A 72,089-nucleotide genomic window follows, 5' to 3' on the forward strand; every position below is an offset into this window, starting at 1 on the left:
CACTCGGAGGTTTGCCATTGCCTGTTGAGAGGCGACTGCTATTAGAAAAAAATTTGCTGCTGCTTGCACGGATATTCGGACCCACACACTCTCGAATGGTAGTCACGCACCAACCCTTTCGGCTACGGGGGTTGAGAGAGCCTTTACAACCTTTCAAATTACATCTCTACGGTGCTAGTCGCTAATTAAGATTATTTTAGTAGAAATGCTCAAAACTTCAACAACAACACCTCTTCAATTAAACAAAATTGTCTTCTTTTAAATTATGCCTCGGCGTTGTCTAACGTTTCAGACTTTATGAGCTCTCTCACATGGTTTTCGTTAACTTAAAAATTCCTTAAAAAATATTGCTTTAAATATCGAATTGATTCAAGTGAACGTTCCTTTCAACTTTACCTTCTTCATTTCTTTGAATATTCGTGAGTTGTGAAAGAGGTGAATATCAAATTGAGTTGTTGCATTAAAATGTTTTTATTTGCTTTTCCTATCAATGACACATGGGTTGTAAAGTCCCAGGTCTAACAAAGAAAACACGTTTTTTTTTCTTGTCAAAATTAGCTTTATTCATCAACGTAATTTCCATCAAGAAGACGTTCTTTTGATATTTTCACGTTGTCAGCTAACTCATGGAACTTCACTTTCCGATCATTAAAAACGATTTTGGGGGTTTTTTTTTTATTTTCTGGTGTTACCGCCTCATTTGGACGTCCACTGCGTTGTGCAGCATCGGTGTCTCTACGACCAGTTTTGAAGTCAGCAAACCATCGTTTTATTGTTGTTTCTGATGGAGCGGAGTCCTCATGACACTTTTCAAGCCATTGCTTCGCAGGAACGGGATTTTTGTCCGTCAAAAAGCAGTGTCATATTAAATTGTCCATTATTTTGAAAATAACAAAAGTAGCGTCACTGTTAGCTCAATAACTCACGAACTAATGAATAGAATATCTTGAAATTTTAGCAGTTGTCTTCTTAAGATTACTACTAACTGGAAAAGAGCTGAGGACATTAAAACTAGGGACATCTATGTGTTAGGCCCGGGACTTTTCAACCCGGGTCTTTTAACAACGGGTCTTTTAAAATGAGCTTTATCAAAACACGGCTCTACGAGTGGTATAAGGATTTTCCAGAGGGCCGAGCAGTCGTGAAAACTTTGTCCCGATCTGGTCGCCCATCAACGTCTTTAACGAATGAAAACGTCGACAAAGTCAAGGAAATGGTGTAGGAAAACCATCATTTAAGTTTGAAGGAGGTAGCTCGTGACTTTAGCGTGTCTCACGAATCAATTCGCAACATTTTACACTATCAATTGGGCATGACACGCGTGGCTGCTCGATTCGTTCCGAGAGAGTTGAATTTCCTTCAAAAAATTCATCAGAATAAGGTGGCTGAAGACACGCATGAGCAAGTGAATTCGGACCCAACGTTTATTCAGCGCATCATAACAGGTGATGAGACGTGGGTATTTGAGTTTGACATGCAAACCAGTCAACAGTCGCCTGAATGGCGTTATCCATATGAGCCGAAACCTAAAAAACCACGTCAAAGTCGGTGAAAAGTGAAAGTCATGGTACTCGTTTCCTTTGGTTATCATGGTGTTGTGTACTCGGGATTCGGAATTCCAAATGGATCTACGGTAAATAAAGAATATTATTTGGAAGTTATGCGACGTTTGAGAGAGAATGTGCATAGGAAACGGCCCAATTTGAGGAAGGAAAACTCATGGATCTTGCACGACGATAACGCAGCGTCTCACAAGGCTCATATTGTGAACACTTTTTTAACCAAAAACTCGACAAATATCATCGAACAACCACCGTATTCACCGGATTTAGTCCCCTGTCACGTTTTCCTTTTCCCAAAACTTAAATTTTCACTCCGCAGACGCCAGTTTGAATCGATGAATGGCCTCCATTAAGGAGAATTCGTTTAAGGAGCTGAAGAAGATCTCTTCAAACGCATTTAAAAGGTGATTTGATGACTGGACTAGTCGTTGGCATATATGTATTGCTTTTTCTTGTACTTTTTTGACAAAATATATATGATAGATGGATACACCCAGTACTTAGGCGAGTGTTTCTGCTACTTGTGAGTTAAATATGGATTGCCTAAAACTCCTTTAATTTATTTTACTGCATTTACTGAAATTTCCTACATAGTTTAACTCCATATGCGAATCCATCAAACGCTTTAAAAATTCTCAACCTTCCAAAAGCTGCACTTTCAACTGAATGTATTCTATTTTATATTTAAATTTTTTTTTTCTGCAAATTTTTGATTATTTATTGCATTGCTTTGTAATCTAATACGCCAACTATAATTGCCTTTTTAACGCCATAATTAACAATTCAGCAATTAAGTGCTTATTAAATAACTGCATTGGAGCAAAAAAATCCATAAACAACTAAATAAATGAATAAACGCATACGCACGCAACTAAAAAACCAATAAATAAAGCAACAAACATAGATTTTTTAAAGCAATTAAAATTTCAGTCTATATAATATATCTTTTTTAATTAACCAGCTTAGCTAGCAAATTGATTGCATGTTTTGGCATTAGGTTGGGCTAACATTTATTAAAATATTTTTTTTTTGTCTTCTTGAGGTAAGACCGGTGTACCTATAGCGCAAATTGAATAACTTTACTACTAAATAATAATAATAATATTTTTTTTAAATAATAAAAAAATTATTTCGACTTATGGAAATCTTTATTTTGATCCTTACGCGCTCCATTGCTTGTCTGTTTGTACACTGCAGTTGTTTAGTTTAGAAATATCAAATATGACTGCCGTACGACGCCATATGCAAGAATGATTAATTGATTAATTTTGCGCCACCTTGTGTGTGTGTGTACGTGATCAGAAAACACTGAATTTTGTTTTCCCTTTTCTGGTTTCATAAATCTGCCTATAGGGTCATTAATTTTGTGCCACCTTGTATATGTATGTAAGATCAGAAAACATTGCAGTTTTTCCAATTTTTGTTTTCTTTGTGATGTTCTGATAGAATTTAAATACATTTTTTTAACCCGCCGTTGTACACCTTTTTCAAAACCTTCCGTTGGGCACCAGGGTCTGGTTTTTTTTCGTCCTGTTCGAGGATCCTTTTTAAAAGGTTATACCCATAAATCGATAGAAGTTTAAATTTTACGAAGCCACCTGGAAGCTCAAGTCCGTAGCTATAATAAAAATATGTTAAATTCACGTCCGCCGAAGTTCAAAGTGGAAAAAGTCTGGCCAGAAAAGCTTTAGATATCACACACCTGATGAATTTCATTAGTGGTCTGAAGCGGTTAACACACAACCAAGAATAGTAATCGTTCCGCCTTCTTCTTCATAGCTACCAAATTTAACTTCCTCTCCACTATCTTTTGTTTGCTGTCTTTCTCCCTTTTACTCGCGCTATGATAGCACACGGACGAATTGTATATTTGTGGGTGGACAATTATCCTAACTAACCTATCATCCGACCGAAAATTACAGAGTATCTATAATCAGCGAGCACTCCTTGGAGACTTAAGACGCCGGTGAGTGGACATTGAAAGTCTCAAACGGTTTTTATATTTTTTATTTTGTCGACTTGCAATATTTTTGTGACACTTTTCCAGCAGATCGGCATATTATGCTAATGGAAATTTGTTAAATTTATTATTACACACATATTTCATGTGAGCTCCGAGCACTGCCCGCTAATTTTAACTTTTCTTATATTCCCGCTATTATAGCAATTACCGCTTTAATCATTTCCCAACTGCCTTTTTGGTATGAAATCCTTCTGATTGGCACGCAAACTATTTACTTATACATATTTGTGAAATCTCTTTCTCCCTACCTGTAATCCATACGCACTCACATACTGAGGAAGGTAAGGCGAACAGCAGCGAAAAAACACGAAAAATGGGCGCATCAAAAGTGGCAAATTATCGATAAATGAGTATTTTTTGCTACAATATTAGATACCTACAAAACAACAACAACCTTCACCGCTAGCCACACTAAAAATTCACACTGCATGAAATTACAGCTAAATGAGCCTTCACATTTTCCAACAACATTGGAAGTCGTAAGCTGTACTGCCTACCTTCTACGACACATCACTTTGTTGTTCGTCCAATTCTCTGCCATGACATGCCGCCATAAGTAACCAAAATTTATTAGTGTGCGTATGTGTATGTAGGTGTGCATTTTAGTTGCTTGTTGTTGCATAATGGTTGCATGTGGGTATGAAGACCGTTTGAGTCCTTGTCACTCAAGCTGCATTGTTGTTGCTTGCTGCTTACCAAAAGTGGCTGCTTCTTAGGTACTCGCATGTACGAGCACAACTTTTTCTTCATTTTCTTGTTTGCATTTACCTTTTCTTTGTTCGCCGCGTTGGTTTGCACGATTCATATGTATGCAATGATGACGAAGACGAAAGTTATGAGAATGAAAAGAAGTCTACGTTGACAGCTGAGTGAATAATTATTAATAATTATCAAGATTGACGCACTTTTGGTTTTTGCAGCGTGTTGTCCGACGTTTAAGTTCTGGCTGCAAGGATGTCGATAGCTACAAACTTACATGCACTTACTTGCTCACATATGTGTATGTATGCGTGAAAATGTAATCAAGAAACTGAAGGGTAGATGAATTAGTATAGAAAGTGCAGATGTGCTAACCAAAGTTCATTGCGATTTTTTTCCCCGCAATGAAGTGAAACTATTATAATTTTTGTTTAATTTGCGGCAATATTTTTATTTCAATATACGAGAGTTTCGGGTTTTTTTTACTGTTATCTCTCTTAATTTTTTCATTTTTTTATTAAAAATCCAAATAATAGTTCATGCGTAATTGAAAACGTGTTAGTTCTGCTGCCTTTTCATAACTTTTTGAATTAAAAGATACATGAAAAGCTAAAATTTTTTCTCCTACATTTGTTTTCACGTTTTTTGACATTTGCAGCGGTTGTCTTATTTTTCAAAATACCTAAAAAGGCTTATGAAAAAATCATATTAAACACATGAGTAAAAAAGTTTGCCCCGCAAAGGCCACATGGTCGCACTTGAAAGCAGCACAATGCGCTCACAAAAACAAAAAACAACAAAATATACCACAGCAATCCATAAGCCCCAAACACGCATATGCCCAACCACCCACATTTGAGCACAGCACAAAAACAAATTCAACATACAACTCAAGCAAGTGAATACTGTAACAAGCACCACCCCTACCTTCTCTAACGGCAAAGCTGTCAAGGTAACTCAACTCCAGCACAGCTTAGCATTCACCATTCAAATAAAACAATTTCCCCACCCAAAAGAGAAGCTAAATTTTTTAACGAATGGTGTTGGCTGGTAGTATTCAATTTTCGTAGCTGTTGGCCTTTTCTGGTGCTGGTTATGTTGCTTTTTTTGTTAATATTTACGTTACTCGCTATTCGTTTGCTTTTAGTGGAATTACAATAAAAAAGTTATATTTTACTTGGAAAAATAAATATGTATGTGTGTATGCTCTTCTAGTGGCTTAATGAATGTCCTGTTGGTTTATTCAAAGACAAATTACGACCCATCGTTTTTCTAATTCGAGCCATAATTCAATGAATTTGCTTGAACAGCATTTGTTGCGAATGGAAAGTCTTGGCGAAAGCAAGCAGGCTAAACAGATTTGAATCAAAAGATTTTGCTCTTCTTTTCAGCTTACATACCGCTAGTTTTTTTTTTTTTTGAAGTGGTGAAAAGCTGATTCACAGAATTTTTAATTGAAAATTTTTGCTTTCTTGTGAAATGAGGAAATGATTTAATTTGGTTTAAATGCGAAGCGGCTAGAAAAAAACATTTTATATTGTGTATATTTACAGAACAAAATATTATACGCATTAGGGATGTCCTTAATTGCATAGCTTCAAGTCAAGATATTTTATATTTAACCTGTGAATGTTTCTGCTTATTTTATTTGTTTATTTATTTAAATATAAAGCCTATGAACAACAAATTTTACAGACTACTAACAAAAATTAAATAAGAAGAAGTCTAATGAAAACACATTAGATTAAAAAAATCAAAAATCGATAAGAGATTACCGGTTGAAGTCATTAAGAGCGCGAGCAATTGGCGCGCTTCGGGCACTATTTGTTTTGTTTTCACTTTCATAAAAAGGGTAAGAATTTCGAAGTTCTTTTCTTGGAATATTAAAATTTATTTTTTCCAGAAGGGCAGCACAGCCAACTCTACCTTCTAGAGGTTTGAGATGTACTCAAAATGCCAAGCCAATCAAGTAATGAGTTACCGCAAGAGGAGTTTTTCCTAGAGACCAAAATAAAATATAGTCACAGAAGCGGATAACTTCCAATTTATTGAGACCCCATTGACGTAGATTTGCCATCATAATCTCGAAAAAATTGTGAATCTCAGAGCATTCAGTATGACCTAAGCATTATCTTGGAAAAGAAAACAAACTTTCATATATATTAAGATACCTTACTGGTCTAGAGACGTAAAAATTGCAGGCGTTGAAAATTGAAGAAAAGTAATCGGTATCAATTGAAAATCATTTTTATTCATTAGATCAATTCTTTATTTTCAAATTAAAAAACAAAAACAAAAAAAAATATTTTTTCAAGGACAATAATAGAAAAAAATTGCTTCCTCTGCCACTGGTAAAACTGATTGGGCTGCTCAGGTATGTCTGAAAAAAGAAGAATTCGGTCGATTATTCATCGCTATGGTGGGTAGCAGATCTACAAAAAACAAAAAGAAAATTTCTAGATATTTTATCTGTTTATTGGAAAAACAAACAAAAAAGGATTTTTTTTAACGTTCTCGCTCTTAAAAACATAGAAAAATTGATTATAAAATTTTAATTCTGCTACCCGCGAGAGCCGCAAGTCTACTCATTAACATATTAAAAATTCAAATCAATCGGTTCAGCACTTTTTGAGAAATTACCAACGCCAACTCGGAAAAAATAATTTCGAGAAAAACAGGAGCTTATACCAGGGGCGTCCTACGCCAAACTGGTCTCGTTTTAAAGGACTGTAACGTCTAAACTACAACGAATTTCAATATAAAAATTTGCAAGTACATTTTTGAAAGTATAAACTATCATAACATTCAAAAAAAATCTATTCGAAATTCTAGACCAGAAAGGTGCCTTAAAACCCGCAGCAATCCTGAGCAATCCAGGAAGAGACATGAGTTCAATAACTGCAACTATCCCACCATAAATCAGATGGACCAAATATGCCTTATCCTATAATACAAATTCTGGAAAAGGCATGCACTGAAGTATACACAGTTGATATTTGTGGATGGATGATCCTTTCACCAGGTGTGTGGAAGTGTTACTTCCTGCTGAGGCGCAATCAAGAGATTTCGAAACTAACATAGGCACAATTGCCCCAAAGAAGCCAATCGTATTTTATTTCAACAAAAACTACTGCTGGGATAACTGGATGATGGGTGTTATTTGGGTTAGGAAGCAATAGAAAATGCAATAGAGATGCGGGCCCTTTCAAATTTTTTTTATATTTATCAAAATGCGTATTAAGTTATAGTGATATAACATTTAAACATTGATAAACTCATTGATAAAAGTTTTGATAGAATTAATTATGAAATATTGATTAAAATGAATTTTAGAAAGCTCTTCAGCAGATCTGAAATAAAAAAACGCAGCTGAAAAAAGTTAATATTTTTTACTCATTTTGTGAGCCTTACAAATATTTGAAAATGACTGCCACGATGCTTAGAATTTTGCTTTTCTTGCTATAGCTGAGGCAAAAGCTCTTATAATATCATCGAAGTCGAGTTTCCTTGCTAACTCAGATTCCAAATACAAAGTTGCCAATCCTGTTACTCGACTCTGAGTTGAACAAGAACGATGGTAGTCTTTGATCCTTGATAAAGCGCTGAACGATCTTTCGGCGCCGGCAACCGATACTGGCAGGGTGCAGAATATTCGCAAATCAATGCAGATGTTCGGGAACAGAGTATCCAAGTTTTTAGCTGTGATGGCATTCAACAAGTCGAACGGAGGCATACAACATTCCGAATTTCCAGTAAAATTCGCCTTGTACACACTCTTCAAGTGACACATCTCAATTCAGATTTCTTCCGACACATCAGAAGGGTATTTTTTAGCAAAATTAAAAGCTGCTGTCTGAAGTTCTGCTTTTTCAATTTTAGGAAATAGCCACGGGAATGAGAAAATGTTGTTTATGTTTTTAATTGCAGTAAACCGATTTTCAATACTAGTGATAACTGAGTCCATGATGACGAGAAATGTGTTCCTCTTCAAATCAATTTCTTCGGCGGTCATATTTTCCGCTGAATTCTCAGGTTCTTCATCATTACGTTTCTTCTTTCGGCTTGCTGGCAATGTTGACGAAGTGTTTGGCAAACCTTTTGCAACAGTTTGACATTCTTTTAAAATCGATCCCCATTGGCTGCGTAACAATTGTAGATCTGCTACTAGGCATTCAAGATTCTTTACCTCGACGTTAATCGTTGCTTCTTTTCTTTGTAAAATCAAACTGACGTAGTTTATTGCTGTGAGAATCGTGAACCATATGGAAGACATTAAGACACATTCAAATTTACTTATGTACTTAATAATTCCATCGACATCGCGTTTCGTTTCTACGGTGAGATTAAGTCCTGTCACTTTTGTAAGAGCTTTTCTCAGTCCAGGTAGATTTTGCGCAAACGCTTTGACAGTATCATTTCGAGCAGACCATCTTGTATCCGATAAGCGGTGAAGTTAAGTTGGTACACATTCTTTCAAAATATCCCATCGTATCGTACTACTACTGAATATGTTGAAACATTTTTGAACGACTCCAAAAAAAGTAATTGCGTTAGGGCAGCATTCAGCGGCATCGACTCCTGCTAAATTGAGAGTATGAGCTCCGCATGGTGCTGGTAGAAGTATTATTTACTATATTTTTTCAAGCAGGAAATTTCTTGGAATTACCCTCGAGTCCGGGCCCCTCTGAAAATTCCGGGCCCTGGGGAAAAAGTACCATTTTTATTAATGGCGTAGTTTCTACTTGTCAAATATCAAAAAATGACAGCTTCAAAAGCGGCATCTACCGAAATAGCGGGCTAATCAAAATAACACCTGTAATTGGAAAGTTCTTTTTAAAGTTAATGAAGTTTTCTATAGATTTTGACAATACAAAATTTGTAAGCATTTTTTGAAATTTGTTGAATTTTTGTGAATTTTGTACAAAGTTTGAAACTTTGATTTTTATAGGGATTTTGCAAATTTTTATATTCATTAAATATTGTAAAAAGATGAAGTGACTTAATTATGTGAGTAAAAGTCTATATAAAGCAAAAAAAAGAAATAAAATAAATATTTCGACAAAAATATAAAACAAAAATAATAATTAATTTATCCCGCACAAGCACATCCCTAATGTGCATTCACACAGCCGCATATAAGCTCGCATTATTACATTCATTCATTTCCCTTTTGACCATGCATCTGCTTGCTAACTTCCTCTTCCACTTTTTGTGCCTTCCAGCTGAAAAAATGTCCTTCCACTTCCCCCTTTTTTTCTTGTTTTTTTTGCAAAACGATATGCATTTTCACTTTTTCTTACATCTCTTATTATGCAAACATATTTCATTCGCTTCCAATTCCGCGTAATTACGAATATTAATTTTTTCGTTTTCACATAAAACTTTTTATATTTTTCTGCTTTCAATTAGACACTCACATATGCGCACACATACTTGTATACTCGTATAGTTGTGTGTGTATGTGCTTTTTTTCTTTTGCACGCCTCTGCTTTGCCTTCTTTTTTGTTCAATCCGCATTGAAAGTGTTGCTCATTTAGGCATAAATTGCGCTGCTGCTGTTGTTCCTCAGTCGTCCTCATACAATCAACATATCCTTGTACGGGTAAGACACGCTTTTATGTTGTTTCTGTTGCTGGCGTTGCAAGGCTATTTTCTCCTACTGTTTATTATTAGTTTTTTACATGTTAATTTGACATTTTGCGTTTATGAAAAGAATGACATTTTCCAATTAACGAGCGGGCGTTTTGTGAAAAAAAGCAACTGCTACAAACTGCATGGGGCTACAGCAACACAAAAGAGAGGGGGAAGAAAAAGATTGGAAAGATTACAAATTATGATGAAAGTATTATTTATACAAAATATCTTGGTGAAGTCCTTGATAACAAACTCTTATGAAATCCACTCACGATTAAAATTAGGCAAAGAACGAGAGTATGCATATGGACCCATCGGTAGCGCATGCGCGGAATTGTACGAAATCATTGCAAGTCCAGCCTAACATATGGTGCGCCTAGCTGGTAAAATAAGTTAGTTAGGAGCCGATTATTATTATTAATATTGGTCCGTCATGCACTACGACTTCTGATATGGTCAATTATGCTTCACCGCAATTTTAGAATTTGAGTCTTCTGATGAATTTGAATGCCACCTCAGGCTTTTTGTTCCATATCACTAAGGGACTTAAAGTCGCACCACTTAGGTGAGCTAGCCTTCGCCTTTGTACAGAATATGCCCTGGAGCTTCATCAACTAGCGCGCAAAAACGACTGGCCCTTGTTTCTACTAATTTTACAATAGTTCCTTGAAATGATAACGAGAAAGTTCGTAAGACCTCTCTTTTCAGCTTTAGGAGGCAATTTGACCTCATTTTGAGGAAAGCATAAACTGTTGCCTGCCTCTGTTTTAGACTTGCTTCCAGTGTCGTGTGAATTCTTCGTCTTCCAAGTCTTTGATAAATCCTTTTGTATGGGTTTTGGTAGGCCACGAAAGAGATCAGGTCCTTGAAATTTTGAAAGACCGCCTTATTTCGCTAAGCAGGCTACCTGGCCGTTGCCATCATACCCATCATACAAGTGTTGGTACTACGCCTAACACAGACGGGACACAGACGCAGAGTGTTGAGGGCAGAGAAGTATTTCCCAACGAGCTTGGATGTTATTAGGTGGAATGGGTCGCGTTAGGCTACCTGACTGACAAAATGTAAATCCATTTCGAAAGCATTCACTGCCGCAGATTTCTATGCTACGGATTTCTACTTAAAATACTTGGGATGACTGCCCTTGCGTATCGATCTTTAAACATTTTTTATGGTAATTTTTTGAAAGTTGACTAAAACTACCAATTTTCATGATTTATTTCCAAGTAGACTCAATTAAGACAAGTCTCGGAACTCTTGACGCACTGAAGGCGCATGAAATTCTCTCAAAGCATGTGTGGGGATGTCTTCAACTATTAATAGGTGTCGCATCCATGAACTCTCCATGACTAGATAATGGTAGCTGCATGTACAGTTAACCTCGGCAGGATACTAACAACTCTGTGACTTATTGGCCCTTAGATCCTTTCTTGGACTGCTATGGAGCTCCGTTAAGCTAAACGAGTACATATGGATGAATAATGAGGCCTTGCATTAGTGAAGTTATACGGAGGTAACAGAAAATCCAAAGCCTTCTTAGCACAAACATGATGCGATTCCGAATACGAAAATAAATATGGATATGAATATGAATGCGAATGTGGATATGAATATGGGTATGAATGGGAATATGAATGCGAATGTGAATACGAGTACGAATCTCAATATTAATGTGAATATGAATATGAATATGAATATGAATATGAATACGAATATGAATATGAATATGAATATGAATATGAATATGAATATGAATATGAATATGAATATGAATATGAATATGAATATGAATATGAATATGAATATGAATATGAATATGAATATGAATATTAATATGAATATTAATATGAATATGAATATGAATATGAATATGAATATGAATATGAATATGAATATGAATATGAATATGAATATGAATATGAATATGAATATGAATATGAATATGAATATGAATATGAATATGAATATGAATGTGAATATGAATACGAGTACAAATATGAATATGAATATGAACATGAAGATGAAGATGAATATGAATATAAATATGAATATGAATATGAATACCAATATAAATATTAATACGAAAACTGGTGTGAAAATAATACATATTTTCTATATATTAAATAACATTATTTTTTTAAATCTTTCAGTTTTCAAATCCACTTAACATTTAGAATGAAAAAAAATTAAAAAATGCTAAAATTCTAAAAAAATTTTATAATAACTGGAAAGATTTTGTAAGCCTTCGTGAATAATTATTTTAATTTAATATGAGCAAAACGTTTTAGTTTTACTTAGTTACAATACATACAAAGAATTTTTAATTGCATGGAATATATTTTTTAGTTAAAAGAAATTTTAAGTATTTTTTATCAAGACTGAAATACATTTTTTAAGTTTTATATATAATATAGAATGGCACTAAAAAAACCACAAGCCAGTAGTTAAAGTACTTATTTTATATTTTTAAAATTTCCCGAAAACATTTTTTTATAAACAGATTTTTTAAGTGTTCTTCTTCTTCTTTTTTAAGTCGTCTAAATTTAGTCCGAAATGTTTTTATTTTTAAATTTAATAAAGTATAAAAATATATATATTTACGCTTAATATATTCGCTTTAAGGTTTTAAAAATTACCTCAAAGCATGAAAAGAAATTTTAAATTTTCTAATTTAAATCCGAAATGCTTTATCGGAATGTTTTTGATTTAGTTTATTATTAGAATAATAAAAAATATTAATTGAAAAAATTAAATAAAAGAATTAGAAAGTAACAATAAATTAGTAAGTTGGAAAAAAGTTTGAAATTCTCCTAAAAATATTTTTTAATTAAAGAAATTTTAAGTTTTCTAAATTTAAACAGAATGTTTTTTCGCAACTTTTTTCCGAAAGATCTATGGTCCGCTTAGACTGGCAGATGGCCCTTATCGCATTAGGCGCAATGCCGAACTGGAAGACATAGTTAACGAAGAAAATATAATAAGATTTATTAAGACTCAACGACTTAGATGGCAACGAGAAAGGCACTAAATCTTCGCCTAATTGGAGAAAGAAAATGGGACGCTCGAGGAAAAGCTGGCTAGAAGATGTGGAAGCTGATCTTAGGAAAATGCGCGTGCAATGTTGGAGGGAAGTGGCTGAAAATCCAGATCGAGGGCAAGAAGCTGTGAAGGAAGCGATGGTTCACCAAGAATTGTGACGCTAAGAAGAAGAAGAACAAGTAATTAATATTAAAACAAATAACCATAAAAAACAATAAAATTTAAATGTTTTTTGTAAATTTTAAATTAATTTAATATTAAAATAAATAAATAGGAAAACCAAAAAACTCAAACTTGTTTTTTGAAATTTCCAGAGAGAAACAAATGTTAAACTTTCTGTATTTTTTCATTTTTTTTTTTAATTTTAACCTCTTATTTTTCTTATGATTATTTTATTTTAGTTTACTTCTTCTTCTTCTTCTTAATTGGAGCGATAACCGCTTACGTGATTTTGGCTGAGTTTAACAAAGTCGTTTCTTTCTCGTGCTAACCGGCGCCAATTGGACACATCAAGTGAATCCAAGTACTTCTCCACCTGATCTTTCCTCTGCTACCACCAGCTGGTACCGCATCGAATACTTTCAAAGCCGGAGCGTTTGTATCCATTCGGACGACATGACCCAGCCAACGAAGCCGCTGGATCTTTATTCGCTGCGCTATGTCTATTGCGTCGTAAAGCTCATACAGCTCATCGTTCCATCGTCTACGATATTCGCCGTTGCCAACGTGCAAAGGTCCAAAAATCTTACGCAGAATCTTTCTCTCGAACACTCCAAGCGTCGCTTCATCGGATGTTGTCATCGTCCAAGCTTCTGCGCCATACGTTAGGACGGGCATGATGAGAGTCTTGTAGAGTATTAGTTTTGTTCGTCGAGAAAGGACTTTACTGCTCAGTCCAATGTAGCACTTGTTGGCAAGAGATATTCTACTTTGGATTTCAAGGCTGACATTGTTATTGGTGTTAATACTGGTTCCTAAATAAACGAAGTCTTTTACAACTTCGAAATTATAACTGTCTACAGTGACGTGGGTGCCGGTACGCGAGTGCGCCGACTGTTTGTTTGAAGACAGGAGGTACTTCGTTTTGTCCTCGTCCACCACCAGACCCATTCGCTTTGCCTCTTTATCCAGTTTGGAGAAGGCAGAACTAACAGCGCGGTTGTTAAGGCCGATGATGTCAATATCATCGGCATACGCCAACAATTGTATGCTCTTATAAAAAATTCTGCCTGAGCGATTAAGTTCTGCGGCTCGAACGATGCTCTCCAACATCAGGTTAAAGAAGTCACACGACAGCGAGTCACCCTGTCTGAAACCTCGTTTGCTATCAAACGGCTCGGAGAGGTCTTTCCCAATTCTGACGGCGCTGCTGGTGTTGAGCAACGTCATCTTGCAAATCCGTATTAGTTTTGTGGGGATACCAAATTCAGACATCGCGGCATACAAGTAACTCCTTTCCGTACTGTCGAATGCAGCTTTGAAGTCGACGAAACGATGGTGTGTGTCGATTCTCCTTTCATGGGTCTTTTCGAAGATTTGGCATATTGTGAATATTTGGTCGATGGTAGACTTTAGAGGTCTAAAGCCACACTGATAAGGTCCAATCAGTTGGTTGACGGTGGGCTTCAGCCTTTTACACAATACGATCGCTAGAACCTTATAGGCGATATTTAGAAGACTAATCCCGTGGTAGTTGGCACAGATTGCAGGATCGGTTATGGTTATGGGATATGGTTCAAGCAGCTCACAACGTCCGGGATTAGCACACGTATCCTCACCCGTTCGGGAGTGAGCTAACGTGAGAAGGCGAAGCATTTGAGGATAGCTGGTTATACGCTAGGTTTGGGACCCGCTACTTAAAAGTCCCCCACAATGAAAATAATTTTAATTTACTATTAAAATGAAAAAAATCGGAAAGAGTAAAATACTAAAAAAAATTAAAATTGAATTTCTAAATTAATTCCGATATATTTTTTCTTAATTATATTATTTATTTAATTAATTATTCGTTTTTATTTATTTTTCCACAGAGGTTCTTACGGACTCCTAGACCAGTTAAACATTAAAAAAAAATGCAACTTAATGTTAGGTTAGGTTAGGTTAGCCTGGTTGGCAATAAGCCGCGCATAGACCTTTTGGTCCCTAGCGATACCAGATGGAGACCGACCTCTATGAATACCTGAAGTAGACATCATGTAGGATGTCAGCGCTTTTAGCGAATCTAAGTAGGGCTGGGAGCTCCGCTTTAGAGATGTCTTCCAGACCCTCAAACAGTGGGGCTCCCAGGCATTTTAGTCGCGTTTTTAGTAATGCCGGACAAGCGCACAGAAGGTGTTCTAAAGTCTCCTCAACATCCTCTCTGCATTTCCTGCATTTGTCCGTGTTAGCAATCCCTATCTTGTACGCATATGCAGCCAGTAGATTGTGGCCTGTTAGCATACCTATGATAGTTCTGCATTCCTTTCGCGAGAGCGTAAGTACGAATGGAGTCAGTTTTTTGTCGTTAGTTCTACACATGACTTTTGCTGTTTTACATGTGGTCAAGTTAGTCCACCTAGCTTCCACTTGCCTTTTCATGTGGTCGTCCATTTCGTTGTATATTGTGTTTAGCGGTTTTGGTATGTCGTTTTCTTGATCAAATGGTAGCCTCACAGCACTGAAGTTCGGCTATTCAAAACTTAATGTTAAATACATTTAAATTAAAATTTATTACTAGGGATTAAGTGTCGCCTAGTCGGATGCATCTATCGGCTCATTATAATTTAATTAAATATTTGAAAAGAATTATATATAACAAATTTAAATACTTAAAAAAACGTTTAAAATTTTCCCAAAAATTATTTCTAACTAAAAATAAATTTATAAATGCCTTTTACAAAAATGTATTTAAAGGGCTTAAGAAAAATTTGAATTTAAATTCAAACTTTTTTTTAACAAAATTCAATTTTTTAATTCATAAAGTAATAAAAATAAGAAAAATTAAAAATTATTTGCTTAGAATTTTAGAAACCTTAGTTCATACATGCAGCTGTGTGTTTATATGGCGGGGTATGTATGTATGTACAAATATTTCCCATAAAAAGTATTTATGGGTATTTTATCTTTCCTTATTATCCTGTTTTTGTATGGAAGTGAAACAGCAGATGTCGCCAATGCAGCTGCATTGGTGAACTATTTTCTTCACCGTCCGAAGGAGTGGTGGATTTTCATGAAGTTGGTTGTGAACTCTGCTTGGCTTACTCACCAAAATTGTGGAAATAAAATATAAATATGAAAAAAATATTATTTTAACAGAATTAAAGCTCAAATAAGAACAAACAATAAGGCCAAATAAGATAAATAGAATAAAAATAAATAAGAATAAGGAATTAAAAATAATTTTTTGAAATTCTCTAATGTTATTTAAATACAAAAATGCTTAAAAGTTACATTAAGGGGACAGATAACTGTAAAATTTCGTAATTTTTTTTTTCATAAAATGTTAATATATATATGTAATCCTTTAAGAATATGTCAAAAAAATTTTAGAACGCAAATTTAAGTATTTCCTATATTATAGATCGTCAACCGTGACGATTCTATTCCTTGCGTTCGAGCGCTGGGAGAGGTTAAATTTTCATGTATTCAAACTTTAGACGCATTTTTCTCTAAACTATATTTGTCAAATTGGCGCACACGATAACTCGAATAGTTATTGACCGATCTCCCTGAAATTTTGCACACATCTTTTTTATGATATTAATTTCTATGTGAATTTACAAGTTTTTGAAAATTTTTCGAAAAAATAATGGAAAATTTATTTTTTTAAGCATTTTATTCCGTGAATTTTTTTTGTTTCATTTGTTTTTAATTCATATAGAAATTATGACATAAAAAAAAAAAAATTTGGTTTTTTGTATTCACTGACACCGATGCTACATTGCCCGCCGATTGAGAAACCCCGCTGCGACCTTCCTAGAAGAATATTATTTTAATGTATAAATAAACTGCATGCCAATTTTGAAAAAAAAATATATTGACTATTTCATTTTAAATAATTTTAATGAAAATCATGGAAAATGTGGCCGTTTACAGATATCTGTCCCCTTAAAAACCAGGAAAATATTTTGTTTTTTATTTCTTCCATAAAATATTACACCTGTCGTTAGACAATAAGTAATTTGATTTACAAAAAGGTGGAATGAGAGTGATATTGAAGGGCCAATGCCCCCAAGCTCATTTAGAAGAAATATATACATATTATTTAAAAACAAGTGGTTAACAAACAATGACATATACGATTAGTTGACAATTGATTACATGGATTTTGCAAAATCTGTTGGTGTTTGACGGTTAAGCCGACTTTGGGTAGATTTTTCTTTATTTGGTAGTCTTCTCATCATAGGATTTGTGTGCGTTAATAATCTATTTATGTGTCTTCTGCTAGCGCTTTGTATTGTTTCATCAATAGTATCGATATCAAGGTCGCGATGAATATCTGCCTTAGGTATGTACCAAGGTGCATTAGTTAAGGTCCTAAGTATTTTAGACTGGACTCGTTGAAGTATACTTAGATTACTTTTTGCAGCAGTACCCCAAATCTCAATTCCATATTTCCAGATCGGAGCAATTATCGTTCGATAAATAAGTACTTTATTTTGCACTGAGGTCCAAGTAGCCAGTACAATTTTTAAAAACGATTTTTAACTTCATTTCGATTTTTCTTTATATGCTCCTGCCAGTTTAATTTCGAGTCGATCGCAATACCCAGGTATTTCGCTTTGGTGTCAATATGCACGTCAGAATTACCAACGCTAACTGGTTCAATGGTTGTCCTTCGGTTTGTGTAGTTTACTTGTATTGTTTTGTTAGCGTTAATTTCGATGTTCCATTTTTTGAACCAGTTTAATGTCACATTTAATTCGTTTTGTAAATTTTGTTTTGCGACTTTTGTATCTTTATGAGATACCATGAGGACTGTGTCATCCGCAAATGTTGCAATCATGCTGTTTTCTGACTTCGGTTCCGGTAGATCAGCCGTGTACAATAGATACAATGTTGGTCCTAAGACACTGCCTTGGGGAATGCCTGCGTTCATAGGTTGAATGTCTGAACATGCGTCGTTATATTTAACATAGAATTTCCTGTCTTGGATGTAACTCTTAAGCATAAGGTAAAAGTCATTAGGTAGTTGTGTTTTTAATTTATGGAGTAACCCAGGGTGCCACACTTTGTCAAAGGCTTTAGCTACGTCGAGGTATATGGACATGCACACTCTTTTTTTATTCAGGTCATCATTAATTTTGTGAACTACTCTATGAATCTGTTGGATTGTTGAATGGTTTTTCCTAAATCCAAATTGGTGTTGGGGTATCAGATTCATGCTTGTTATAATAGGATTTATCTGGTCAAATAATATTTTTTCGAAAATTTTTGATATTGTCGGTAGTAGGCTGATTGGTTGATATGATGTCGCTAGTGTAGCGTTTTTGTTAGGTTTCGGGATCGCTATAACTTCAGCTACTTTCTAGGTATTAGGGAAATATTTGAGACTTATAGCAGCGTGGAAAATATTTCTTAGATAAATTATTGCCTTGTCAGGCATATGCTTCATAATTGTTCCCGAAATTTGATCGTATCTAGGCGATTTATTGTTCTTTAGAGTTTTTATTAATTGTTTTATCTCCGTAAGTGTGATTTTTTTAATTTGCTTCTTATTCTCGTTTGCTGCATAAGTGAGGAAAATATGAGGGTTAAAAAAATTGGTTAGTCAACGCTAGCCATTCAAGTACTGCAGAATATTTAGGAAATTAGTAAAGTGGTTTCTTCATAGAATCATAGGCGTGTGGGCTATTATCTCTCCTTTTCCTAATATATATATATTTTCCCGTGGTTCCTAGGTGGAACAAAGGGCCTCAATGAACAAGTTAAAGTTAAATCTATTAGAGGCTAGGAATTTTATTTGCTGCCAGGAGCGGCCTGCTTGTTGCACTTCTGTTTCTACTAGTCGCCTCCACGTGTTAGATGGTCTGCCAGGTCTGCGGCTGCCTTGGGGGTTCCAATCCAGGGCTGCTCTAGTGATATCACCATATGGCTTTCGAAGTGTGTGACCGATCCATTTCCATTTGCGGCGTCGAATTTCGAGATAGACTGGTATCTGTTTCGTTATAGTCCACAGATCGGAGTTTGATATGACGTTAGGCCAAAAAATGCGCGTGATCTTGCGAAGGCTGCGGTTGATGAATACTTGCATTGCTTGTATGTCACGTGTTGACGCGTTCCACGTTTCGCATGCATACAAGAGGACAGATTTCACATTGGACTCGAAGATTCTCAGTTTCGTGCGCCTCGTTATATGCGTTGCTCTCCAAACTTTATCAAGCATGCCAAACACTACGCGAGCTTTCGATATCCGGTTACGTATGTCAGCCGCTGAACCGCCGTTTTTATTTATTACACTGCCTAGGTAGCAGAACTCATCTACAGCTTCGATGTTAGTGCCGCGTATCTGAAAGATATGTGAATCGGTGGTGTTGATGCGCATTATCTTTGTCTTCGCAATGTTTATTTTCAGTCCAGCCCTCGCTGCGAGTTCGCTCACCGCCTCTATTTTTGCTTGCATATGTGAGTGTTTGTGTGATAGCAGGCAAATATCGTCAGCGTAGTCCAAGTCCTCAAGGTTGCCGCTCAGGCCCCAGGATATGCCTCTGTTCGCCGCTGAGGCTTGTCGCATCACTAAGTCCAGTACCAGATTAAATAAGAGCGGAGATAGCACGCATCCCTGTCTTACTCCTGTTCGAACTGGAATAGCGTTGCTCAGGATGCCCTCATGTCTCACACGGCAGCTTGCTTCACTGTACAGTTCTTTGACAAGTGAAATGATTTTTTCAGGTACTCCTTTGCAGTAAAGTGCTCCCCAGATTGCCTCGTGATTAAGAGTATCAAAAGCTTTTTCAAAGTCGATGAAGCAGAGATAAAGTGGCGAACGCCACTCGACCGATTGCTCGACAATCACTCTCAGGGTGTTGATTTGATCGACGCAAGAACAGCGTGGTCGGAATCCCGCTTGTTCATTCCGTAGGCCACTTTGCAGTGCGTCGATTTTCCTAATAGCAAATAAATATTCGTACATTTGCGATTTTGCTACTACCGTTCTTCACTCACTATCTTAGACCAACAGCACTGAAGCTCGGCTATTCAAAACTTGCATTATACCCATTTTGCACACCGTTAAAGTACACCCGCTTATTTATGTCCCACATCTCTGAATTTGTTGAAAGAATTCTTTAAAGGAATTCAGCGCGCAACATTTTCGTGCGTTTATTTTTTGACAATTTTCGACGTAGCTGAACAGGACACAAAATGCATCGAGGAAGTAAAATCATTATGCCGCGAGCAAGCATTATTTTACAGCCCCGCAAATAACTAGTGCAATGAATTTTTTCGTAATATTTCCCGATTTACGTGGGTATTTTAGTTAAGAAATATCAGCTTTAGATGAAATATCTGAGTAACCGGCCTTTGAAGGTAATACGCAACGCTTCGTGTAGGTTTAATTCTCATGTAGGTTTAATTATAAAAAAAAAATACCAGTCTAACGGTGAGACTTGATAGAAGTGAAACCTTCCGTAAAACAAACTGAGAGAGAATAAGACGAAAGCAGCATTAGGAGCGGGATAATTATAGGTTCATTATAATATTGCTATAAAGTTCATATTTTATTTTTTTCATTTTATCATTATTCATCCTCAATGTTTTCAATTTCAACAAATGATACGAGTGGCTTATGATAGATAAAATATGATACAAATGCTTTGGTTTCGATGTTATCAAAAAAAATACCCAAACGGACCGAAGAAACAGACTTACAAATTTCTTCCATTTTCGTCTACTTGTATTCATATAAAAATTTATGTCTCTTCCCACCAAAGCTAAATGTATTAGTATATTTTTTCTTGTATTTATTCAAGGCCGAAAACCCGGCGGTACTGCAATACCGGGTCAACCCGTGGCAGAGGCGGAGCAAGCCCCTAAAACACTCCGCCCATTTCCAAAAATTAGTTTAACATTTGTTGTCCTCCGATGGAGGATCTATCAGATGTTAAGCTGATAGGAACAGATACCACACTACCTACTTCAATAGATTTTCTAATAAACCTTTTGAGAATTACACTCTCACAAAAATTAATGTACGAAATGTTTATACCGATTCACTTAAACTGACTTTCAGTATCTAAACCAAAAAACTGTTTTCAATAAATAATCAGAAATGTCCTACAATGCAAATTTCAAAAAAAAAAACAAAAACAAAAAAAAAAAAAAAACAAAAAAAAAAAAAAAAAAAAAATTCCATTTTCGTCTACATGTATTCATATAAAAATTTATGGCTCTTCCCACCAAAGCTAAATGTATTAGTATATTTTTTCTTGCATTTATTCAAAGCCGAAATCCCGGCGGTACTGCAATACCGGGTCAACCCGTGGCAGAGAAGGAGCAAGCCCCTAAAACACTCCGCCCATTTCCAAAAATCAGTTTAACATTTCGCACTTGGTACGTTAAAGCGTAACAACTCAAAAAGAAAAGGAAAAGAGTAACCACTCAAAAATTGGTTATTTTAGCGCAACTACTAAACAAATAAGAATGAAACAACCGTTATATTGTTTTTAATGATATTTTCGTGCAATTACATATTTTTTCCCTTGTAATACCTATATTATTAATATTTACGGAAACAGTTTTTCGTCTCTACTGAAAATGTTCAGATTTTGAGTTGTTACGCTTTAACGTAACAAGTGCGATTTGTTGTCCTCCGATGGAGGATCTATCAGATGTTAAGCTGATAGGAACAGATACCACACTACCTACTTCAATAGATTTTCTAATAAACCTTTTGAGAATTACACTCTCACAAAAATTAATGTACGAAATGTTTATACCGATTCACTTAAACTGACTTTCAGTATCTAAACCAAAATACTGTTTTCAATAAATAATCAGAAATGTCCTACAATGCAAATTTCAAAAACAAAAACAAAAACAAAAAAAAAAAAAAAAAATTCCATTTTCGTCTACATGTATTCATATAAAAATTTATGGCTCTTCCCACCAAAGCTAAATGTATTAGTATATTTTTTCTTGTATTTATTCAAAGCCGAAATCCCGGCGGTACTGCAATACCGGGTCAACCCGTGGCAGAGAAGGAGCAAGCCCCTAAAACACTCCGCCCATTTCCAAAAATCAGTTTAACATTTGTTGTCCTCCGATGGAGGATCTATCAGATGTTAAGCTGATAACCACACTACCTAGTCAATACATTTTAAATAATAAACCTAATAAACCTTTTGAGAATTACACGCTCACAAAAATTATTTATATCAACATATAATATAACGCTTCGTAACTAAATAACTTTTAGGCCAGCGACGACAGCATGGCGCGGTAGCCGAGCGGCTAGCAATGTGAGCTTCCGATCCAAAATCCTTGGTTCGAATCACAAGAAAAAATAAAAGTTATTTTTATTTAGTTCGTCGCTACTTTTATATCAACATATATATTATATTAATATAATATAACGCTTCGTAGCCAAGTTGGTCGCTTTTTTCGTTTCACTTTTCCTCAAATCACTCCCAACGATTCTAAAGAAGTTTTCACTTCAAAAATCCGTCCCAGTGACTGAGAAGATTCTCGTTCGATCGCCAAAGAATATCTCTGCAGTTTCGACTCCCTTTCGCTATGAGAATATCACTTTCTCTGCCTTCTCCATTATTACTCTTCTTGTTAAAAATACCATGCTGGCACAGGACCAGCACAATTCTCACTCTTTGCAATAGTGAAGTGTATCTTCCTCCAAAATCGTACAGTTTGTCCTAAGTTGCTAAATCTCAACACCGTAACCAGTGAAAAGATTTCCTCAATTCGTTGTAATACATCTATGCAGAGTTCAACTACCGATATGCAGTTGTCTGCATGTCTCAGATGCCCTCAGTAAGCAAAGACAAAGTCTATTATTTTCTTGGAAAAAACTTTCTGTAAAACCCATCTGCCATTCGGAGGCGGCATAAAACTGTACGATGTTTCATTCAAAGGTCAGATTTCTTCTTGGAAAAAACGTTTCATATAAATCATTTGCCATTCGGAGGCGGCTTAAAACTGTATGCTCCTCCATTTGTAATGCATCATCAAGAAGCACATCGTGAATTGGATGAGAGGCTGAGAAATTTACGTAATAGAGGATACAACATAAGGGGTATATTTACTCCTCTTGACCAGAAGGCGGGGATGGACTTTACCGCGGGCGCCTTCTGTTCGAGTAGGAAATCTGTGTTCAGTAGGTAAAGGCAAAAGTGGGTTGATTGAGGCTTCTGCTGAGCGCTTTTAGTATGATCGCCTCCTTACCCCACTCCCATCGCGAGTATGGAATACAATATAGAAGAGAGACATTGGTTTCAGTTGTGGAACTATTTCCATATTAACACAAATTCCGTACCTCCAATCCCATTTCTGTGGGTAAAACTTGCAGACTGCATTTCTCACGTCTTTAAATTCATCTTTTTATATATTTTTTTTCTAATAGGATGAAAGTGTTAAAAGCTTACTTGACCAGTTGGTCGTCGGTGTGGGACTTCGAACCTAACTAAAACGTCCTCTCATCCATATGGTTGCTCCTTCCGTCAGTAGAATTAACCTTTCTGTCCTTTCTGCTAAGCCATTTCGCCATGTCCGGCATGGGATTATAGGTCCAGCGACCCTTTGTTGGATACTCCCAGTGCTGTTGTTATTCTCTTATGATACGCTGCATGACGTCTTCTTCCTTGTTGGCTTGTACAACCTCTTCAGCTCCTTGATGAGCTGAAATGAACTGGGATTTTCTTCGATAGTACGGCTATGATATCATCGGAAATCGTGCGGTAAGCGGTCCACGCTCTTAACGCGCTAAGTTTGTGTATCGCTTTTTCTTCCTTTATAAACAATTTTTTCACATCGACCCATATCAGTGCTGCATACATTTTAAAAGACGTGGTTACTATGGAGAGTAACTGGCGTTTTTCTTCGCTTGGCTCTCCTATGTTTGACATAAGTCTTGATAGAGTATTACTGCATGTACTCGTTCCCCTTTTTTGCTAACTGCTGCAAGATGATTCCTTAAAGTAATTCGGGAGTCAAGAACAAGTCCCAAATACTTTACGTACGGCTGCGAGTTTATGTGGCACTCGCCCACTGCGATAATCAACTCCTCACGGGCCTTCATTGGGCTAAGCAGGACCACTTCCGTTTTCTGCACTACATACAAACTCTAACTTTGCTGATATCACCCACTTCCGTAGGCACAAAATGGCTTTTTATTCTCGGGGGGTCGAGTGTTGCTCCTATAGGAAGATTGATTCTTAGCTCGCCGTCATACAAGGCGTTCTATAGAGTCGGTCCCAGTACATAAACCGGTTTAGTTTGGAAACCGTGGAGCACAGCCATAAGTTACTAGCGTAAGGAAGATCTGGTGAGCTTCACAGGTAAAATGATCAGATGTTCAATATCGGATCGCGGATTGGGTACTTCGTCTTCAGCTATGGTCGCTCAAGTTACTAGAGTAAACTGCGTGGAGATGAGAGTAGGAATTGCGGTTGTACTATTCTGTAAAAGATTTCAAATTTCTAAAGCACTCTAACACACCAGGTGGCCATATGTTCTATTCGCAACAAAAGTAATTGATGACGAAGATGATTGTTACATTGGGCATATTTACATTCTTCGCCGAGCAGTTGTGGCGGGTAGTAGCCTCTCTTCCTATCTTTTTCTTAGCATCACAGTCCTTGGTGAACCATTGCTTGATTCACAACTTTGCGCCATCTGCCTCCATCTATGGCTACCTCCTTCCATCGCTGCACGTTTAGCTTTTCCAGGTCAACTTCACGTCTTCGAGGCATCCTCTTTTTCAGCCTCTTAACAGAGCGCAATTCAACTGCCTTTCGAGTTGCTCTCCAAACATGTGTCCGAGTCATCTTATCCTCTGAAGTTTTATTGGGTTGGCAACTAAGCTAATACGGGTTTCACTCAAGGCTTTAGTTGAATTTTTAGGTTTGCAGACGTAGTAAAAATGTAAATACATTTTGTTATTTGATAGTTGGCAATTCAGCTGCCAATCAGTAAAACAAGTGTTTTGATCGGTTGCGTAGTTTTCATTTGGAGTTCGTTGAAAAATGGAAAATCAAGAGGAACATTTTCGTCTTATTTGATTTTTTTATTTCCGCAAAGGGAAATACGCATAAAAAGTTATGTGCTGTTTATGGTTTTATGGTGACGAAGCCTTAAAAGAACGGCAGTGTCAAAATTGGTTTGCCCAATTTCGTTCTGGTGATTTTTCACTCAAAGATGAAAAACGCTCTGGTCGTCCAGAGCAGGGCAGCTAAGGACAAGGTGCTGAGATGATTCCACCTCATCCTCCATACATCCAGCGCAAAAAGGACTCGAGGTGATTTCAAGTCTCACAGCATGCATTCCTCGCGCATTGTGTCCTGTGAGAGAACCCACGAGAATAGAGAGCTGATATTTTGTCAGCCTCAGAAGCTCGCCCGAACGCTTCCGGTGAACACATGGCCAGAAGGATTTCGCGACCTTACACGTTTGTGTACTTGCCTAGCGCTCGCTGAGTTGGTGCGATGCCCATCTTTCCAAAAGCAGACCGCAGGTAGTCAGGGGGATCCCAATTCTCTCCCTTCCCGGGGAAATCACCTCGCATGTCCCTTGTCTGGCCAGCTCATCTGCCTCACAGTTTCCAGCAATGTCGCTGTGACCAGGAACCCAGATGAGGCTGATGCTAAAGAATTCGGACGCAGTCGAAAAGGTCAAGCATTCCTTGACCAATTCCGAATGCACCGTCATAGATCCGAGAGCCCTTATTGCCGCTCGGCTGTCGGAGTAAATATTTACTTTCTTGACCGTTAATACGCATTTGAGCAGCCAATCAGCTGCCTCCTTGATTGCCGCTACCTCTGCCTGGAACACACTGCAGTGGTCCGGTAGCCTGAATTTGAGTCTGATGGGGAGCTCCTCGCAAAAGACTCCTCCGGCAACCTTTCCTTCCAACTTCGATCCATCCGTGAACAAGTTCACCAGGCCCTGCCTCGTCACAGTACAACATGCGAGATTGCACAGAAGCTTCATGTATCACATTCAAGCATTGAAAATCACTTAAAACCACTTGGTAACTTGGCTATGTTAAAAAACTCGATACATGGGTGCCTCATGAACTGAAAGAAACGCATTAACAGCCGCGATTTGCTAAAGAAACGTAATGAAAATGATCCATTTTTAAAACGACCGATAACTGGCGATGAAAAACGGGTTGTTTACAACAATATGAAGCGGAAAAGATCGTGGAGCAGGCCAGGTGAACCAACTCAAACAACATCAAAAGCTGATATTTCATCAAAATAAGGTTTTGTTATCGGTTTGGTAGGATTACAAAGAAACTGCCTACCTTGAACTCTTACCACCCCAACCGAACGATTAATTCTGATGTCTACATTGAACAACTAACGAAAGGAAAACATGGCAGTTGAAGAAAAGCGGCCCGAATTGGCCACTCGGCAAACATTATTGGAGCTTGGTTGGGATGTTTTGCCACATCCACCATATAGTCCTAACCTTGCACCATCTGAGTACTGTTTGTTTCGATCTTTACAAAACTCCTTGAATGGTAAAAATTTCAATAATAATGATGATGTCAAATCGTACCTGTTTCAGTTTTTTGCTAATAAAAACCAGTAGTTTCATGAATGTGGGATTATGATGCTGGGTGAAAAATGGCAAAAGGTAATTGATCAAATGGGCAGTACATTACAGAATAAAGTTATTTAGTTCCATGAAAAAATTGTCTTTGATTTACTAAAAAAAATCCGCAATTACTTAGTTGCCAACGCAATATAAGTCATATCACAGTCTCGTTTTTTGCCAATAGTTCCTGCTCATGATTACGAGATGTGTTCAAAAAGTATCGCGAATTTAGACTCTTCGCAGGTTACGTATATTCGAATTTCGATTTTTTTGTTGCGATATGTTGGTACTCATGTCTCTTACCCATGCCGACGAGTTCGGCCATTTTGAATGTTCAGTTAATTGTTGACAGCTGCTTTGCTTGCACGAGTTTCGATTCGTCTTTGATTTTTACCTATTCAAAAAGATAGATCAAAGAACCTATATCAAATTTTGTGTGAAAAACAAAATAAAGTGCGCGGATGCATTCCGAATGTTGACTGTGTTTATAGGTGGTACAAAATGTTTTCAGAAGTCCGAGAAGATGTGAACGACGAAAAGCGTGCCGGACGCCCGAGCATTTTAACTACAGACGAAAAAATTGATGAAGTCGAATCACCGTTAGAGAAGTTGCTGAGGTCCTAGACATATCGATTGGCTCGTGCCATTAGATTTTTTTCAATGATTTGGGCATGAGACGGGTCGCCGCAAAATTCGTAACAAAACTGCTGAATTTCGACCAAAAGCAGCATCGCATGAACGAACATTGCTAATGAGATGTTGGACTCTGTCCGCGACGACTCAAATTTGCTCTAGAGGATCATAACTGGTGGTGAATCGTGGGTTTATGGTTATGACGTGGAAACCAAAGCTCAATCATCTCAATGGAAGCTGCCGCACGAACCAAGACCGAAAAAAGCGCGCCAAGTTCGGTCGAATGTAAAAGTTTTGCTTACCGTTTTCTTCGCTTGCAGGGGCGTTGTGCATCATGAGTTCTTGCCATAGGGTAAAACGGTCAATAAGGAATATTACCTGCAAGTTATGCGCAATTTGCGCGAAGCAATCCGCCGCTAACGCCAGGATTTGCAGAAGAACAAAAATTGGCTCTTGCATCACGATAACGCCCTTGCTCACACAACGTTGCTTGTGCGCGGATTTTTGGCCAAAACAAAATACACTAATAATTCCACAGTCATCGTATTCCCCAGATCTGGCCCCCTGTGACCTTTTCTTATTCCCTAAACTGAAGACGAGACGCTACGCTATGATTGACGAGATAAAGACGGCATCGAAGGAGGAGCTGAACAAGATAAAAAAATGATTTTTTGAAGTGCTTCGAAGATTGGAAGGAACGTTGGCACAAGTGCATACTATCTCATGGGGATTACTTTGGAGGGGCAAAATAGATATTAATGAATAAATAAATAATTTTTGAAGAAACACAAAATTTGCGATACTTTTTAACACACCTCGTATATCTAATTCTACAATTCGGCAAGTAGTCTAGGAAGGTAAAACCCCACGGCTAACTGAGGTAATTTTTTTGCTAATTCAATCAGCTAAGAGGATTCACAGCATTCACATAATCTAGCACAAAATTATATTTGAAAATTTGGAAAGATTGCAGTGAAATTATGATAACTTGGCAACTCTATTCCAGTGGTAGTAGTTTGAGCAATTAAAGAACTTTATTTCATACTCTGTCCCATAAAATTAAGACATTTTTTTAAATCAGGTTCTGTGTGGTGCGTTGTAAATATGTAACTGTGCAGATACTACTACATACACACTTATGTACGCATGTGAATATGTATACAGGCTTACCTGAGGCTGCTGTTATTTTACGCCACAAAAGGCTTGACTTTTCAATTTCCGGATCAATCGGAGGCATACGGAAAAATGTATTAATTTTTGGCACATGCATGTGGCTATGTGCGTATGTATTGGAAATGTTCTCGTATGTGTGTGTAAGTGCAAACAGACACACGAGAATATTTCCAACATTTTCACACGCTTTTTCCATGGAAAGAGACTTGAAATGATGTGAGTGTGAATGGATACATTGGTGAATGATGATGAACTCTGATTGAATCAAGTTTATTTCAAAATGATGCCACTTAGCGGTACACACACACACGCATGCTAGCATATCAGTGGCAGGCAAATTTTCACACAATCATGCACACCTATGTATGCATGTGTCTCTCTATGTTTGCATGCATTTTTAAAGGTGGCTGTGTGTGAAACGTTGGGAAAAGTGTGTAACTTTTACAGCGCCGAGCAATAATTTTATTTAGACTTTTGCGCTTACATTGCCCTATGTGCCCTATGGGCTCTGCTTACGTGCATTTGTGTAGTGTTAGCAGCGCCCAGACGGGGGCAACTGCCAGCGGAGTGAGTAAAATGCGCATCCTTCACTTGGAGTGGAATTCAAAGAATAGCCCAAAACACAATGGAGAAAAATCAGTTACACACAGCCTGCTCTAACAAGCCATTTCTCACGTAGCCGATTACCAGCATGCGCGCCTGCTGGTATGCAACAAAAAAATGTTAAATAACAATTCAGCTTTACTTGGCGCCTGTTTTTGTTGCTGTTGCTATTGTTGTCAGTTTGCCACTTGTTACCTTTGACATGTTACACAATTTAGACATGCAATGTCAAAATCATGCATACAAACTACACGCTCACTTACATACACTCCCCCCACTACTCGCGCTGCCTCCGTCTACCAGTTTTTTAAATTCTTTTTTTTTGCTCTATGACGTCTTTTAGTCACTTTTATTGTGCTACTGCCATTTTTGCTTATCATTAGTTTAATTGGGCACGTGTGGCAGGCAGCGTTGCATGTGTGGCAGTTGTGAAGTTTGTGAATAACCGGCATTTGGAGCGTTGTTGCTGTCGTTTAATTGGATGTTGTACGTTTTGCGTGGCGGGTGGTTGGCAAGAGCGTGCAATTTTACTGCAATGTTGCTATTTTAGTATAAAAAATTATAGCGGCGTTAAGAGTTAAATATTTTTTATATTTTTTTTTAACTGTTTGCCAAGTACTTTCTCTAGTTTCCATAAATATAGCGTAGGCATGAACCCAGCGATGTGCTTAAGGGGGGAGCCTGGTTTATGAGGTGTAAAAATTGCATCTCTTTGCAATTTTGTTTTTTAAGGAAAAAATTAATTTAGCACTGCAAAGTTTTTTCTATCTTTTAATGAACATTTAAAAAGTATAAAAAAATTTTGTACTGGTTAAAATAAGTTGAAAAAAATGTTTAACATAGAAATTAGTAGAGCGCTGCAACACTGGAGTTTCCAACTGGCGTGCAAGATACAGCTCGTAATTATTATCTAAAGCAAAAAATTCAAATGGATTTCTAATTAACATGATTTTTTATTCTAGATGAACTTAGAAAACTGAGAGAAATTCCAAAATTTCAACTTTTTGGAGGTTTAAAAAAAAAATGCCTTTCTATAAAAAAAAAAAATTCACTTCAACTTGGTATAAAAATCTTGAAAAATTTTTTTTAATCTATTTTGTAAGTTCAAATAGAAGAGAATTTAACACTGAAGGGAACAAGCTGTGATAAAGTTTGTACTATAGCTGCCCGGTCACAGCGTAACTACCTAACGCTCGCCTACCTTTGGCTTTGTATCTACGGAAATATTGAGAATTAGGCTCTGTAACTTTGTGTGAATATTCTGAAATATATTAGGAATCGCTTAAAACGAAAAAAAAAATTGATTTTTTTGACCTTATAAACCAGGCTCCCCCCTTAATACCTTAAAATTTTCAAAATTAAAATAAATAGGTGCTCGTTTTAATTGTTTCATTTAAGCTGCGGCTTGAATTCACTGTAGGTTTTTTTGTTTACATTACGATGTGGACACTTTGTTATAATTTATATAAAAAAATGAAATAAAGTAAAATAAATTACTCTGTTTTTCCATTTCCGCAAAATATTATGAAATATAGAACACTTTACAAAAAAATCGTCTCTGTATCAAATAAGGTGTGAGTGACTGTAGTATGAACCTGTTAAATAGTAATAGCTGCGCATGTCACAGAGAATGTGAAGATCCCGATAACCCAATCTTTGGCGACGGAATTGTCGTTCCGCTACCCGAACATGACGAGGTGAGAATAGCGATAACGCGGCTAAAGAACAACAATGCCGCTGGCGCCGACGGACTGCCTGCTGAGCTATTTAAACATGGCGGCGGGGAGGTGGTAAGGTGCATGCATCAGCTCCTATGCAAAATATTTTTTTTTTTTTATTGAAATGTTATAAATTTTTATTTACATTCCATAAAGATTACACCTAGTATAAAACTAATAAGTAATTTTCATTTCACAATTTGAAGTGTAGCTTAAACAATATTGACAACTAAGTCTTGAGGTTTCTTTCTTTTTAATCTTCTTTTTACAGTTGTTTCATCGCTTAGTACGGAAGCTTCTGCGTTAATGTATTTTTTTACCTTTTCAGCATGCTTAACTGCACAGAGATTGGCTGTGTCTGAGACAGTTTTAAATTTAAATCCTTGCGCAGATCTTCATTACGCACGTACCAGGGAGCTTTAACGATTCCCCTGATTACTCTATTTTGGAGATGCTGTATAATGTCGATGTTGGTCTTTGCAGTACATCCCCATAATTGAAGACCATAGGTCCACACCGGCTTTAGCACTTGGTTGTAAGTGAGGAGTTTATTTTGAGTTGATAGCTCAGAGTTTCTGCCAATTAGCCATTGGAGTTTTTGCGTCTTTAGATTCAGCTCAGCAGCTTTGATTTTCACGTGCTCTTTCCACTTGAGCTTTACATCTAAAGTCATGCCTAGATACTTTGCACTATTAGCATTTGGCACTATTGCTGACAAAATATGAACTGGTTTGTAGATAATTTTTTTATTAGTAAAATCCACGTGAACTGATTTGGTTTCATTTAGCTTTATGTTCCAATTTTCAGTCCATGTGACTACTTCGTCAATGGACTTCTGCAGTTTCTGGATGGATTCGTTTTCAGTTGCTTCAACAGCTAAGATGCATGTATCGTCAGCGAATGTAGCTACTTTCCACATTTTCGGTACTGGCAGGTCTGCGGTATAGAGTAGGTACAGTACTGGGCCGAGTATGCTGCCTTGTGGTACTCCGGCCAATATTTGTTTTATTTCCGAATACGCCAGCTTTTGCTTTACTCTAAAGTACCTATTTGTTATATGGGTAAGACTCCGTCAGAAAATATGAGATTTGCAAGTGGTCTTTCGATTTCTTTGAAACTTTGGGAAATATTAGTTCTAGGTAAGATACATTCAAGCCTAAAAGGATTTTGAAAAATTTTCAAAATTGAGTCATCTACGCCATGTTGAATATCGGGACCGTGTTTTTTCAAAAATCAATATTTCTTGAACCGGTGGATGGATTTCAATGCAATTTACAGACAATATAGAAACAAATAAGTAGTTTAAATTAGTATTATGTAAAAAAAAAATTTCGAAATTTTGACCAAAAAAAAGTCAAAAAATTTTTTTGAATCAATTTTTAGTTGATTTGGCCACTTTTTTAGATTTTCTGTTATACACGTAACGATTCCTTATGATTTAACCTTTATTTTGAAAAAAAAAATTTTATGGTGTCTATAATAGTTCTCGAGATATTGCGATTTTAGTGGAAGCGCGCACGCACTTTCGCGTACGCACGCACGGTTCGCGCTGCGTTATGTGTTCCTGTATGAAGTGACTGGAGCAGACTGCTGCAGGTCTGTGCGCGTTTTTCTACTCCTGCGCTGCGTAACCGCGAAATTCACGGTGTTCGCTTCCACTAAAATCGCAATATCTCGAGAACTATTATAGACACCATAAAATTTTTTTTTTCAAAATAAAGGTTAAATCATAAGGAATCGTTACGTGTATAACAGAAAATCTAAAAAAGTGGCCAAATCAACTAAAAATTGATTCAAAAAAATTTTTTGACTTTTTTTTGGTCAAAATTTCGAAATTTTTTTTTTACATAATACTAATTTAAACTACTTATTTGTTTCTATATTGTCTGTAAATTGCATTGAAATCCATCCACCGGTTCAAGAAATATTGATTTTTGAAAAAACACGGTCCCGATATTCAACATGGCGTAGATGACTCAATTTTGAAAATTTTTCAAAATCCTTTTAGGCTTGAATGTATCTTACCTAGAACTAATATTTCCCAAAGTTTCAAAGAAATCGAAAGACCACTTGCAAATCTCATATTTTCTGACGGAGTCTTACCCATATACGATTCCAAAATGTCAGTGAACTGCAACGGAAGAAGGGCTTTTAATTTACAAAGTAGTCCTTCGTGTCATACTTTATCAAATGCCTGGGCAACGTCAAGGAATATTGCTGAGCAGACTTTATTACTCTCTAGCGCGTCTTCTATTGTATGTGTTATCCTGTGTATTTGTTCGACGGTAGAGTGTTTTTCCCGGAAGCTAAACTGATGTGAGGGTATGATGTTTCTACATGCAATTATAGATTTTAAGCGTTTGGAGAACAGCTTTTCGAATAGTTTACCCATTACTGGAAGCAGAGCGATTGGCCGGTAAGATGACACTTCATTCGGATTTTTGCCTGGTTTAGGTATCATTACTATTTCGGATACTTTCTATTGGAATGGTATATATTTCCAATCTAGGCATGCATTCATTATAAAAGTCAATTTAATTAGCACCTTAGTTGATATATTTCTCAAAACTTCGGCGGTTATTAAGTCGAACCCTGGACTCTTCCTTAATTTTAAATTGAAAATTTCGGTAGCAACTTCATCTATACTGAAATGCTTTATTTTAACGAACTCTTGTACAGTTGATGGCGGAGTGAAATTTATTATTTTTCGGTGCGGTTGAAAGATTTTCTGCAGGTGGTTGGCAAATACCTATGGTACGTCAGCTTTTTCTGCATCGCTTTTAGCCCAAATGTGAATACCATTTTGCTGTTTTATTGGCGGATTATGTTGAATTGGTCGCTTGACACACGTCATCGCTTTCTAAAGCGAGAAAGTTTTTCAGAGTGTTTTTTCTGATATTGTTTTTATGCTCCTGTATTTTTTCTCTGAGCAATTTTGTTAATCTGTTTAGTTCAGTTTTCTTGGAGGGCACCCTTGTTGATTGCCACTTTTTTCTTACTTTTCTTTTTTCTCCTAATATTTCTAATATTTCTTGTAGATATCTTTTGTTGGTTATTTCGTGTTTGTTTACTTGCTGGTGTGCTTATCCAAGCTGCTTTCTGAATATGTGTTGTAAGTTTTATTGTTTCGTCTTCAATATCTTCTTCGTTGGTAATTGTGTCGGTATTTTCCATATACGTATATACTTGAAAAAATCCCATTCGGTCATTTTATTTGAGAGTACGGAACTTCGCTCGTTAAATTTTGATTTGCCATTAATATACATAAAAATAGGTGAATGGTCTGAGTTCAGGTCTACGTCGTCTTCTACTTGGATGATATGGTTTGGTATTGGTTTGACTACAAAGAAATCTATAACATCGGGGATTTTGTTAGGGTCTGAAGGCCAGTAGGTCGGACTTCCGGTTGAGATAATTTGGCAGCCAAGTTGTTTTGCCGCTTTCCATAGTTCACGACCTTTAGTTGTTGTTAGCCGAGAACCCCAGCTTACATGCAAAATATGGTCGGATGAAAGCATGCCTGTCGATTGGAATTTAAGTGTGCTCTACCCAATCCATAGGAAGGGCGATCCTGCAATCTGTGCCAATTATCGCGGGATTAGTCTTCTAAATATCGCCTATAAGGTTCTAGCGAGCGTATTGTGGGAAAGGCTGAAGCCCACCGTCAACCAACTGATTGGACCTTATCAGTGTGGCTTCAGACCTGGAAAGTTTACCATCGACCAAATATTCACAATATGCCAAATCTTCGAAAAGACCCATGAAAGGAGAATCGACACACACCATCGTTGCGTCGACTTTAAAGCTGCATTCGACAGTACGAAAAGGAGCTATCTGTATGCCGCGATGTCTGAATTTGGTATCCCTACAAAACTTTTATGTTTCTTTTTTAATTTCCTTTTCCTTTTATTTTTTTTCTCGTTTTCTTTTTTCTTTACCTTTACCTTTACCTTTACCTTTACCTTTACCTTTACCTTTACCTTTACCTTTACCTTTACCTTTACCTTTACCTTTACCTTTACCTTTACCTTTACCTTTACCTTTACCTTTACCTTTACCTTTACCTTTACCTTTACCTTTCAATTTACCTTTACCTTTACCTTTACCTTTACCTTTACCTTTACCTTTACCTTTACCTTTACCTTTACCTTTACCTTTACCTTTACCTTTACCTTTACCTTTACCTTTACCTTTACCTTTACCTTTACCTTTACCTTTACCTTTACCTTTACCTTTACCTTTACCTTTACCTTTACCTTTACCTTTACCTTTACCTTTACCTTTACCTTTACCTTTACCTTTACCTTTACCTTTACCTTTACCTTTACCTTTACCTTTACCTTTACCTTTACCTTTACCTTTACCTTTACCTTTACCTTTACCTTTACCTTTACCTTTACCTTTACCTTTACCTTTACCTTTACCTTTACCTTTACCTTTACCTTTACCTTTACCTTTACCTTTACCTTTACCTTTACCTTTACCTTTACCTTTACCTTTACCTTTACCTTTACCTTTACCTTTACCTTTACCTTTACCTTTACCTTTACCTTTACCTTTACCTTTACCTTTACCTTTACCTTTACCTTTACCTTTACCTTTACCTTTACCTTTACCTTTACCTTTACCTTTACCTTTACCTTTACCTTTACCTTTACCTTTACCTTTACCTTTACCTTTACCTTTACCTTTACCTTTACCTTTACCTTTACCTTTATCTTTACCTTTACCTTTACCTTCACCCATACCTATCGCTACCAACTTACATCTCAGGCCTTTTCTTTAAACACGCATTGTTTCTAAACTCTTTCCCCTTAAGCCCACTCATCACCCATCTTATTGATTTATCCCCATTGACACTTAATTTATCATTTAATTCACTTCATTTTCTCATCAACAATTTATCTTCCCCTCTTGCTTTTACCAATAACATCCTTCGTTTACTCCCCTTCCATGTACTCCTCCCGTCTGTGAGCTCTTCATTAACGCTTTCCGCAGCAAATTGCTTCAATTTCCGTCGCCATTACACACTTTATACAACCGTTATTGTCCACAAGCAATCCGCTTCCTCCCATTTCCGTTCTCTAGCCCAACTGGCTAGCCGCAGCCCCACTGTCCAACCAACCAATCAAGCAAATGTCAGCTTTGATGTTTATCACATCACCATTTATGATTTCATTTATTTACTTATTTATTTATTTACACAATAATGACATTATTAGAGGCCTCTGGCTAGGTGGAGGCGTTAAAGTACTTAGTAGCTTTTTAATGCGCTGCCCAGCGTTCGCCCTTTCCCCACATGCGGCAATCAGTCTCTCTCATGAAAGCTCCATTGTCCGACGCAATTGTGTTTGATTGATTGGAAAATATTTATGTATGTCGTTTTTTGTGTCATGTGTTTCGTGGCTCTTATTTGTTCTTTCATATTATATATTTTTGTTCATATCATCCAAATTATGACTTTGTTATTGCTTTATGAATGTGGATTATATCCAATTATTTAGAAATAACGAGGCATTTAATGAGATGTGTTTATGGGCAAGAAAAATTATGATAGACTTTTGGCAAATTAATTCCGAAATTGTTCTTGTTGTGGGATTAATTTTAGTATAGAGTTATTAAATACCAGAATTGGTAGTAATTAAAATAATTAGTAGATAAATACAGTTGCATTATTTTTTATTAAAAGAGAGAACGTAAAAAGTGAACCGTGGGCAATGGATTGAATTTCTACTCCGGTCAAAAAATAATGAAATTTTTAAACAGCGGCCATTTCTACTATTATTTTAGAGGCCATTTCTGCTATTAAAAATCTTTTCATAACATTTATTTTTGCTGCTATGAAGCGTTTTTGACCTGTAGGATTAGTAAGGAAAAATTCCGATGTACTCCACACTATTTTTAATAGCTTTCAATAGTAAAGTTCTCATCCGTGGCAAGGCTTTGTTTTTCCTTGGAGAAGATTTTAAGTGGCGGATATTCTGGGTTGATTCATCTTCTCACAAAAGCTCGCTTTCAAACGGATGCTCGGGAGCTACGCAGATGATACTTGGCCGAATCTCGGAAGTTGTGAGCTGCTTGGACCGTGTGCAGAAGAATCGTCTTGGTCACTCCCAAGCGAATGGCAATCAGGGACCTTCCCTACTTGCGTGGACTTCTACGCACGGGACTATCTACTGCTTTCTGAATGTAGCCAAAGTAGTCTTGCTACTTGGGACTAAGTAGGCAATTTAGTAGTAAAGTCCTCTTTCGACGAACAAAACTATTACTCTATAAGGCTCTGATCTACATAAGGTATCTCTCTTGGACGATAACAACATCCGATGAGGTATCACTTAGAGTGTTTGAGAGAAAGATTCGGCGGAAGATTTTTAAATTTAGGCTCTTCTCACTCTTATGAATATCAAAAGTGGGCGCAAACATGATTTCCGATGGTAGTCTATAAATTTGAGTGACACTCAGCCTAGACCTAACTCCGTGCCATCACTCATGTGTCAAAAACTTCAATGAGCTCAACATAAACGTATGCTGGATATATTCCGACTGGTACTTTAATTGATTTGTTGAAGATTCTTTAATATTAGTGAGCCCAGTTATTCAATATTCTCGTCACTTCACTTCAAAAATATGTATACCTCTTCAATAATTCATACCGACAGCCTGCCTGAAAGCTAGATGGCGATAAACTCCCTTAAAAAATAGTTGACAACTTCCAAGGTGGCCATAAAATGCCGCATTTCTCTTAAAGAGACGGCTGAGCCATTTCGCTTAATTGTAAATGGGTTCTTCAAGCTGGCTAGACAGGAAATCCTGGAGACGGTTTCATCGCAAAAAGAGAATATTGGATTTCCCTTGAGAACCTGTGGGTTACTCCTGAAAAGATGGGCCTCGCGTCCACTCAGCGAGGGCTGAGCTACTACACAAACGTGCAAAGTCGCGAGATCGTTTTGGTCACGAGTAGATCGGGGCGCTCGAGCTTCTAAGGCTATTAAAACCGCAGCTCTCGAATTTCGTAGGTATCCTTACCGGGCATTGTCCGTTAGGTATCCATGCGGTGAGACTTGGAACTGCTTCTAGACCTTTCTGCAGAAGCTGTGAGTTGGAATCATTGCAGCATCGTATTCTCAGCTGTCATTAACGCAAACGTTGCGCGCATTGCGCTAATTTTTTGGTAGACGTGGTGGCCCTTCCAATTTCTTATGGCCCATATTGACCCATATGGACCTAGACGACATGTAGTTCCAGCAGGACGGCGCTACGTGCCACACAGCAAACGCCATTTTATTCCATTTCAACATCTACCCGCCCTTATTGGCCGAGCTCCTCCTCCTATTTGTGGTGTACGTCTTGATGTTGTTTCACACATGGAGGGACCTACAGTTTCAAACCGACTCCGAACGGCAGATATTTTTAGGACCGTTATTAGAAAAATAGCTATTAGAAAAATGTTTTCCTTAATTTTGCTTTCACCGAGATTCGAACCAACGTTCTCTCTGTGTATTCCGAATGGTAATCACGCACCAACCCATTCGGCTAAGGCGGCCGAATATCATACACTTAGTAAAATTCATCAGTAGCTTGAAGCGGCTAAGACGAAGGGCAAATATCCACCGAAGTCCCTTCTTCCTGTTTCCACCTGCTTCGTTCTTATTCTTCTGTTTTTTGCCTCCTTGTGTGGTATCACAACGAAAGATTTTTCGTGTTTGTCCAAGTGGGTCCCTTGTAAGGGCAGCAATTTGTACTATCCTATCCGAATCTTCACTAAAGTGAACGAAAGATGGCGTAAAGAACCTACCCGCGGAATTGCGCAACAATTGGGTCTGACTCTCAATGCTTAAACGCGTCCTATAATACTGATTCCGATACTAGGCGCGCAGACGTACAATTTCTGCAGAAACTATCGAGATGAAGAAGAGAGATAGACGATTCTGCATCCTCTCACTCTATTTAGACGATGTTTCACCACTTATGGTAGACAATTCTTGAATGAGTTAGAAGATCTTAGCACTGCGGAAATGAGAGATCTTCTACAAATTTGAAAAAGTTCCCATTTTGTGGTTCAGGAAAAGATTTGCGAGCGGGATAACAACGCCTCCTTCCCGACTAAGCAAAATATTTACTAGTTTTCTGAGTGTGGCCTCAAATGGCCAAGAAGATAGTGCTGCCTAGAGACTTTCCTCTCACGAGGAAATGCGCTAATAAAGAAGCAGAAAATCAGCTGGAGGTCTTGCAAAAAAATATACAGCGGAATTAAGTAACATCTACAAATTTCAGAACTCTGAAAAAGTGAGAGTTTCAATAAATTTCAAACTTTCCTCTGATTAAAGTACTAATGCGTGGAGGATTACGTGACTTTTATGCAGATACTTAAATCATGGATAGTTGCGGGTATTCGTTAAACGATATAGGAGAAATATTTTACTCATTTATTGACATCTCACATATTTATAAATATATTTATGTATATAAGTGTATGCATATGTATGCAATCTGTATAGAATGTATGTGTGAGTGTGAATGGTACCAACACACATTTTCTCTTAACTTTTTGCAATCATTGAGTCATAATTGATTGGCTAAATTTATGAAAATTGGCAGCATGCGAAATATATGTACGAGCGTAGTACCTATGTATGCATAAGTATGTATAGGTACGCATGTGCAAGTATATGTGTTAAAATGTGTTACTGTGTTACTTTTATTCGGATTCAAAAGTTTTATTGTAAGTGAGAATATATTTTACTAATATAGTATGTAATTGGCATTATCAATGATATGCCACACATTGAGAGAAGCACAAAAAAGTGGTAAAAGTGATGGATGTACTCGAATAAAGGAAAGTTATGGAAAAATTGCGGGCGGTTTGCTGGTGAAACAAAATTTGAAATAAGCAACAATGCGGTACTAGAATCTGAATCAGGTTCTATAGTCCTAGCCAATATCCTCGAAGTCTCTGAAGTCAAAATGGAATGAAAAAAATTTAGAAAAAGTGCTTGCGAGATTTTAAGACTCATCAACTCAAAATGTACAATATATAGAAGCATAGGCGGACATTGAGCGAGATTAACGACTTAGTTTGGAATTACAGTCGAACTTCGATAACTCGAACTATGACATGCTACAAAAAAAAAAAAAATCGAGCTATCAAGATTTCGAGTTATCAAATATAATATACATATGTACATACATACATAAAAATCCATAAACAAAATAAAACCTTATGGGAAAATAAAACAATCCATAAAACTCAAGGGTTAGCAAACAATTTTATTGATAATACAGTAAAGGGTGTTTTTTTTAGAGGTTAGGTTTTCAAGATGAAATAAAACGTATATAATTTAATGTTATGGCCAAGAATTTAGCTTTATTATAAAGATAAGGGTTTGCCATTATGTTTTAAAAATGATTTCGGGCAAGTGGCCGCCGCGGCTGGCTCGAATAAATTCCAGTCGAGGACCCAATTTTCGACCACTTTTTGCAGCAATTGGGGCCGTATGTCAGCAATAACGCGCATATTCTCTTCCAAGACTTCAATCGTCTCGGGCTTATCTGCGTAGACAAGCGACTTCACATAGCCCCACAAGAAATAGTCCAGCGGTGTTATATCGCACGATCTCGGAGGCCACGCCACAGGTCCACGGCGCGAGATAATGCGCTCACCAAAAGTTTCCTTCAATAAATCGATTGTTGCGTTGGCTGTATGGCATGTAGCGCCGTCTTATTGGAACCAAAGGTCGTCCACATCAACATCGTCCAATTCAGGCACGAAAAAGTCATTAATCATGGCTCTATAGCGCTCTCCATTGACTGTAACATTATGGCCGGCTTCATTTTTAAAGAAATATGGATCAATGATTCCCTCTGCCCATAGAGCACACCAAACAGTGACTTTTTGAGGATGTAACGGCGTCTCAGCAATGGCTTGCGGATTATGTTCACTCCAAATGTGACAATTTTGCTTATTGACATACCCATTCAACCAAAAGTGAGCTTCATCGCTGAACAAAATTTTCTTCGATGCGTCGCGCGAACCGAACCATTATTTTCGTAATAAATTTGCACGATTTGCAAACGTTGTTCAGGTGTAAGTCTATTCATTATGAAATGGCAAACCAAACTGAGCATAAATCAAGTGACAGCTGTCAAAAAAACCATCTACGAAAAAAGCAGTGCCAACTTGAAAACCTAACCTCTAAAAAAACACCCTTTACATGCTTCAAATTATGTATAGTTGCTATATAATATTGTATGTGTATATTTTAAAATTGTACATATATACATAATTAAGAACATTGTATGAATAGATGTATAGCTTTCATTCGTTTAAAGTAAAAAAGTCAGTTACTTGGGATTGACGAGAGGATTTTTTATTATGATCTTCAAAAAAAGCTTTAATATTATTTAAATCATTGTACAGAGAATCGGTTGCATGTTCATTGGTTTTCAAATATGACCGCAAAATCTTGAACGAATTTGCAACTAGCTCGTTTGAAAATGGCTGCAGCATATCATCTTGCAAATCATCTTCTATATCACTTTCGCTATCATGCTCAAATTCGGATTTAGATCCCAATAGCTCCACAATATCTTCATCTGTGGGAAACTCTGAAGTAACAATATCGTCATCCACATGCATAAAATCATTAAAGGTGACACCTTCTGTACCTTTGATATTTTGCCAAGCTTCATATTCATTCTGCAGTTGAATTTCTTCCTTACTCCTTTCTTTTACGCGTTCGCTTATGAAAACCAAAGGAATTTCATCTTCTTCCTCCCATTCAGAATATTGACCGAAGCCGGCTTTTCTAAAACAATTAGCGATGGTTTCAGGCTTAACATCGATATTCTATGCATTAGTTATTTCATCAACACAGTCCATTAATGTAATGTTAAGATTTTTGTTTACTTCAAAGCATTTTATAGTATTTTTTTAAATTCTGGGACGATAATGATATTTTAAATTTTGTATGACACCTTGATCGAGTGGTTGTAATTTTGATGTCATATTCGGGGGGAAAAATGCAAGTTTGATAAACTTTAATCTCTGTTGGATGTCTTTGTCTAAGTTAAGAAGCCATTCTTCAAAAAAGGCTCCCATCATCCACGCCTTTGAATTTGCTTTACAGTCGAGAGGTAACCATTTAACACCTCTAAAACAGCGGGGTTGATTACTTTTACCTATCAAGAGTAATTTAAATTTTTCTGATCCATCCATGTTTGCGGCAATTATCAACGTAACTCTCTGTTTACTGTGCTTTCCTCAATGGCATTTCTGGTTTTTAAAAGTTAAGGTGTTATCTGGAAGGCATTTAAAGAATAAGCCCGTCTCGTCTGCATTGAATACGTCCCGTGCTTGCTCACCTTCTAATAAAGAGGTAAAACATCACGTTGCCATTTCTTACAGTCTTCTTCGCTTTTTTATGACATACACCAGATCTAAGAAAAAAAAAATAACTTTAGATGCCAGCTTGCACATTTATTTTATGAATGTACATACCTTCGTTTCCAATTATCGAGCCAACCAGTGCTTGTCTTCAAATTCGGTTGTTCTAATTTTTGACTAAATTCCAATGATTTTTCTTTAAGTAATCCTCCGAATATAGGCAAATTCCGTGTTCTTGCCGATTTAAACCATTCTAAAACTGCTTTGTCCACATTTACTTGGCTTTTTTAGTCTCTTTGAACTCCCACTTGCACCACCACTTTCGATTGCAGTAATAACCGTTTGTTTATTTTTTAAAATAGATGACGCTGTATTTGCCGGAATAGCATACTTTACAGCTACATCTTTTTTTCGCGCACCCATTTCTACTTCCTTTATTAGTTTAAATTTTTCATCAGTAGATAAAGTTTTTAAACAATGTTTTGATGACATGTCAACAGAGTTTATTTTCGCGTAAGAACTACTAATAAAATACCTGTGGACTTAAACAGTGCAGCGACCCAACTGCTGACATTTGTTTGCTATAAAATAAGCAACACGTAATAAGGGGATTCCCCCGGAAATTCGACTTATCAAAGCTGGCGCCAAATATTCTGTTCGAGTTATCAAGATATTCGAGTAATAGAAGTTCGAGTTATCAAGAAAAAATTACACACAATTCTCACTCTAAACGCCATTGCCAAGCAATTTGATTCGAGATATCGAAGTTCGACTTATTTAGGTTCGACTGTATATCGGTAATTAATGCAACTATTAAACTTAATTCCCCCTTAATTTAAGCAGATTACGGGCATTTTTGATGGCAACACTGCCGAAAAAGGATCGTTAATTTCTATTGCGAATGAAAAATAATCAAACTTTTAAAAAGAAGAACAAAAAATATTGTAAACAATCATTGAAGCAATTCGAGGCGAAGGTTCGTCTTGAATCTGATGTCATCATACTCCCAAAATGTGCCATTGCGGTCCTTCATGAATACATATTTACTATCAATAACAACCAAATAAAATGTGTAATACACAACTTATAATTTTCCAGATATCTCGTTCTCTATCCTGAGGTAGTATGGATACCGTTAACTCCACACGACGAAACGACATTGACGCAAGACTTCGTAAAGTAAAGTGTACATTTACTGGCCTAAAACGCATTTGGTACTCGAAACAATTTAGAACAAAAACCAAATTACGATTGTTCAAGCGATCAGACAAGCTGCAGCCTTTTGTTAACAGATGATTGCGTACAATATTGCGAAAAATAGCCGAAAAATTGGACCTCCAACGAAGAACTAATGAAGCGAAGTGAACAAAAAGCCATCAGTATTCAAATTACAGAAAAAAAGTGAAGATGGCTGGAATAGTCCCCCCGGAAACCCAAATATTCTCTTAGTAGGATGGTACTAAAATGGAATCTTCAAGGCTCACGTGGATGGGGAATACATAAAGGTTCTTGGCGCAGACCTATTCAGTCTGAATTCCCAGCTGTTGAGAGCGCTCTAACATGGAACCAGTCGAAGACTTTAGCGAGAAATCGGCAGCAATAGAAATCTTTTATTGTAGCGGTATGCACCCTCGATATAGCGTAAAAGCAATAAATAATAATATTAATAATATTTCTGTTTTATATTATATTTTTAAGTTCTCAAAAAACATCCTACAATTTGAGAGTCAATAGATACCAATAAAAATAAAAAAAAAATAAATAATTGGCGCGTACACTTCTGTTAGGTGTTTGGCCGAGCTCCTCCTCCTATTTGTGGTGTGCGTCTTGGTGTTGTTCCACAAATGGAGGCACCTACAGTTTCAAGCCGACTCCGAACGGCAGATATTTTTATGAGGAGCTTTTTCATAGCAGAAATACACTCGGAGGTTTGCCATTGCCTGCCGAGGGGCGACCGCTATTAGAAAAATGTTTTTTTTTTTTATTAATTTTGCTTTCACCGAGATTCGAACCAACGACCTCTCAGTGAATTCCGAATGGTGATCACGCACCAACCCATTCGGCTACGGCGGCCGCCGTAGATACCAATACAGAGTCATAAAAAGCGATAAACAGGCTTTGCCTCATCAGCTCACAATCAGTCTACAGAGAGCCTTACATTCGATAATCGTGCAAACAACAGCATTGGTGGTATCCTTTCTTTTTCTGTTGAAAATTCAAAAAATGTTCTGCATCCAGGGCAAGAAGTAAGAATTTTGTCACGATAGAACAAAATAGTGCGCCGGCTCATGCCGCATTGCCCGTCAAGAGGTTTCCAGCCAAGTACAGTATCCGAGTGTTAGACCTTACTTGTCGCATCTTGTGCAGTGAGGCTATTATCTGCTACTTATGAAAATCTGCATGAAATGGAATAAGGTTCGAGTCAGTCGACACTGTAATAGAAAAAGCGGTTCGCGTTCTGACAGAGCTAACAGAAGCAGAACTGTTTTGAATAAACCGAAGATTCGCTTGGAGCTTTATAATGGTAGGGATGGATGCATATTGAAGCTTTGTCGATGATTGGTAAATATGTATGAAATCAAAGAAAATTGTGTCACAACTTCAGCCTCCTTATTTAGTAACTAAACCAGGCATAGACAAACTTCTTCAAAAAAACTTTCTGCACTCCCCATTGGTTAGAGCTATTCAAAAGAAAAAAACAGAAATGATGCTGTAATTCTAACACAGCTGGAACTGAAGTATTAACACCACGAGAGATTGAAAGTATCATAACCAGTTCAGGTGAATATACATCCATGGAAATGTCTGCGAGATGGCCAATTTTAAATTGTATACGATTAATATTGCTTATAAAGAAATTCAAACATTTCTTACGGATTAAGAATATTATTAGGTTATTTGTTAAAATGCAGGGTGGGCCATATAGCGTTTGCTTTTTGAACCACCTATTTTTTTGAGAATGGTAACACAAATGACTTGTCAAATGTGTTCATAATTTACTTAAAGGTTTGACATTTACGAAATGGGACGCTATACGCTTGAACAAAAATTGGGAAATATTGAAAACCTATTTCCAAAGTGGTGAGTCTTCTTCTTCTTTTCTGATTTTCACATCGGTGGCTACGTCAATAAGCAAAATTGTCGGATTTGGGGCTCAGAAAATCCACACGTTACTGTAGAGAAGCAAATGCATCCACAACGAGTCACTGTTTGGTGCGGTTTTTGGTCTGGCGGCATCATCGGGCCATTTTTTTCGAAAATGAGCGAGGAGCCGCGGTTACAGTAAATGGCGAGCGTTACCGTGATATGCTCAACGAGTTCTTTCCAAAAATAGAAGAGGATGACATTGACGACATTTGATTTCAACAGGACGGTGCAACTTGTCACACTGCCAAAGTGGTACTCGAACCTTTGGGTACCGTTTTTGAAACCCGAATAATCAGCCGAAATTCCGATACCAATTGGCCGCCTCGGAGCTGTGATTTAAGCCCGTTGGACTATTTTTTGTGGGGAGCCTTTAGGACAAATGCTATGCGAACCATCCAGAGACGATTGATGCTTTAAAACACGAAACCGAAGTTACCATTCATGAAATTGGAGACCAAACAATCGAAAGTGTGTCGTGGCAGTCATTTGAACGATATTATTTTTCATTCATAAATGACAATGTTCAATCTTCAAAATAAAAAAAAGTTTGAAAAAATATTGATTATTTTTTTTTATAGCCGATTTAAAAAGCACACTTTACATGGCCCACCCTATATCTGTATAAGTCGGTAATACAATTTGTTTTTGTTACATATTTTTTACTTAAAAAAAAAAAAAATCAAAGGGTGGCAACTTTTATTAGCCAAGCGAACGCTACACTGCACAGACATAAAACCAAACGTGAATATAGACATTTGCTGCAAAAAGCAGCTGAGCTCTAAAGTCAAAATTCAATAAATGCATTTTCTGTTAAGAGAGAGATTGTTTGGCAAATTTGAAAACGTGGTTTTTACTAACTACTGGAGTGAGAAGCTACCCCTAAAAAAATTAGCCACATTCCAAATTTATTGAAAAAGAGATATTCTGTAATGAGGAATGAAAAAAGTCGTATTTTCGGTTGACAAAAGGTTTCTCCAATTCAATTCGCCAAAGGGAAAACTTTGAGGTTGAATGTCTAATACATAGTTAGGACAGGCATAGGATAAACAAGGTGAAGTCCAAAATAAACAAGACTTGCGTCATAAAAATGTTTTTGATGGCGCTCTCTTTTTAATGAGTTAGTGCGTTGGAAGTTACATCCCTAGCTGACTTCCAGTGAAAGCTTGGTGCCAATCGGTTCAGTGCAAGCGAAGTTATTGCGTCTAAAGTGTCAGTATGTCATGTGTCATCGGCACAAAAATGAGTTTCGAACAAAAAGTTAATATCATTTTTTGTTTTGAAATCGGTAAAACTTTTACCGAAACATTTGAATTGATGAAAAAAGTTTATGGCGTTGAATGTCTATCTCGTTCCAGAGTTCATGAGTTGTTCACACGTTTTAGAGATGGTTGTGAGGACATAAATGACAGTGAAAATACAGGCCGCCCAAAATCAGTAATCACCGAAAACTCCATCGAAATTGTTCGTAAATTGATCAAAAACGAAACGAAATCATCGTTGAAACCCATGGAATCGGGGTTGAATATCTCCAAAACACCGATTTATCGCAACTGATAATTTGGGCTTACGAAAGATCTGTGCACGTTTCATACCGCACAAGTTAACGGAGAACCAAAAATTGCTCAGAATTCAACATTCGAAAGGCCTCACTAAAGAGGCGAGAAATGACGAGAACTTCCTTTACAGCATTGCAACTGGTGATGAAACGGGGATTTTCCAACATAAACCTGAAGCTAAGCGTAAAAGTGCCGAATGGAAGGCCCCACACGAGCCATCTCGCGTTTGGAGAAGTCTAAAACCGAGTCTATGCACATTTGTTTTTATGATTTCAAGGTAATTGTCTGCAAGGAGCTCGTGTCAATGGGGCAAACCGTCAATACAATTTTCTATCTTGGCGTTTTGAGGCGTTTGTTGCACCGCATTCGTCGAATTCGCCCTGAATACCGCGAAGAAGGAAGCTGTTATTGCATTATAACACAGGCCGACAGCATCTCAGACCCAGAAACCGGACTATATATTTCCGAAGGTTTATGATGCGCAGAATCCAAATCTGGCTTCAGAATTGCTTTATCAGCTCTGGTTTTCGAGATATCCTAACCCAAAAGTGCAAAAAACACCGTTTTTGCCCATATTTGAGGTTATGCAGCCTTGCAGATGTTTTCTTTCACCAAAATTAAAGGATGGCATCTTTAAATACAAACCTTTTTTTTCAAATTGAGCTTGCTCAAATATCATTTTTTTTTCGCTGAGATATCGCATTTTGAAATTTTCATGTTTCAAAATTTTCCTACACCTGAAAATCGATTGAGATAACATTTTTAAATAGATGCGGACGACTATTCTACGAAGCTTTGGTTTAAGTTCTACTCCAAATACTACTGAATGAGAAATGAAAGTCGATATGCCCATCTACTGTGGCTCTCCATGCTACTCGAAATGTCACCCATTTTGAAGCCAGTGATGTATGTACATATGTATATATGTATGCAGATACTCTACATATATATATTACCAAAGTACATATGTATGTTTTTGCTTCTATGGTAAATGTGAAGCAGCACTCGTATAAGAATAGAGCAAAACGAGTTGAGTAAAATGAAACTTCAAACGCGAAATGTCAAAACAATTAAATGTCATTCAAAATGCACACAATTAGAGGGAGGAGTATAATTTCAAACCATTCTTCCTATTATTTGAAAGGGTATTTTATGAAATTACAAATATTTAGCGATTGTGAGCAAATTTGTGAGACAAACCTTTTGCAAGGCATCCATATCGGTGCTGCCTAGCTGAAATAAAAATGGCGTTTGCCCAAAAAATATAAAAATAAAAAAACAGATGCAAACAAATAAAACCCACAAACACTTGACAATATTAGGGAATACAAATGGAAAAACGACAAATTAAAAGTAATGCGCAAAGAATAATAGCATAAAAATCCGCGTAACTCAACATATCAGAAGTGACATCGGATGTCAAAACAAGGAAATGCTGCTAAAGCTTAATTTTCGAAGTGTTTTAAAGTGAGTTTGGCAAAAGCAACAAAAGAAGAAGGAAAAACAAAAAACAGTTAAATAAACAAAATGCTAAGCGCATCCGTTGCTGCCTATTCGGTAATTGAAACCTTTGCTATTATTTTATGCAGCAGTCTAAAAATTTGTTGTTATAATGGAGCTGAGCCTTTAGCTCTAAGTATGCACGGCTCGGCATCGCTCGCTAGCAATTAAATCAGCAATTTAATCATCCTCACACTCTTTGAGAAAGGATATCAATTTCAATTGCGCAATTTGTTTTGACAGCGATTGTCTGTGTATTTAATTGTGACACGCACTTCAACAGGTTTTTTTTTGGTAATTTTATAGTACTGTCACTGATTTGTTGGAACTAATATATAATAGATATCAAATTACGTGAAATTCAAAATAGAATAATAAAAATATTTCAGGTTGTCATTCGCGTTTTGCGAGTTAATAAAGAAGTGGTACAAAATCAAAATTCATTCAATGTAAAGCTGGCAAAAATTTAGTTAAAGTATTGGTGCGCAACTAAGTTCTCGATGTTTGTTGATGAAAAGACAACTTTATTCTGAAAAAATGGTTACAAATGAATCATTGAAAGTATTGCCCATTGCTGGCTACTACTTTTTCTCACCTTTCTGGTAGATCTCCGCTATCCACGGATTAAGCCTTTTTTTGATGTCTTCATATGAATAGAACTGCTGGTCAGCTAAACCGTGTGCCATCGATCGGAACAGGTGATAATCGGGTGGCGCAATATCTGGAGAATATGGAGGGTGGGGTAGAATTTCCCACTTTAGTGCTTTCAGGTAGGTTTCACCGGGCTTGGCAACGTGAGACCGAGCGTTGTCTTGCTCTTGCGGCCGCTTCTCGCGCAGTGCTCGGCTCAATCGCATCAATTGAAGACGATACCGATCCCCAGTGATGGTTTCGCTTGGTTTTAACAGTTCATAATAAATATCACCAACTTGATCCCACCAAATACATACATAGAATAACCTTCGCAGCGAGAATATTCGGCCGAGGCGACGACGTAGAAACTTGACCGGGGAGTCCCCATGACTTTCTTCTCTTTGGATTGCTGTAATGAATCAAAATTTCCTCACCCGTCCCGATGCGATGAAGCAGCCTTTTTTGCCGCTGGAGCAGTTGTTCAAAGGCGAAAAAACGACGTTCAACATCCCTTGGTTTTAACTCATAAGGAACCCAAGTCTCCTGTTTCTGAATCATTCCCAAAGCATACAATCGCTTGGAAATGGATTGACGGCTAACTCCTAATACTAACTCTTCTTGTGTTTGACATGGGTCCTCATTGAGCAATGCCTCCAATTCAGCGTCTTCGAAGGTTTTTGCCCTTCCTTCACGTGGACGGCCGTCAACATTAAAATCACCGTCTTCACGTTGTTTCATGTTGCAGCATCTCCATAAACTTTTTGTAGCTCTCGGTGCGCTTCAGCGAGCATTTTTTTCGAATGAAAGGGCTGGATGCGTGCCAAGATGTGAGCATGCGAACTAATTAAGAACTGTTATCCCTGCCTTGGGATAGGGTGCACGCAAGAAAAGTGCAGTGGCTCTGATCGAAGCGATATGTGGGGGAAACCAGGGCACGAAATAAAAACCTGCAAAGAAGCCACCAATTGCATTCACTGTGTTGACGCGAACGTCAGTTACCACGAAAACTAACCCTGCCCCAGCACCAAAAACAAAGGGCACTCGCTAATAGAACATGCTGCCAAAGTGCACACTGAAGCATTCCTAGCTCACTTTGAAGTTAATTCCCAGCCGCACGATAGTGGTGACTCTGGCTACATTGCAAGCGCCATGATGCAGCGCAGTGCCAAAAGCTGCGAGGCATCGGCGCTTGCGTAGGGCTATGCTCGAGAAGACGAACTGTGTACTGGTGAACTACAGAAATCGCTGAGCTCAGACAAACCTGCTTCCGGAATAGAAGAAGGTACTTAAGAGCCAGGAGAAATAGAGAATCGGAGCCGAATGCTGATGATTTCAGCGCAGAATCAAGCAATCACCGCTAATAAGAAGGTAAAATGGAAGGAAGTTGGAAGGAACCTAAATAACAGCTCTTGTGGGATTGGGCTATAAAATTGTAACGAGGAAGCTAAACATCCACTCCGCGGCCCCACATATAAACAGTGCTGCTATTAGCAAAGTGGATAGAAATAGACTGTTTACCACACACTCTACGCTGTGCGGGCCTGAGACCCCCCTTCACTGAGGAAGAGCTAAACACCGCGACAAAAAACCTCAAAAGAATCAACGCTCCAGACCCAGACGGTATCCCAGCTGAAGCTCTCAAGCTTGTGGCTGAAAGCCGACCAGACGTGATGCTCGAGGCTTACAATGCATATTTTCCACAAAGCATCTTCCCCACAAAGCGGCTTCCCCAACACAGAAACTCACACTGTGCAATAAAAGTAAAGGCGATCCAGCGCCACCGTTAACTTGGCGTCCGCTATGCATGCTGGATAGTGCCGGGAAATTGCTTGAGAAACTCATACAGGGAGGCTCGCAGAATCTGTTGACAGTGTAGGAAGATTTTCAGCAAGGCAATATGGCTACCGACGCGGAAAATCATCCCTTAGCGTAATAGAGGAGATGGTAAGCAATGCAGACCGCGCTCAACGCAAACGCAACTACCGGAACCGTATCACCGTCCGGACAACGCTTGATGTACGAAACACCTGTACAGCTTACAATGGATAGACATAATAAAGGCACTACGAGAAAGTTTCGAAAACCTGCATAAGGATTCTCTAGAGCTACCTGGGTGAGCGTAAACTGCTGTAGCACAGCTTTTGTTCAGGAAGCAAAAGCGGTAACGTCTGGCGCTGCCCATGGAGCTATTCTTGACCCCAAACTCTGGAATCTAAGCTACGACGATATCTTTCGACGAGTATAGAAATGCCAGAAGATACATATTTAGTGGGATAAGCGGACGATAAAGCGGCGGATATACCAGCCCGGGGACACTGAGGACGCTAGGAGCAAGCTGAACCAAGTTGCCGGAGCCTGGAATTCGCCAAACTTGAGATCGAAGTCATGCGGATGGCGCGAGGTCACTTGCCACTCGAGGTCAGCATGCAAATAGGCGACACGTCCCAAGAGACCCAAAAAGTAGGGAAATACCGGGGTATTCAACTTGACTGCAGGCTTACTTTCTAGGCCCAGATTGGGTAAATGCCACTGGTATGCTAAGCAGATTAATGTCAAACATCGGTGGGCCAAAGCAGAGCGAAAAATGGCTAATCGTGGCTGCCACAAACTCAAATCTCCAGTACGGTGGCAAAGCCGATGGAACACTGAACCGAGTGGCAGATGAAAGGCGAAACACATTCACTCAACGAGCAAATGGGTCTAAAGGAACTTCCGCCAAATCAATTACTTCTTAACTCAGTTCCGCTCGGGCCACGTATACTTCTGGAGATACCGCATGGACAAGGTAAGCGATCTCAGGTGCTTATACTGCCAGGCGCCGAGCGTTGTTTAGTTGTGACAGATGGCTCGCGGAAAGAGATGTTCTGAGGAAGCAGATTGGCCACATTACGACAAGTAACATAATCAGGAAAATGAACGAACGCAAGGGCAGCTGGAACGCGGCAAAGGGATACATCGTGGACGTATTACGGAAAAAATAGACCTCGATATAGTGCAACAAAGCGAAGCAGCACAGACAGAGGCACAAGAAGACGAGCTTTTAGCATAAAAGCTGGTTGCAAATACGGAGGGCCCAGACGAGTGTAAATAAAATTCGTTCTTTATGGATGCCGTTCTGAGCGCTCCCAATGTAATGCAGAAACTAGTGTATACGGCGTCGCCCCGGAAGTAGAGGAATAGAGGGTTGTTTTAGTGGCCACACTACTCGACGCAGTAGACAAAGCTCACTGTAAGTGTGAAGGCATTTTGAACTCTACCTCACCCACCAAAAAACAAAAAAATGCCCACTGGTTCAGGGTTTCAAATGCTAAATGCTTTTCTTAACTTCTTTACAGAGATGAAGGTAAAAGAGAACTTACTCGGAATTGGCGCAAGTGCACGCTTATCTGTACCGTCAGGAGTTAGCTTGAAATAAGTATGAATTTGAAAGTACTTGCAATTCAAGACCAACTGAAAACCCAAGCTTTTTAACATTCTATTTGACATGCCATTGAAGAAAGCGAAGACACCATTTTTTCAAACAATTTTTTTTTTCCCCCCTTTTAGAAAGATACACTTCTCCGAAAGCCATTTTTTAGCCTCTCCAAAAAAATAGGATTCGGCGAACTTTCTAAAATACGCCTCTGTCTCGGCATTTCTTCCTGTTAGGGTACAAGAAAAAGTCGCAATTCATGCAGTTTGGTGGCGAAAACTTCGGATGAATGTTTCTGGTGCGTTATCGTACTGAAACAGCATCTTCGATAACGCACCAGAAACATTCATCCGAAGTTTTCGCCACCAAACTGCATGAATTGCGACTTTTTCTTGTACCCTAACAGGAAGAAATGGCTCGCGGGAAAAAATTTACTTCAAACGAGGAAGTCAAGCCGAGACAGAGGCGTATTTTATTTTCTTTTTCGCCAAATGCGTCCGTGTCCCTTAAAATTTTTGTGAAAGCAGTCCAATAACTCACTGTAATATTGTCCAGCGATCGTTCTTCCTTTTTCTATAAAATCTATGAGAACGACGCCGTTCGCAACCCAAAAAATCGTCGCCATGACATTTCCGACCGATGGGACTGTCTTCGCCTTTTTTGGAGCGGATTCACCGGAGCATGCAAATCCATTGTTTTGATGTAATGATGAGTCCAGGTTTCATCAGCGGCGACAACGTGTCGCAAAAATTCCTTCGGATATCGCTTAAATTGCTCCAAACACTGCTTCGAAGTTAATAGCCGCATCCGCTTTTTGATGCATTGTGAGCAATCGCGGCACCCATCGGACCGACAATTTTTTCATCGCCTACTTATTATGTAAAATATTAATTGCCGTTCCAGTCGACACACCTATGACCTCTGTTACTTCGCGCACTTTCGTTCGTCGATCGTCGAGACTTTTTGAATGATTTCCTTGGTAACCACGTCTGCCACTCCTCATCAAAAACGGATGTTCGCCCACGTTTAAATTCGCTAAACCAATGTCTAACTGTGGTCATCTATGGCGATTATGTGGGGTAATGTGTGCAGCTGGGTAAGCGTTCTACTTAATAGTGCAGTAGCGGCTTTGGAATGCTGCAAGTTAATCTGCGTTACCGTCAAGGGCCGGTAGCTACAGGAACCTTCCAAGCCAATCATTTGGGAAAGACATGGAAGCTGACCGTCCCAAAGAAGAGACTCAGACGGTTCCCGTACCGTGAGCCCATGACATCAACACTGGCCTCATCCACTCGCACCACAAGAGCAGCCCCTTCCTTTCCTTTCCGGTTTTTGCTCTTGGTGCACGAGAGGACTCGCCAAAGCCTCGTGTTGATGCCCGGATTATGAGCACGTAGACAGGATAGGACATCCGCCGTAGACAGGTCTGGATCTGGAATCCAGCAGATGGCCTTCCTGAGGGGTACACTCTCCTCGGTGTAGACTGCGAAGCGAGTGGTCCCCATGGAGGGCACGTTATTGACCACTGTCCTGATCCACTCGAAGTTGGCCAGAGACGCGCACGTCACCTTTATGGTGCCGTCCTTTGTCTCATAGCCGTTCGCGTTGGCTTCAGGACCGGAGGCAATAACCTGACGCATCAGTTTACTTTTGCAGTATTTGATTTCTGCATCCGTCAGCTGATGGTCAGGCCCCAGTTTTCCAATCACAACCACAGGTCGTAGGCCAGCAGCCTTCTCGTTATAGGATGGCTTGGCCGCACCCTTGGATGTGCTTGGGCGAAGGTCCAGCTCCCGATCCTCCACTGACGAAGATTTCGCCGGGCAGACAGCTGTGCTGGACATTTTGTTGTGGCGCCGATAGGGAAGTGGCTTAGCAGAACCTTTTCCCGCCACATTGATTGGCGCCAAGGTCGCGCTCGTACCTTGGGGGATCGTGGCTCGGCCATTGGCGGCAACCGCAGGGCAAGGGGGAGGTGTGCTGCTTTCAGCCACCGTCCTTCTCCGCTTATCTGGGAGCGCCCGTGCCTACCGAGGATTCGGTAGCTTCCGTGGGTGTCACTTCCGCTGACCGAGGCCTTTTGGAAGACACAGACGCAAAAGGGCCGGCAGAGCCACATGAAGATTTCTCCCGCATGAGCCTTGCCCGCCGCTTTCTTCTCTCCCTCCTTGCCACGCTCTTCGATTTCCCGGCTTCTTTAGGAGGTCGAGCAGCCGCCGAAGAGGCCTCACAACTCAGGCCCTCCGAAACAGGGAAACGTTTCTCAGACTTTGAAGGAGAGGAAATTCCGATAGCAACCCCCGTCTCCTCCAGGATGCGCCCCTCGCTCGTAGAGTTGAGAGACTTTGGTAATGGTTGGGGCCTCCAGAACCCATGCCCCTGCCGTCGAAGCGGGTGGATTGCCACTTGTGTAGATTCCACCTGGAGTAATATCCTGTGTATTTTCCATTACCAGTGATGGTTTTGTTCGGGACTCCTCCCTAGCCAGTTTGGTTCGCGGATGGCACCCTGATTCTATGCCAACTTTGAGTCATCACACGAGTGTTGAACCCACCCCATTAGGGAAGGCCACTCGTGTGATGCCAGGGCTTCCCTATCCACCACCTGGGACGCACCCGATGGGAGATCAGGCAACTCCACACGGGGTTACTTCCTTCAGTAATAGACTTTTTAGATTTCTTTTTCTCGACTATTTTCCAAATATCTGGTATTTAATCCTATCAGAAAGCGTAGTTAGAAAATTCAGTAAGAGTTTTTGTTTTTTTAACTAAAATGTAATAAGTACTGCAATATCTGCTAAGCAAAATTCTTATCTACCGTTAAGGAACATCAAAAGAAAATTTCAACCTTATTTATTTCCAATTACGTCGAAATATTTAAAATTTTCTACAAATATCCTATTCAATTCGTAATATTCATTGCTTCATTATCTCTTTGCATTCGCTTAATGCTGCATCTGCTTTTCTTTTCTTTCAACTATTTTTTTTTGCTCTTTACGCTTCCCCTACTCAGAGTCTCCCACACAGCACTTTTCTCCAAATTGACACCATACAAAAGGACTTGTTTTCCACTTGAATTATCTTTATGATTGCTACGAATGCACGCACCCACACACACACACACACATACATACGCACACACTTGCACTACGTATTATATTATTATAATAAATGTCTCTAATATTTTTTTGCCTAACAACTTGGCAAATGTGTAGAAAAAACTCACTCAAATAAATAAGCAAAATTTAACGCCTTGGAAGAGTGGTAGCAAGAGTGGTAGAGATGAAAGGGGCAGCACTACAAAAAAGAATTATATGAATATCTACTAAATAAATTGAATTGATTCAATTTGCTGCGCCGTTCGCAAGGATGCGCAAAATTAAATCAAAAAGAGCTGAAAGTGTAAAAGAATAATATGAAATGTGGAAGAAGGAAATAAAAATATTTGTTGGGGTGTGTGCGTGTGCGTGTGTGTTGCAACTAAGTAATGTCCAGTTACATTTTTCCTTAGCCTTCAACAAATAAATACACTTCAAGCATATCCTTTTCGTTGCCTCTTCTTCTTCTTCTTCATCTTCTCCTACTTCCTTCCTGGCGACCAGGCAGTTCATCTGCTTAATAGCTAGTAGGTTGGTCGTCCGCCTGGCTGCCTGCTCACTCACTGACTGGCTGGCTTGCTTGCTTGTCAAAAGCAATTCTCATTCGTGTAGAAAATCCAATTGAATTCGCCGGTGAATGGATTTTGTTGTTAGTCATAGATTTTCTTGAAATTGAAAGAAAGACAATTTGTGCGCATTTGTTTTGCACTTTGGAGTTAGTTTTCTTTTAAGGTGAAAATGGCATTGGGTGGGAGCGCGTATGTATAGGTGGGACATGTTGCCATATTAGAAATTTCTATATAGTTTATTTGACGTGGGATAGTTTGAGGTGATTGCCTACAATTCACGTTCGCTACCCACCAGTTTACTAGGCAGAGAGTTTCATCAGCTTCGTAGGATCATTTATTGTAAATGTATTTTTGCCGAGTGAACACTACTTGCGTTACGACCAGACAAATCTGGCCATCCTACAATCTTAAACAGACAAAAACCCTTATAAGTCTATCGAGACACGAACTAAGGCATATAATATCTCTTATCACCGGCCACTGCCTTTTGGGCACTCACGCACGTCGGCTCGGGGTTCCTCAAAACGACCTGTGCAGATACTGCGAGGACGAAGATGAGGAAGTATCGAGCAGACATTTGCTGTGCAGCTGTCCCGGTCTAGCCAGAAGTCGACTCGCTCTTCTAGGCTCTCTAACAATTGACAATCTTTCAGCACTCTCGGACCTGAAAATCGAATCTCTTATCAAATTCTCGAAACGAATTAATATTTTGGACCAAAATCTATAATAAAAATCTCTGTTAGGTGGGGAAATCATATAAAATAATGAGCTCTAGGGCAACACAACGGACCCAACTTGCGGTCCATGTGGCACTCCGATGCGGGGTCACCCTTAAACCAACCAACCAACCAAATGTATTTCTGCATGTCAGATTCAAAGCCCAGCGTACAAACAGGTCCTGGAGTACTTTAGTTACGAACGCGTTGCTACAAGACAATCATCCGCTCGTAGCCGTACCTATCGATAAACAGACCCTAGTGAGACCTTTAAACGAATATGAGGCATTCCGCAGGAACGTCACGCAGAAAATATTTTTGTCCAATTTTTTCATAACTAATATAAGCATAAGCACAAATATTTCTGGAACCTAAGCGTCCTCGAAGGTATCTCGATCCCGTGCTGCCTACAGACGATCTCTATTAGACAAATCTGTTTCTTTCATTTGATGTTAGCATTGAAAAGGGAACCAAACGAAGTGTAGTCTCGCAAAAAACCAGTCGGCTACTGTGGGTAAGCAACCAGGGTATTCCCCCAAAGCTCAATGATGGATAATGGAACCGAAGTAAGTCCACTCAGCGAATCTGCGATGTACGAGGAGTGCCTTTTATATTTCGGTATTTGGCAACCCTGGTGTTACAATCTGGCAACTGACAGCTGTATCGCAAAGTTTGACATTTTTTGGCTTTTACCTACTCAGAACCTTTTGAAATACCAGCGCTATTTGTGTTGTTTACAGTAACTTAAAAGATTCACTCCAAGACGAATTTCGTGAAGGTTATCCAAAATCAGTTGTTGTTCCGAAAACCATTGATGCTGTGCGCGAACTGATATTGCAAGATCGTCATGTGACCGATCGTGAGATTGAGACAATCTTAGGCATTAGTGGGACCAGCATACATTCAATATTGCATAAACATTTGACTGTCAAAAAATTTGTTCGCGTTGGATCCCACACAATTTGTCAATCGCTCAAAAAAAGGCTCGTGTCGATTGGTCGAAGGCGATCGCGGGGCTTCGAAACACGTCTATGACATCGTGACAGGTGATGAATCATGGATTTATGCGTATGAGCCCGAAAGTAAACAGCAGTCGACTGTATGGGTGTTTCAAGATGAGCCAAATCCAACAAAAGTTGTTCGCGCACGAAGCACTTCCAAGCAAATGGTCGCCTGTTTTTTCAGAAAAACTGGACATGTCGCAACCGTACCACTAGAACAACGCAGAACAGTAAATTCTGAGTGGTACACAACCATTTGTTTGCCAGTTGTCTTCCAAGAAATTAGGAAAACCAATTGCCAAAGACGGATCACTCTTCACCAGGACAATGTGAGCTCTCACACATCGGCTCAAACAACTGCATTTTTGAGCACCTAAAACATCGAATTAATGGGTCATCCGCCGTATAGTCCTGACTTGGCCACGAATGACTTCTTTTTATTCCCATACGTAAAAAACAAACTGAGAGGTCAACGTTTTTCGACACCTGAAGAAGCGGTTGCGGCATTCAGAATGCATGTTTTGGAGGTACCTCATTCAGAGTGGCAAAAGTGCTTCGACAATTGGTTCAAACGCATGCAAAAGTGTATAGATCTTCATGGAGAATATTTTGAAAAACTATAAAGTGATTTTCGATGATTAAAATTTGTTTTTATTCTCTAATCCCGAAATATAAAAGGCACCCCTCGTATATCATTGCAGCTGCTCAATGTCTATCTTTTGCTTCGAAATTCTTTGGGTGCGTGGCGATATTTCCTGAACTGGAAGACCCTTCTGTAACTATTGTCTAGCGCCATTTCCTTACCACCATCCTCAAGGATGATAAATTACCAGGCTGGGCCATTCGAAGCAAAATTTGTTAGAGTAATTTCGACTGGCGCATCACTGGGGATTCGGTAGCAAAATTCTGCCCACTCATTTCATTCGTACTGATACACTCGTCCAATCAGTCGTTGTTCAGAAGGCAACGATGTGCGGAGACTATGTTGCTTTTTTTCGAATATCAACAACACAATCTCAGGTTTTTCGTAAAAAAATCGCTATCATGACCTCAGGCAATCAGCTGATTGGTTTAAAATCCCTAAATTTGAGCCACACTTCAGATGTTGGGTTGCCGTTACCCAAGTAGTTGTTCGGTATTTGTTATGTTATGGTTACGCATTGACGTCCTGGACATTGCACAGATTGGTGGCGCCTTCCATCGTCTACTAGAAAAGCTGTAATAGTAAAAACCACCTTAATCCAGCTGAAGGGAACTTCTACTGATTCCGCTTCAGTCGAACTTAAGGAGAATCCGAGCCTAGCAAACTCGTTCACCTTCTCGCTGTTCTCGATGTTTTTGTAGCGTGAAATCCATACTCGAGTGATATCGAGCCATGCACTGAGCGAGTTCAGTTCTTCTATACACTGCATTAGAAGTTTGGAAGTTATGTTGATTGAGTTTATCGCCTGACTATCCGCGAAGGTAGCTAGCTTGGTTCCAGCTTGCATGATGTTGGAGATGGCATTGCAAGCTCCCCCTTATTGTTAGTGATTCTACCTGGAATGCCCTAGCTTTGTCTGGGAGACGCACTGATTTGGACAGCTTAAGGGATTTAGATGTAGATTTGTTCCTCAAAATCTCTGAAGATGCGCTTCTTTCTCCAATCTGCTCTTGATGGGGATACCATAGATAAATCTTTAATGAAGTGAAGGTTTGGTGATACGAAGTCGATGGTGGTGCTTCCAAATGATGGACTTTGTAGGAGCATCTTTCAGTGAGCATATATTCATAGTGGCCCAGCTCCTTATTTCTTTGAACCTGACCACGCCAGTTGTAGATGTGTATTGGAAGTGAAGATCCATCGGTAAGAAACGGGGGAGTAAGTTCGGTGTAAAGCTTGGACTCGCCCATAATGTCATCTATAAATATAATACAAGCTGGTCTTTGTATTCTCCTGAGTTTGGTTTGGTTGAAGGTAGTAGAGGCCACAAAATAAGTAACCCACATGCAAGAATATGCCTTACAATTGCGGTGTAAGACCAGTGTGAGATTTTTAGTTGAAGAACCCCACTTCTTACCTAGCATTATTTTGCAGGTACAGAGCGCTACGCTTGCTTTTTTAGCCCATTCTTCATATTGGATATCAACTAAGTTTGGTGTCGAGAAGTATGCTAAGATATTTCGTACAGTAATGACGAAGATTGTATTATTGCCACAATGTTTTCAATTATCAGGCTCAGAGAGCAGTGCCTTAACAGCCTGAGAATAGAAAAATGAAAATAGAAGTTGTAGATAGGTAGGTGAGAGACTGAGACTTCCCAAGTAGAACTAAAGCTCCGTTTTGATCCCATTTTGAGACCACCATCTGCAACCAAACAGAGCTGTTAACGTAACGGAAAAGATTGCTGGGATGTAAGTTAGTACATTGCTTCAGTCTGTCGAAGAAAGTAGCACCCCGTGACCTTAATCGTCTAGCTGCCAAAATCGCACATTTACATACAGAGGAAGTGCACAACAGTCTACTTTTCTGAAAGGTGCCAAAGCTTCTGCAATAGCTTTTACGCATGTGGGCCGATCGTCCAATGACCGGTAAATACAGCTAAGAGTTTGGAAATGGAAGGGCGTGGAATCTTCAGGACTTTGTGGGGTTTTTGAAGTAGCGCACGAAGAAATTGAGCTCCATCTCTTCTGCGCTTTCCTGGGAAATAAGTTGTGCAATTCCCCTTTAACAACAGACAGGGAGATACCGATTACCCGATAGGAGGTCTCTGAGACCAATTCAGTCCTCTTCCTGGTAAGCTCATCACTTAATTCTTCCTCTATTTCCACATATCAGAGAAATTTTACCTGCACAACCAATAGATTTGATATCTTCCCTACAGTACTTAATTAGCTTGAATCTGCACTATGGCCTCTTTAGAGCCTTGATCGCGGCTTGACTATCGGAAAAAATGTTGATATCTCTCTCGTTCCCGCGTTCCCTAAGCATTTTGCATGCCCGCAAGATCGCAAAGACTTCTGCCTGATAAACACTAGCAGTGTTCGGAAATTTTAAGGAAATAAATTTATCTATTAGTTTGATTTAAAGAAAACCTCTGCTCCGACTCCCGATTCCATATTGGAGCCGTCAATAGGAGAAGCATTCTCATGAAATTTTTAGTGTACATTCAAAAGGATCAGGGAAGTGACATATAAGCTGTTCCTTTGTAGATGTCACCTACTTACGCTTTATTTCTTGGTATTATAAGTGATAATAAAAATTCAAACTGCAACCCATTTTAAAACAAAATTATTCTTCTCTTGAGGGTTCGACTACCACTCGTAGATTCCCACGCTTGATGTTGGTTTAGTTGAGGCGCAAAAATTACTTTTCCACTGTCCCAACGCAGAAACCTCTAAAGTTCAACAGAATTATCTCATCAGCCAAATTATTCTGTACTATGAAAATTTGTCTATCAAAATTGTAACCGTTGGCAACTTTGCTGACTCAATTCAATATTAAATGACGGCCATATTTTCCATTATTATTTTTCCATTTTTCAAAGAATTTCCTTAGAATTGTTTATGTAGACAAGGATGCTCCTTTACATCAATTGCGCTTTTGTTCAAAATGTCTAACAACTTCCACTTTTCCGCTTCCATTTCCCTCGTTCACATTTACTGACAGCTTGACAACCCAATAATACAATTCGCAGCATTAATAATTTTCCCAAATTGTAATTGTATTTCTTTTAATTTTTTCGTGGCCTTTATTTTTAGCGCAATTTTTGCCCTTTTTGTCGATTTCCTATTGCTTTTGAATCTTGGTAACAAAGTTGCGTTTGTCTTACAAATGTTTATATTTTTTCTAGAACTGCCGCAGATTTTAAAGTATTTGTTATTGTTTCTATTACTAATGCCATGTTTCTTTATATCTTTTTTTTTTGTTATTTTTTGTTATTGCTTTAACATCTTTCTTTTTTTTTGTTGTAGCGTCGCACTTCATTCATCGCTTCACAATTATTTACGGTATTAATGCTTGTCAATGCCAAGACAACAGTAGTAAAGCAACTAGAAAAGTATAAAAGAACAGTGTCAACAACAACAAGAAGTACTCCAAGAGCTGCATTTGCTCGCAAAATATGCGAAAGTAGCTCATTACGCTCACACTTCTCACACCCCTACATATCAGTTTAGGCTACAAAAATCTCTTTACTTGTACTTGTATAAGAACTATATACAATGTTCTTGTTATTGTACAATATTGTGTTGTATTATTATTGCTGCTGTTGTTGTTATTATTTTTTTAGAACTCATCATCAGCCTCAAAGCCCTGCTTGCTTGCTGTTCGCTGTTCATTTGCGGTGCAAAATTTGTCATAATCTTTTGACGTGTGTGCGTCGCCTTGCAGCTCAGCGTTCGTTTGCACAGCAGGCGAGCGCCGTAGGCGAGAGTTGATTGTGAAATGTCGCATGGTGCACTCGTTGTTCGGGAGTGGGAGTGGGAGAAAGTCTCATTATGCGTAGGCGTTTGTGTGTGTGCATAGTATTTTTTTTGTTTGTTTTGCTAACGAAGGGGGAATCTTTCACAGATACCGTCAACTTAGACGGCATGCACGATTCATACTGCTTGCTAAGGGTACACCTCATTCGGGACCACGCACAGTCAGTAATTTTCATACTGTCTGGACTTGCAAAACAGTACACCTACGTACTAAACCCTTGAACTCCGTCTCCTCCACCACTCTCCCTGCGGAACTGCCTTAACGTATTACTTCGCAGGGTTGGTTAGCTATATAACTTCGTCAATGTCTACCGGCTAATGCGTCTCATTTGCTCAATGCATCTGAGCTCTTTTTGAATTCTAGTAGCATATGCAGCTACCTCCTCCCACTTTTCTTCCGTTTGCCACATGAACTCGACTACGTCAGTTGCACTTGGAATTATTGTTCCTGTTATAAAACGTGGGCAGTGGAAACTGGCATGTTCCCCGTCTTCTTCTACATTGATGCACACAGGGCAGTAGGGGCTGTCATCATGCCCGAACCTATGCAGATATTTCCTAAAACCTCCATGTCCAGAAAGGAACTGTGTCACATGGTAGGTAGTATCTCCAAGACTCCGATTTAGCCATGGTCGCAAGTCGGGAATCAGTTTATAAGTTCATCGCCCTTTACTGGAGGTATTCCATCGGTCTTGCCACCTTGTTAGTGACACAAGCCGCTCTTCTCCTCTCACCGCTTTTTCATTTATTTCGGCACCCGCTGCACATCTGTCATAGACTCGTTTCATTTCACTCGCGAGAATATCCGCTGGTATCATACCAGCTATGACAAACGCCGCGTCATCCGATATTGTTCTGTAGCCGCAACATGCCCTTAGGGCACTTAGCCTATATACAGATAATAGCTTCCTTTTGTTATCCTTCAGTTTCGCCGCATTTGCTCAAACTGGGGCTGTATACAGGAGGACTGAAGTGGCCACATTTGCCCGCAATTTTCTCCTAGTTGACTTAGGACCACCTATGTTAGGTAAGATTGAGAGTGCCGCTTGTATGCTAGCGGTTTTCTCTACCGCGTAGTCAATATGGGCCTTAAAATTTAACCTACAATCGATCATAACTCCTAGGTATTTCAGAGCCGGTTGTGAGTGAACAATTTGCTCTCCCACTCTGATATGAGAGTTCGACTTTTTTTAGACTTGTTATCAGAACCGCCTCAGTTTTTTGCTCTGCCAATTTGAGTCCCGCCTGTTCGAGCCAATCTTTCACTTGTTTTATTGCTCCATTTGTAATCTGTTTCACTTCCTATATATCACTATCGCTATATCATCCGCAAAGCCTATTATTCTTATCTCTCTGGGTATCGGTAAGCGAAGGACTTTGTCGTACATGATATTCCAGAGGACAGGGCCTGGGACCGATCCCTGCGGCACGCCAGCACTAACTTTGTTCCAGCACTGCTCTCATATATCAGTTCTCTATCAGAGAAGTAACTCCTTAATATCCTGAGAAGATACGACGGAATGCCAATTTCATACAGGTTATTCAAGATGTGCGACCAACTTGCCGAATTAAAGGCGTTTTTGACATCCAATGTGGTTACACCACAGAATTCATTGGTGCCCCAACGCCACCGCTTTCCTTCTATTGCCTTAATAGCCGTTTTGACAACCGTAGTAATTGCATCAACCGTCGAACGGGTTCTCTGGAAGCCAAACTACATGGTGCTCAATGCTCCCTTCTCCTCTAGTATAACAATAGTCTGTTGTAAATAATACGCTCGAGTATTTTGCCTGTTGTGTCCAGTAGGCAAATCGGCCGGTACGAGGATGGGTCATCGGCTGCTCCTTTTCCTTTTGGTATCAACACAAGTCGTTGCAATTTCCACTGTGTAGGAAAAACACCTTCGTCTAAGCATTTTTGTAGTACCGCAACAAATATTATATTTCGTGACGCAGCGGATAGCCGCCTTAAGGGCTACATTTGGTATGCCATCCGGGCCCGGTGCTTTTCGGTCGCCGATTTTCTTGCACGCTTCCATTATCTCTAGTGCAGATACGACAGGAATCTGCTGGGTGTTTACACTATCTGCTAATCTATCTATACTCGGTCCCTGGGGGAAATAGCGTCACTGCAATTCGATTAAGCATAACTGGACATACGACTTCTTATACCTTTTGGTGTGTATGGTACTCGTATAAGAAGGCAAGTGTGCATTAGCGGTGATTTGAGCGCCTGCAGATAAGTTGCTGGAAATATTGAGAGGATCATTTTTTCTTTAATTTGAACAGTTCACATTTTTTTTGTATTCTTTCTTAGGAGTAGTATTTAGCTAAAATACAAATACAAATTAATAAAAAAAAGAATAAAACTTTAATTAAAAAAAAAAATTTACTTTAAAAAAAAAAATTAACAAAAATTAGATAGTAATTTTTCCTTTAATTTTAACAGTTGAAATTTTTTTTGTATACTTTCTTAGGAGTAGTTTTTAAATTTAATTTATACGTTAAAAAACTTGTTAAAAAAATGAAATAACTAAAATACAAATATACAGGGTGATCATATCGTCTCCTTAGTATTAAAATAGCCTATACATTTTTTGATGTTTTGAGAAAATGAATTTCAAACTTTTTGCCGAAAGTAGCTCTCACTCAAATCTCGTTATGTCTGTAAATATTTATTATTTTTTGACTAACGTTTTGACCCAATTTGTGGAACTAGAATTTGACAAAATTTTGACCATATATAAAATCGACGATGGAGAATCCAAAAATTCAATAAAAAAATAATAGCCTATGAGCACATAGGCTATTGTTATACTAAGGGGACGATATAAAGGTTAAAAAACACAAAACAAAAAATTAATAGAAAAAAAACTTTACCTAAAAAAAAATTTACTTTAAAAAAAAATTTACTTTAAAAAAAAATTAACTAAAAATTAGATAGTAATTTTTTCTTTAACTTTAACAGTTGAAATTTTTTTCGTAAGCTTTCTTAGGAGTACTTTTTAAATTTAACTTATACCTTGAAAAACTTGTTAAAAAATGAAAAAAACTAGAATTAGAATATACAGGGTGATCCAAAAATTAACAGAAATCAGAGAATAATTTTTTCTTTAATTTTAACAGTTGAAATTTTTTTTTAAACTTTCTTAGGAGTACTTTTTAAATTTAACTTATACCTTGAAAAACTTGTTAAAAAAATTAAATAACTAAAACACAAATGTACAGGGTGGGCCTTATAGTGGTTAAAAAAAAACAATATTAGAAAAAAAACTTTAATTGAAAAAAAATGTTAATTGAAAAAAAAAATTACAAAAATCAGAGAATAATTTTTTCTTTACTTTTAACAGTTGAAATTTTTTTTGTAAACTTTTTAGGAGTACTTTTTAAATTTAACTTATAGCTTGAAAAACTTGTTAAAAAAATGAAATAACTAAACCACAAATGTACAGGTGGTCCTTATAGTGGTTAAAAAAAATTTAATAAAAAATCTTTAGTTGAAAAAAAAAATTTAAATTGAAAAAAATTAACAAAAATCAAGATTTTCGGCATATTGTTGGTCTATACGAAATAGCATATTTTGCCCCATTATTTATGGAACACGACTTCATTCACGGCTGACTTCGCCGTAGCTCATCCTGTTAACCCAGTTTTATAAGACCATGGTGACGGTTGCTGGCTCTATCTCATGAAGGGCTTGTTCGATATTCGCTTTGAGGGTCAGAATCCTTAAAGAATTTTTCGCATAAAATTGATGCCCCGCACTCAAGAAAAGGTATAACGGTGTCAAATTTTTAATTAAAATTTGTATGAAAATATAGTTCATTGTCCTACAAAAAAAATTTGGGGATGCAGTTTTAAAGTTCAATATACCAAAAAAGTGCGAAAAATTCCACAAATTTTCAATAAAATTTCTTATTTTAAATCAGAATTTAAAAAAAATCGAAGAAAGCAGTTTTCATGTTCAATGAATTTTGGTATAACAAACACATTTTTTAATCAGAATTGAAGAAAATTATGGGTATGCAGTTCTAATGTTAAGTGAATTTTGGTATAATATAGTGCAATCAATTTTAAAAATTTGCAACAAAATTTCACATTTTTTAATCAGAATTAAAAAAAGAATGAAGGTATGCTCTTTTAATGTTCGATGAATTTTGGTAAAATAAAGTGCAAGTTTCAAGTGACTAAAATATCGTTTTGATTTTTGACATTTTGTTTTCTTGGCGGCCCTGTGCATTTTCTTCAAATAACGAATGCTCGAAATATTATTTTTTTATATGAAAAAAAAAAACAACTAAAACTGTGTAGCCAGAAGTCGACTCGCTCTTCTAGGCTCTCTAACAATTGACAATCTTTCAGTACTCTCGAACCTGAAAATCGAATCTCTCATCAAATTCTCGAAACGAATTAATATCTATGGCCAAAATCTATAGTAAAAATCCCGGTTAGGTGGGGAAATCATATAAAATAATGAGCTTTAGGGCAACACAACGGACCCAACTTGTGGTCTATGTGGCACTCCGATGCGGACCCAAAACTGTGTAGTCGGAATTTTTCTAATTTTTCATAGTTATTTAATGTGGTATTTATATGGAATATACCAGAACCTAAATAAATTAGGTTCTCTAACTTAGATATTGGGAAGATCTTGAACAAAGTTCTTGAATTGATTAAAAAATTTTGAAAAAATTAAAATAGCTAATTATTTGCTAATGAAAGCAAATGGTAGATAAAAAATAAATAAAATAAAAAAATTTAATTTAATTTATTTTTTATTAAATAAATTGAATAAAAAATTTAATTTAATTTAATTTATTTTTTATCTGCCTTTTTAGGTATGTATGTATGTATTTATGTTCGTGTCTCTATTGCAGCTCATCCCAGCAATTACTGTCGCCTCTGTTCTCAAGTTTTATTAAAAACCACAAAAATTCCTCTCACCATCCAGCGCATTTGGTGATGCTGCACTCGCTTTGTTTTTTTGTTGTTGTTTTTTCTTTTCGTCAATCTCACCTACCTACATTTCCTTAACTTTCTAGTATCCCCTCACTAGCTCGTTATGAATTTTCCACTTTTAAAACTTTTCCAATTTCTATTTAGCGCTTAGCAGCAAATTCTGCTTTACTAATTTTCCTATATTACACTTTGTTGCGTGAATTTCCACACCTTTCCATCTCTCATTCTTAAGAGCGTATCATTTTTCATCTCATTAAAACTTCGAAACCATTTTGACATTTAAATAACTGGTGATTAAGTAAATTGCAAACGAGCTCGCGTGCAGGAGTCTAACAGAATTAATTCATTTCACTTTTGATTTATTTGTGATCTATTCAATATTGATTTACAGTAGTGGGCAAAATAAGAGGACACCGGAAAAAATTGTAGTTACAATATTGGGAAAATTTGGATTTATTTATAGACAACCGATTATTTCATAAAATGGTGTTATGAAATTGGTTCCATACCAGTTTCAAACAGAAAAATACATTTCCGTGGAGGTTACATTTGTTCGTCTTCTATTAGAAATCGAAACTATGCGATACAGTCAATTCAAGTTAAAATATTACGAATAATCGAGTGTTTGAAATATTAAATGGTTCGAAATTTTTGAGAGAAAATAAATAAATACTGATTCATCAGTTTCGTTTTGTAGACAAAAGCTTTGTAAGTTATCGACTGAGGCTCTTGCTACCTTAACTGACACCTCTGCTTAAGGTTCTGATGTATCGTCTTCATCTTCATCGTTGCTCATTTCATTCGTATCTGTCGCAGATAAAATTTCGCCATTGATTAGTGATCCTGAGACAGCAACATCTTCATCCACTTGAACATAGACAGAAAAACTCATACCGCTGATGTCAACTACTGCAACATCGCTTTTCTTCTCACTTCCTTCTACTTTATCAATTAATTTCTTCTTTTCAGTAAACATCAAACATTTACACTTTTTAGGACTCATATTTAATCGAAATTTTTAATCTGTATACCAAGAAAGCGATTCGTGTGTAAGTGTGCGTCAAAATGTGCCTATGTTTTATGCGTAACACGCAACCACGCACAGTAAGGTATTTTCGGGGGAGTCCCAAAATTCAAAGTTCTTACTAACACACCAAGAAACTTTGCAAATTTGAATTGCTGAGTGTTTGACCATATGAGTTCGAATTACCGCGTCGTAGCAAAGATTTTTTCGTTCGAATTGCCGAGTGCATAAAAATGTATGGACATAATTCGAAACATAAAGAGATTTTGTAGGGGACTCGAGATAACTTTGAATTAATGAGAGGTTCGAAATATCGCAGGTTTGAATTAACGAGAGTCGACTGTATTTTAATTTACCATTAGACACTTTTAAAAATTGTTTTAAAATTTTGGAGTTCCTCCAAACCACATTACCCGCTTATGATGCCTTTAATAATAAGTCAGTTACTTTTGATTGATAACTAAAATTTTATTGCGAACCATTTAAAAAAGGATTATGAACTGAATTTAAATATATTGAACAAAAATATTTTACACTTCAATTGACAAAAAACGCAACAATAAAATTCATAACACTTGTAAGAGTATTACTTACAAGAATCGCAAAGAAAAATAGCACTTCGACTACACAAATTTGTTCGCATTGCAGACAAGAGATCCAAGGCTTCATTATTGTATCCTCCCCATAAATTTTGCCACAGTAGTTGCAAGAGGATTATTTTGTTGGTGGAACATCTGGAAACTCCTCTTCACTGTCACTTGAATGCGAGTCGACAAACGATTTGGTAGAAATATTTTTTTATTAGAGGGTTTTGGGGATGGATTAACCGAAGCATTGCGTTTTCTGTTAATGCTTTCAATGCTCTGTAACAAATTACACTTATAAGGCGAAGTTGTTAAAACAGTTGCCTTTGTTTTCCGGCCTTTCCGATTAGGTGGAGGATCTCGTAGCTTTGGTGGTGGAGATATTTCCCAGGGAGTAACGAGTCCTCGGCTTGTGCGTGGTTCTATAAACAAATTAAATAGCGTTTCTAAAATTTCCATAGATTTTTTTGCGAAACTTACGAATTTCAGGCTCAATTTCCATGGTTGATGCGCCTGGGGTCTCTTCTGTCGTTGAATTTATAGTTTCAACTGGATCCTCTGAGAAGACAATATATCTAGCAAGATTTTTTATATTTAAAACTGAATTGTACCTGATTATGATGAGTTCCCAGCTATAAAATCTGCATCTGTGAAAATATGTTTGTCAAACGGATAAACCCCCGTGGCTTTAAAACCATTTATTGCAATTGTCCAGTTTAAACTCTCAAATAAGCCTTAGTAAATAGTCCTGCGATATCAAAATGTGTAACTTGTCTGCCCTGTTCACGCATAAATCGTCTTATTTCGTCATTATAGTACTTCTTAAAAGGTCCCATAAAAGCCTTATCCAACGGTTGAAGTTTGTGTGTTGAATGGGGTGGCAAAGAAAGTATAGTCACATTGTGTTCGCGAGCTAGATCAATAACTTCTATATTGCGTGTGTGGCTATAATGCCCATCTAATATAAGAAGCAGAGGTTCAGACGGAGATGGTTTCGTTACGCTTAAAAAATGCCTGAACCATTTCGTGAAGATGGGAATCTGAACCCAACCTGACAAATGGCACGCCAGGTTTGAGCCAGGGGGGGCGTCTTTTATTAGAAGAGGGTTATGGTTTTTTCGTGGAAAGATGAAAAATGGTGGTACGAAACCACCTCCTGCGCTCATGCAAGTTATGACTGTAACAAGCGATCTTCGCTCAGCTGAAGTCATTGTTCCAATCTGTTTTTTTCCTTTCCGAGCGATTATTTGTGCCTGCTGCGAAGGAACTACTGATATTCCGGTTTCGTCAACGTTCCAGATACGAGTAGGCGGAAAATTATGTTTTGCGTTTTCTTCTTTCAGCAATTTGAAAAATATATCAACATTTTCTCGAGAAAAACCACGTGCACGGTCGACGCTTGTTCCAGTTGGCTTTCGAAAACTCAGAACATTTCGGTGTCGGTTGCAGAAGCCTTTTAGCCAATCCTTGCCAGCGCACTCTGTAATAACGGAGAACTTATTGGGAATGTTGTTTCTTGTGGTATTGGTAACACAATGACCGCACGTCTGCGCGTGTTAGCCCCCAGTACCTTGACTCCATTTCTAGTAAATATTTAACTTAATCATTTTCAATTTCCGCTGTTAAAATCGGAGCCCGGCCATGTTTAGTTGTCAACAGCTCCTCGATGGATTTCTCGCTTCTTGACATGCGCTGCAGAGTGGTATGGGGTACACTAAATGTCTTGGAAGCCAAGAGAATACCCATTTCAACTTTTCTAACCGCTTGGATAGCTTTTTTCATATCCTCTGCTTTCCATTTTCGTATTTCACCTTTCTTCGGCATTTTTTTGATCGTGAGGGTAATATGGTACACTATACCACTTTAACCGCCTTTACCTATACCATATTTTGAATAATTAAATATCGACCAAATATACAAAAATATTGCTTATATGCTTCACTAATATTAAACTCACTTATTACTTCCCGATGAATAAATGCAGTTTAAAGCACAGGATTTTAATTTGCCAGAAATTTTCCACTGAGCACAAAAAAATGCCAACCACACGACCACGCGATTTTTTTACAACTGACTCACTGTATGCCTTGCAAAACACAAATCAAATCACGGTTTCTTAAGATTCTGAGAATGCCGAAATATCTAACTTAGTCCCGTTATTTCCACGTCTTTAGTTTTCGAATAAAGCTGGTATACCACATTACCCGCCTATACCACAATACCAGCAGTTACTCTATGCACGATTTCCTAGATACTTAAAGACATTATTATTTATTTCTTTCTTCACTCCGCTCGGGAGCATAGGGCTTCGACAAGACGCTGCCATCGTAGACGGTTTTCAACTGCTGTTCTTGTGCCGTCCCATGAGATATCGGCATCTGTTAGTTCGCGAAACATCGACCTTCTCCAAGTATTTTTAGGCTGACCGCGACCTCTGCTCCCTTGCGGCTTCCAGTCAAATGACATTCTCGTGATGCTATCTGGTGAATATCTAAGCGTGTGACCTATCCATCGCCACTTTCGGCGTTTGATTTGCCTAAGGATGGGTACCTCACTCGTTAATATCCACAGTGCGCAGTTGCGGATGGTTTTCGGTCAGATTATTCTACAGATACACACAAGAGCTGAATATTCACAGTTTAGTGCTTCTGGAGATTTGCGGACTCGCCCATACTTTGCTTTGTTTAGTCTGCAGTTGACATCTTCATTTTTCTCTTTCTGTTTGAATAAAATCTTTTTCCAGCCAGCCATTTCTTCGAATTGAGGAACAAATAGCAGTCCGAGCGATGCGATGGAGTCAAGTCTGGCGAATAGGAAGATGTAAAACGAGTTGAAACCCCATTTCCATTAATTTTGCGACCACAACTGCTGAGGCGCGAGCTGATGCGTTTGCGTGGTGGAAAAATACTTTTTTTAAATAACTTGACTTCCTCGATTCAAATGAATACCAAGCACAAAGAAATAGACCGATCTGGCTGAAACTTGGTATGTGTTCGTCCAGAGATGTTGCTAACTAAACATAATATCGATACGCGTCAGTAGTGCCATCTGTTTGACATTGCACGGTCTCTTCAAACGACTCTCATACTTGTAAGTAACCTTTCTTTTTGTCCGTTACTGTATGTATGGGTCTCTGCTACATTTCTTAGACAATTATCTAGTAAAATTATTCGTTGGCGTAAAAGTTTCTCAGATTAAGTACTTCTCCTCAC

At 38.1% G+C, this 72,089-nt stretch overlaps 4 pseudogenes; all 4 read right to left on the minus strand.

Moving 5' to 3' along the window:
• Nucleotides 1-20,897: 20,897 nt before the first annotated feature.
• LOC129239832 (U2 spliceosomal RNA) lies at nucleotides 20,898-21,083 on the minus strand (annotated as a pseudogene).
• A 285-nt stretch (nucleotides 21,084-21,368) lies between these two features.
• Nucleotides 21,369-21,518, minus strand: LOC129239936 (U2 spliceosomal RNA; annotated as a pseudogene).
• Nucleotides 21,519-21,740: 222 nt separating this feature from the next.
• LOC129239938 (U2 spliceosomal RNA) lies at nucleotides 21,741-21,795 on the minus strand (annotated as a pseudogene).
• A 282-nt stretch (nucleotides 21,796-22,077) lies between these two features.
• Nucleotides 22,078-22,261, minus strand: LOC129239879 (U2 spliceosomal RNA; annotated as a pseudogene).
• Between the last annotated feature and the right edge of the window lie 49,828 nt (nucleotides 22,262-72,089).

The sequence above is a fragment of the Anastrepha obliqua genome, chromosome 2 (assembly GCF_027943255.1).
Source record: "Anastrepha obliqua isolate idAnaObli1 chromosome 2, idAnaObli1_1.0, whole genome shotgun sequence".
Classification (NCBI taxonomy): Eukaryota; Metazoa; Arthropoda; class Insecta; order Diptera; family Tephritidae; genus Anastrepha; species Anastrepha obliqua.